Raw genomic sequence first — 64,430 nt, 5'->3', positions numbered from 1 at the left:
GTCTCCCAACCCCCTCCAGCTTGCTGCCACATTCCAACACTCTCCCCCTGTCTCACCAAAGATGCTAAGTCTGTCCACTCAGCTGTGCCACTCTTTGTCAGTGAAATATGTGGTGTCTGCCCTGTAAAAAGTTGTTGTGCAGCTTCAGAAAGGATCACACTACATCCAGCCATGGTTTCACCATCAGTATATACTGCTTTTATGGTGATTCTCTGTGGCCCTAATTTCAGCACTTTATCTGTGTAGGCCTCATCAGGCCCAGGTGTGGTCTTAAATCTCATTGTGACATGCAAGTCTTCTGGCGCCTGTGTGTTGTGGCTGGTTGTCAACATTTCCTCAGCTGCAGCTAACAGTTTACAGTTTATTTGATCAGGTCTGGAGGCCGACAGGTCAAGTGTCCAGTAATAATGCAAATCCCCACTGTCCTGATGAACCATTGTCTCAGCAGTTTTTCCTTTTCCTGCAGCTATCATCCCAATGGATGCTGGAATTATTGAAATTCCGAGTTTCATCATCATATCTCTTTCCAAGAGGTTCACCGGACAAGTTGGGCACATTACAACTGAACCCTGAGCTGCCTCTCCTGTGGTAGGATCTCTAATCCACACTGGTTTAGAGATTCTATGCTGATTTAACTGACCATTTGCAGACTTCACATAAATTGTGCCACTTGAAGGGTCAACTCCTGACACATGATCTTTTAAAACAGTTTTATCTGCACCTGAATCACACAGAAATTGAATGATTTTACCCTGCATGGTTAACATGCGAACTGGTTTTACTTCTTTCCCTGACAGATTTAACTATACTTCAGTTAAATCTAGAGTCTGAAACACAGGCTGTTGTAAATTCTGGCAAACTAAGGGATCATTTGTACATGTATGTGTGTTAGCAGTGTCAACAGGTGCTAGTCATTTATTATAATAAGGGTTTCTTGCATCAGGGCGTTTATACTCCTCAGGCATGCGATCAGGACACTCCCTTGCGTGGTGGCCCATTTCCCCACATGCATAGCACTTATCATCTCTTTTGCCACAGTTCCCCCTAAATTGCCATGACCCTCTATTTCTTCTACTCCTGCCTCTGTTTTGCCCTCTTCCAGCCTGTCCCTGAAACAAAATTTCAACTGCTAGAAAGGCAGCGGCCTCAGAGCTTTGTGACTTCTTTTTTTTATTTTTAATAACTTCCTGCGCATGGCGGGCCCAATTCATGCATTCAACGGACCCGTCGGTGCACTGATTAACATTTTGTTTTCTGATGAAAGCAGCAATGTGTGGATGGAAGCCATTCATCAAAGCATGTTTTAACTGCTGCTGATATGGGCTGGCCTTCTCCGCACTCTCTACAAGGCCGCTATGCTCTTTGAAAACTTCCTCTAATCTCGCCCTGAACTCATGGACATCCTCTCCTTCTTTCTGCACACATTGGGCGATTTTGTTGTAATCTACAGAAGCTTTAAAGGTAGTTCTAAGACGCTCATAAACCCCATCAACCTGGCCTCTTAAATTTTCATGGCCATAGGGTAGGACGGTATTACCATCCCTCCCTGTGTAGGTGCCTCACACCCGAGCCCAGTTATATGTGAGACACTTCCTAAAAGTGGCTTCTATTTCCTGACCGTTTAAGCGGTATGAGGAGCAGAGTTGCTTGTGTCGGGCGATAAATTCATCAACATTAGTCAACGGGTCTCCTAAACCTTTACATGCCTCTGCACATTCAGATTCAGTCCATGGCCTGTAAACACAAATAACACGGCTTCGGTCACTTTCAACACCAAAATGGGGATTCGCGACCTCCACCATGGGAAAGGTATCTGCTGCATGGACAGGGTAGACAGGCATGCCAGCTGCACCCATCTCATCCCTTTTAGTTTTGGATCTAGTGTTATAAGGGCTTAAATATTGTGCTGCGGCATCCCCAAACTCCTGTTGCACTCTATCCTCCTCCTCTCTCTCTCTCCTTTCCTGCTCCTGCTTTTCTTGCTCCTCTCTGGCCTCTCTCTCCCTCTCTAATGCTGCTCTACGCTGTTGGTCCCTTAACGTCAGCACCATTGAAGTAGACTGCACCGTCTCATCTTCAGGTTTCACATCTAATGCCTGCAACGCTGCTCTCTTCGCGTTCACTGCCTCCCGTCTTTTCTGCGCCTGCTCTAACCACAGTTTAGCGGACGCCAGTTGTAACTCTCTCCTGTTTCAATTTCCCTTTTGCACAAGCTGCCTTTACTGTCAACTGATCTATTAACATTTGACATTGTCCTACAACCAATTTACCTTCAAAACCATATTTCTTGCGCCAATGTCCTAAATACTTTGTTCTTCCAGGAGCGAATTTCATCATAAACTTCTTGTCACCCTCTGACGCACTCTTGGTTGCTTGGGAACCCATAATAACAACAACAGCTGACATCACAGACCGCGTGTTCTGCTCCGCACCCACTCACACTCACACACTCAAACACAACAACAACAACAACACAAAATAGGCCTATTGTCCAGCACAGCTGGACCCCGCAGAACTCTCAGCGCTCCACTGAGCAATGGAGAATTTACTACAGGATCCCACAAAGCGGTCCGTATTTCGCCCCACTAAGACGGCGAACCAAAAAAGTTCGAACTGCGCTACTTAATGCTTCTGTACAAAAAACCCCACTGAGCGGCCTTGTACATCGCCCCACTAAGACGGCGCATTTTAGCCCCACTGAGCGGCAAAGACGTACAGTTATAGAGATGGACTCTAAACTTACTTGGTGTTGCTCATTGCGTGTAGCGTCAGCCCCGTCAGACCCTGTCAATCGTTATCCATCGAGGAGAAAAACAGACGGCTAATCCACCGGCCCGATGACGAATTCTCACGTCTCGGGTCTTTGTTGCGGGACCTCTATAAGTCCTGGCTGACGTCAGTCTTTCGGCGTGTCCCCGGTGAATGTCGAATCCAAGGATCCGGCTCAAGAAGGACCAATTAATGATAGGTTTGTAGCATAAACCTATTCGCTGGAACGTTCAGGACAATATGCTACACAGCAAAGAACAAGACACAAGTAGGCAGCGTTCTTAGTGTTACTCATGCATGAGGGAGGCCTGCCTGGAGCCAAGTGTCGTTCCACCCACTTGACCTCTGTCGGACTCTCAGTCAGGTTCCCCATAGCACTCCTTTTATTGTGGTTACATGAATATGCATAGGGTCATTAACATATAACATCTTACATAGGTATACATGTTGTCAAAAGATTTCATTATGTTTATGCTTAAAAGCACATTTCATTATCTAGATGTGTTTGCTCTTTTAGTATTCAGCTTAAATAGAGAAGTTACGCTCTGTGCAAAGCTCAACAGGAAGCCTGCACGCAGCACAGTTGTATTTTATCTCTTCCTGTACGTCTCTGAGAAGAACATGCTATAAATAAAGGCTGACAACTATTGCAGGGTGTGAGTCTCCGTTGAGCTCTCACCCGTGTGCACGTTAACTTACAAACCTGTCTGAGTGTCATTTATTCCGACCTGAGTTGCACTACAGGAAAACTCCTGACACATGTGAACAAAGAATACCTTGTGTGTGTGTGTGTGTGTATGTGTGTGTGTGTGTGTGTGTGTGTGTGTGTGTGTGTGTGTGTGTGTGTGTGTGTGTGTGTGTGTGTGTGTATATCTGTGTATCTGTGTGTGTGGGGGGTCAAGATGTGACCCCAGGAAGACTCCCCAAAGCTGGTGCCAGGAGTCTAGTGGTACATTTGAACAAAAGGCTCTTACACTCAAACAGATATACGTGTATTTGCTATACCATATATCAGAAAGAGAAGATACCCCTCTCCTAGGAGGCGTGTGATCTATGCCAGAACACTCTGAAGAGGAGTGGACGCACTCCCCTCTTCATGCTACACAGAGTTGTTACAGACCTCCTAAAATGAGACATTCTTTCAATATGCCATCAACTATATACTTCTAAACACAAATGATTACATGTTTCTTAATACAAATGACAATAATAAAACATAACCCCAACAACAGTTCTTCAACATCAAGTAGACTGAGTCTATAACAAGTCAATACAGCTGTAAATGTGGCCAATTATCAATCTATTACCAATCAATAACAAAACATAGCTTTTATTCTATGCATGCTTTTAGTCAACCACTCATCCAGAGGATCTTCAATCCCAGAAAATTCCTTCTCCTCATTTAATAAGTCTGTCCTCCTTCCATGCTCTGGTAACTGGTCCATCCAGAGCTATATCATCTTGAAATATACATACAACAAGCCAAACCACACCTTGGTCACACCAACCCTTTTCCACCCTCAAGATGTCCAACACCATCGTAGTCTGGACTGTCAAAGGAGACTTTAACGCTGACTATTCCGACAATCCATTTTATAACATTTCCTGGTCAGATTAGCCAATCTCTGCACACTGGAATAAACATAATCAACATGGTCAACATTTTTACTGCGTGTTATTTTACCATCTTATCGATTCCAACGCTCCATCCTTATGTGGTTTGCTACATTATGTTTATCTAGAACTCCACTCTGTCTCTAAATGTTTGAAGAATTTTTCATGTTTGGGGTCAAATTTTAAGAACTTGACCATAAGTGAAATTTATGGTGTTATCACCCCCATCGGGGCTTACCTTTCCCACTTTTGATGATATTCCTCCCTATTCTTTGCAAGTACCCCCTTTTGGTGGTGAGAAACTGTTGGTGTGGTCAAGTGGGTGCTGTAAAAACAAAAGCTCAGGACAGAACAGTTATCAGTCATGTGCTTCATGCAAAATTCGCATATATTTGATTTCATATTGATCCTCTGAGTGTAATGGTACATTTTAATCTGAATTTATCAAAACTAAAAACAATAGGTTTTTCTTTCTTTACTTTGCTCTTGTTCTTGTGCAGTACCACATCCTATCACATGTCCCTGTCGGCTATATCTCTACTTTTTAAACTGCTGACCATTTCAAGAAAGAACCTAAATCACGTGGAGTTTTTGGCTTTTTTTCCTCTATAAAACTTAATTGACTTTTTACAGTGGCCTGCTATGGTTAATAATAACATGTTCAGTCATGAGTGAAATCAAGCCTTTTCTTCACTTTAGCATTTGACATTCTCAACAATATAATGTGATACATTAATCGAAACACAGCCAATAAAACGCAGTTTCCTTAGTGCAAACATCAGTAACTCAAAATTAGCAACCAAAGGGTTAAGTCTGCAGTTCCACACTCTCATGTGAAGCTACAGTCTCCCCCTCTGCTCTCCCTTATCCTCCTGCTCCTGCAAAAACAAAACAAAACAAAGTATCCACCCATCTGTTGCAGGCTGGGTGAATTATTTGTGGACATTTACTAATCCTAACGTCAGTGCAGTTTCTGTCTCAGCATCAAGTCAGTTAAAACGTTTAGTCGTCAGTCCATCACAGTCCAGTCACAGGCATTCATTCACACACATTCATACCAGATATTGCTGATAATGGAGTCTCATGCCCAACCTATTCGAACATCCATCACCAGCAAGATGATGTCATCATTTTAAAGGAAAACAGTTCTTTGTTTTTTGGACTGGATTGACTCGCTGCAATCCTTTTAGACCCAGGACTTCTCATGTGATCAGTGTCCCATATAAGTGAATTTCTCCAAAGCCCATTATAATCATGGAGAAAAACACTTTGCGACTGTTTTCAGTAAGAATGTTTCATAGCGCTTTAAAGTTCAATCTCTCAGGCCTGGTTTAAAGAGCTGATTGTTAAATCAGGAACTCACCAAATACCAAAATATCACCACCGGTGGATCACACCTGATAGGTTTATAGCTTAACCCTATTCGCTGGAACGTTGAAGGCAATGTAATTACACAGCAAGCAAGACACGAGTAGGCAACATTCTTTATGTTTCACGTGCACGGGAGAGAACTGGACAGGCGCCGTTCCTTCACTTGACCCCAGTTGCTCTCGTCCGCTCTCCCGTAACACTGCTCTTTTATTGTGGTTACATGAATATGCATAGGTTCATTAACATATGACAGCTTACATAAGTATACATGTGAACAAAGAATACCGTGAGTGTGTGTGTGTGTGTGTGTGTGTGTGTGTGTGTGTGTGTGTGTGTCTCCCCAAAGCTGGTGCCAGGAGTCCATCTAAACAAAAGGCTCTTAGACTCAAACAGATATACGTGTGTTTGCTATACCATATATCAGCAGGAGAAGATACGACCTCTCCTAGGAGACGTGTGATCTATACCAGAACACTCTGAGGAGGAGTGAACGCACTCCCCTCTTCCTGCTACACAGAGTTGTTACAGACCTCCTAGGATGAGACATTCTTTCAATCCACAAATGATTATATACTTCTAAGCATATATGAGTAAATATTTCTAAGCATAAATGACCATAAACAATACAAATCTACATTTCCCCCCTTTTGGCAATTATGCTAGAAAGGTCCCCAGTTATGAATACGTCATGTCTGACAGTGTCAATGCAAACATTTTTATACTCAGCATATGTCAATGTACACAGTCTGACAAATATATTAGAAGTTATCCAAGTTCTCATTCAATGGTAAACTGCATCCTACGAGCAAACAAATGAATTGTCAATGGTCAAAAGAGACATTAACATTTTCAAAAACACTCCAGCTTGATGGTGCTCCTCAGCAAGACATGTAAATCACACGTCTCTCTGCAGAGTGGTTTAAGTTCTGCAGGGCGTCATAAATGTCTCTTCCAGTTGTTTCCATCACTGTTCATAGGACCAGAGTCCAAATGTATGTAGAATAGACATTCAAACATACCAGTTGAGTTTGTTGTTTGTCAACATGGGTCTCAGCTATCGTGAAAGCTGCAGACCTCTTCAGCACTCTAGTTTTATGGCCTCTACCAACCCCCATCACCTCACTTCAGGCCTCCGTCCTGCGAGGGGGATACATATGACTCCTCCATTGTCCATCCTGTGCAGGAAAAATCCTCTGTGGAAAGGGTACTGGATCCAGTTATCTGTAATATTGTTATGATCCCAGCAGTCTTCAGAGTGTCATCGTATGCACAGTACAGTGACACAGCATTAGGTGATATTCATAGGAAACTGCTGTCATCACCACCATAGCTTCTGGGTCCTGTGCTTTTCATAGAATCAGGCACACTCCCCTCATCCTTCAGGTGCCCGTCTGTCGTCCACAATCTCCTCTGTTGGCCTCTGGAAAGCCCCCTTGGCACAGCTCTCATTCCAATGCAGCTTCGTGGTCCTTGCTGTGGCTGTGGAATCTGATCTCATGACGGGCCCCAACCAGCTCGACCTTTGACCTCAACCACTGCCTGGACTGTCAGCTATGCCTGGAATGGGTTGCTTCTCACTGGGCCTCTGAAGATTTCTCAGGAGATTCCTTTCAGCAACACTCTGACTGCTGCACCTGTATTTCCTTGCTAGGAGGAAAAACTCCTATTTGGAAAGCATGTAAACCATCATCAAACTACATTCTTTAGTTCAGTGAGCTTCATTTATGGACCATCAAAGCCTCATCTGAACATGGATGCACCACTTTGCATAGGTTTAATACCCGTAAATGAACTGTTAATCACACAAATCACTGCAACAATCTTAAAAAACATAGTTTAGAAAACATAGAAAACATAGTTTCATGTAACTCTATAATTCTGGACCCCTCCTCTTGATGCATGGACACTCCCATGAGTCAACTCATCAAAACCAGATTCCTGTCCTAAAGAAAAAGGTTAGCTAGATCACGTCCCAGGCAACATCAGGGCATCTCCTCTGGAGTAGCTCCGTAACCCTGGAATAAAAGATGTTAGTGTGTTTTGCATATTAAGTTTGCTTAAAACCTGGCTCTGTCTGGAGCCTGCATACACACCATCATGGCCTGGAAAACAAGATCTGGAAGTGAAATCAAACTCCACACTTATAAACAATTGTATTATAAGAGTAATAAAGCATTCAGCATCAACAGGACAAGTATCATGTGCAGGTTTTCTCAAATCAGTAAACTACAATTATTGCCATAATTTGCCTCAAACATGGATCATCCCATGTACTCAGTTAACAGTAATGTAATCGGTGACTTCCCTTAAGCAAAGTCACTCCATGTATTTAACACTAGGAGCTCAGTAGTGGCCAGCTAATGAGCCCCATATCAAACACTGCATCTCTTAGTTGCTTTCTCATGTTACTTGTCCGTCTCTGCTGAATCCTCTACATGCACTCTTAGAAAAACAAACATTAGCAACACACATGGACAATCCTGGAGGTCAGGCAGGAGTTGACAGGGTCCAGAGGTGCTATAAAAAGACCATAAAGTTAGCCATCCATAGCTGTGGAAAGAAGTAACACTAGTTTCAACACAGGAAATGTCTCGCATGTTATTCACATCGTCAAAGTAACTTTTAACATTTCCCCAACAACACAGTGTAACAGCATCACCAACTCATAACCTGTAAACACAGTTTTCTTCACACATAAACCCAGAAATCCTGTAGTAGGAAAACATCAACCAGCTATCCTGGTATAAATCACATGATCAAATCACATGAAAAACTGTAATGCTGTAGAAAAGTTAGCGCTGCGCAGGTGTATACACACTTTCTCACAGTTACCTCTGTGAGCAACACAAGGTAGTGAATAACACCCCTGACAGATGCACAGACACAGAAAGTGGCATTTAAAAGGTTAAATCATCACACAACCTCGAATGTTGTTGTCATCTTTCTGCTCCTGTAAAAAGAAACACATAGATTCATCTGCACCTTTGTCGGGTGGGGGTTAACTTCGCACAGTGATGTCAGTCAGTCTGTCAGCTTCTGTCTGCTTTTACCAATCAGTCAGTTTTTCCTCTTTTTTTTCTCTTCCACTCATTCATGCATTCATTCATTCCATGATTCTTTGCTGATAGTGGAACCTATCGTCGCCTTTAGCATCCACTCACAGCAAAATGACGTCATTTCAAAAAGAAAAGAATTTAGACTGGATTTTCTCGTTGAATCCTTTTGGACAGAAACTTATTTTCTAATTGTCCCAGATAAGTGACTTTCTCCTGAGCCCATTTTAATGTGGAGACAGGCCTGGACTGGGACAAAAAATCGGCCCGGGCATTTTGACTGGAGACCGGCCCACCAGGATAGAGATTGAAAATGTGACATCATTCAGGGGTAAAACCGCAAAGGATTCTGGGAACTTGAGGCAAGAGGTACTAGCGCACGCAGGCTTTCAATTGAACTCAGTTACACAGCGATAAAAAGAAACCCAAAAAATGGCAAGAAGCTGTTGTATTATTAACTGCAATAGCCGGTCGCATGACAGCCACGGTAAGCCGACGTGTAAAGAGATCTTTTTTTTTTTATCGGATTACGTCGTTGAAGAGAAATTGTTTAAGCCATGTTTCCGAAGTAAAAGCCGGATGGTCTGGATATACCAAATATAACGTCTCAGAACACTCCAGCTCACGTTAGTCTGCTCCAAGCATTCCCACAAAGGTCAGTGTTTTGTAGCAGTTAATATGTCATTTTTCATAACATAATTGGTGATATAGGTTACAAGCAAGTCTGGTGCTGAACAGAAATGGTCGCGCTATGCTCCTTTATTTATTGTGCATAAATAGTGAATTGTCCTGACACAATATTGCGTTTCACTTCTGTTATTACCACGGTACATTGACAAAAACATATACTTTTATTCACAGGATAAAACAGTTGTTTTGTATCACTAATTGCCCAGTGCGATTACAACATACAATATTATTGTCACTGCTACATTTCTGTAATGCGTACCAGAAATTATTTCCACTACTAATTAATTACCGTTGAGCTCAAAGGTCCTATTAATAAATGGTTAACGAATGTGTATTTATGAAGACGATTTGTGAGACTGGTAAACTTACCTTTGTTTGTACGATGGTCTTTCGTTCTACACGGTGCATTTCAAGGTCCTGTACCCATCCGTCGGTAAACTGTACCTGGGCTTGTTGCAGTGACCTGAAGTTACTAAAAACTTCATGAGTGTATGCACTCACTCCAAGAACCTTATAATTATAAATCTGAGCGTGGTGAAAGTTGGGCAGCACGCTAACGTCTTTTGTCCACTCTGTGTGCTCGTAAGGGTCTGACCCTCTCACTGCTTTGATTTTTTCCTCGTATCTTTTCTTTGCCTTTTCATTGAGTCTGTCTTTGTACGGTCCGGCATTGTTCTCCTTAGTTTTGTACATTCCTTTTTTGTGCGGCAAAGAAAAACCAAGAAGGTATTGGAACCAGAGAATGAACGTTTTGCGGTGCTGCAAATGCTTGCATTTGATGCGGTACTTGGATTGTTTTGCCTCGAGTTCCCGGCATGCAATGCGCGAAAGTCACGTGATCTGTCAATCGCTATAGGAAAATCCTTAAATTAAGACCAAGAACACTAGAGGTGAGACATGATCATTAATTAATATTAAAATTAATAAATGGCAGATTTAGTGATATTTTCATAAACACTTCCTTTCCTTTTTCTGTTCTCCATTTTCTTTAGTTCGTCTATAAGATTGCTAAACAAGGGGGAGGGTGTATCCGGCCTCCTTGGCTGTAATTGGTCCAGCCCAGAGTCGATCATGACCAATTGGCCAATCCAACACCTTTCATTATATATACACCCTTCCTAAAAAAAAATAAAAAATAAAAAAAAATCCATCGGCCCATAAAAACAAAAATTCGCCAGTGGCCCACCAGTCAAATGCCCGGTATGCCCGATGGCCAGTCCAGCTATGTGTGGAGAAACTCACTTGCAACAATTTTCTCGACAACACACTGTATAGCGCTTCTGTTCTAATCGTGCAGATCTGCTTCAAACGAGATCATCAAACAAAACTTTCAGTGCACTGTGAAAGTATCAAAATAAAAAGGCCTCGTTAAGTCATGACACACACTCCTCATCTCAGGAGGGTAAATCATACCATTAGCATGATTTATCATTCCATCATACTAACTGGCTGGCTCAACTTCACAACAAAAGAAAAATCATCAGCTAGATAAACTCCAAACCAACCATCAGCCGCACAACACACAACATAAGCCTCATGTCTCATTAGCTATGAATTTTAATCCCCAGGACTGTACTTTTTACTCATTTGGGCCACAAATTTTATTTAGTTTTCCTTTTCCCCCGTCATCATAAAACATGTGACATGTCATCAGGTATTTCACAAAAACGTTTGTTCTTATGTATTCAGAGTTGTGTATTTTGGGTACAGGATTCACTCGCACATCAAAACAGGAAACTCAGTGTTTTAGAGTCTCCACTCTAACAAACTCCGACACATCCCATTCACTCGTGCTAGAATTCAATCACCTTTCATTAATCTAAGAACGATCAACTAATTTGCATATCACCTATTAACCCACTAAGTTGACAGGACAACAGAAATGCATGTTCAAAATATTATCACAAAAATAGAATTTCCCTCATACAGTAAATTACTTGTGCTGCATCAATCAGGCAGAAAGCATCTCCCAATTCACTATATTAACAACTAAATTTATTGTCTGATCACTGGTTGGTCAAACCAGAATCCTGTTTTTTTTTTTTTTTTTTTTCACAAAAATTAAACTGTTGTCCTGCAACCTAGAGAGTTAACTGTCAGCATTGGATAAATTCAGCATTTGATAACAAGTGTCTGTTAAATTGACACTATTTTAACACTGATGAGAGATAACAAGCTGATCTTCATTGCATGTGTGTTTGTTATTAGGCAGGTTTAATCAATGTCTGTGGAGCTGCATCTCCAGCAGGGCATGTTCTTAAAGCTGCCTTTCCTACACACTTCTCTGCTATTAATTGATCATTTTTAACTAATGTGCTATGAGTCCACTGGTCTTTGCATCACACGAGGTGACTTGGACAAGATGATAAACAGACTCACATGCTTAAGATGTTGTCTAATCTTCATGAGCTCTCTTGTTTGTGTTTGTAGGGTTAATGCATGTTCTGCTTGTGTGTGTGATTTTGTATATGTTTCTTTTTGCAGTGTTTCAGATTCCTTCTCAATTTTCCACTTAAGCAGTCAGTTTTCTTTTCCCCAGGTTTGCTAACCCAAATTTTGATTTCCCACATTAAACAACAGCATTCCTCTGTGTTCTCACCTACTGCTCTCACTCTGTTGTCCTCTCCCACTTCAACAGTCCAACAGCCGGCAGTTCTTCTTCAGCTTTGTCCTGTGTTCCACTGTCTCTTCTTGCCATTTTACTCCGAAAGTGGCAAATGTCAACCTCCAACAGTCTCCTCTGTTCTCCTCAAAAGTCCTTTTCACAAGCACAGTGACTTTGCAGCTTGTTGGAAACACAGTGACATTCATCCAGTCAGGATGATGGGTTTGCTCTTCTTCTCCACTGCTGTTTGTCCACACTGCTGCTGCATGCTGGGTCTCTTTGCTCAGGACTTTGCTGCTGTCTCTTTATCTGCCATGTTATTGCTCTTTGGAACTGCATTCCTTGTCTTCAGGGAGGAGTGAGAGCTCGCTTGTGAGGATGAAGGACACATGGTGCTGTAAATAAATTAGCCAGAAATTGGCCTGAATGTTTCCAATAATGTTAAACTATAACTTTCTTCCAACTGCTGCATGTGGAAAATCGATCCAGGTCTGCTTTTCATTTGAAAGTGACAAAACTAAGACATTTTTCATTATTATTATCACTGCTTAACCAACACACAGAACTCTCTGTTTTGTTTTTTTTGAACTCTCCTTTCTTAAAAGCAGAAAATGAGATTGTAGTTGTTCTTGGCTAATAGACACAAAACCTTTTTCCTATGATTTTCCATCTACAATGTAGATTTTGTTTCTTTTTTACTCTTTTTTTTCTTTACACTAGCTGGTGACCTGCAGAATCACCGCTCTCACAATTTGTGACAATTACGTTTACACAACGCACGCACACACTGCGACGTCAGGCACATTCACACTCACTTTTTTCATCTGCATAATTAAAACATATGGCTGATGATATGTGCCATGGTGATCCATAAGTATGATCACAAGTTTATTTAATTATTTTTCAACCCAACAAAACAAATAAACAAAAACATGATGCTGATGCTATGAACACTCTACACACATGAGTCAAGATGCAGGAAAACTGCTGCGCATCTGAAAGACGAAGCTGAACTCACGGATACGCTACATACTCGAGTTATCATAGTTCTGTTTCTCTCTCTTTGATGAGTTCTCAGCCAGCTCCCGATCTGATAATGTGTAGCTTGCTCATCAGCTCAGAAGAGACAGCAACACAACCTCACACCGTGGTTGCGTGCTTTGCCCACAGTGGCAAAGACTTACACTTTCATATTCAACTCAGCTTCTCCATCATGTAGTTTTCAGCTGTTTCACACAGGGTTCAGCATAATAGTTGTTTTCATAGGTGTGCTCTATATCTCAACAATGGCTCATAATGGGATGGCAGTCTTTCAAACAGGTCAAGTGCCTCTATGCGCATCATTAGTTTAAATTAGAGATGGCACGATACCACTTTTTTAAGTCCGATACCGATACTGATATCATAAATTTGGATATCTGCCGATACCGATATGAATCCGATATTGTGTGTTTTTTCATCAATAAAACTGTTTTTTTAATATCTTGCTGCATTTTGTATAAGTTCATACTCAAGTTTAAATAAACAACAACACTAAAGCTATTCTGTTATACCTGTATGTAAAAAATACACTGCACCCAAAATATTTCATAGTTCAGCAACACTGATCAATCTAATAAACCTTACCTAACTTAAAACCTAACTTAAACCTACTCCATCCTCCCTATTCTGGTATTTTAAAGAGTACTTAGCAGAAATATTAAGCAAACTAACTAATAGGGTTGCAAACTCCCAGAAAAAAAAAAAAAAAGGGAACCACCCACCCTCCACCTCATGATGCTTAATCGATGTAATCAACTTGCAGGGTGAAAAAAAATGCACAGAAATAAATTATTTTTCAAGAATAATTGAATGGATTCAAAATCTTTCTTCTACAGAATTGCAGACTGCACAGATGGTATCTTCCCAAAGGAAAAAGTACTACAGCTTACTAGGGTAAATAGACTTAAGAGTTACTATATATAGTAATGGACTTCTATACATTTTACATCAGATTAAAACTTTGGGTGTAAGATTCAGATAATTATTTATTAAAAGCTAGACATTTTAAATGAGAATAAGAAAGAAAAGTATGTCTTTGTGCCCCCTTTTCCCTGTTAATGCCCTATCGGCCCCCCTGGCTAAACTTTGCTAGATCCGCCCCTGCACAGTTACCAGCCGTCAGCTACGTAGAAAAGGATCCTGGTCTAGAAAGTAATATTAAATAAATTCTAACAACAGCTTATCAAGCTTAAACGTGCTGCTGTTGTTCAGTCGCTGGTTTCCTCTTTCTGGCGCGAAGTGGGCCAAAAACAAAGAAGAGAGACGGACTCGCGACAGAAAAGACTGCGGTCAAGTGAGCCCTCACTTACGAAGTCACAGTCAAGCTAGCCGCCCCGCCAGCCGCACCTAAAATGTGGTTGCACTACTCTTACGTATATTACGGTATGGATGAAGATCGGCTAAGAAACGCAGTCTTTTGTGTCCTGACACTATATTACTTTACAATCCACTCCCAAATTTGGTTCATCTCCACTTTTCACGCCATGATCCACAGCCAAAATTACTGTACAATTCAGAGAAAGTTAACAATAAAATTTAACCAATATACAATACTGTACTTTTATAATATCTTCATTTTTGACCTCAGATTACAGGAAAACTGTAAGAGGTGACACAGATATTTCACCGGATTCTGACTCTGGGTGACCCCCACTCTTCACCCTGTCACCCACAGACAAGTTTACTGTACGGTTTTTGAGAAAATTGATAGTAAACTTTACCCAAATTACTGTACTGTACTCTATATATTCAAATCTTTGACCTCAGATTACAGGAAAACTGTAAGAGGTGACACAGATATTTCACCGGATTCTGACTCTAGGTGACCCCCACTCTTCACCCTGTCATCCACAGACAAATTTACTGTACGGTTTTTGAGAAAATTGATAGTAAACTTTACCCAAATTACTCTACTGTACTCTATATATTCAAATCTTTGACCTCAGATTACAGGAAAAGTATAAGAGGTGACACTGATATCTCACTGGATTCTGACTCTAGGCCATCTCCACTCTTCACCCTGTGATCCACAGCCGAATTTACTGTACGGTTTTCCTGAAAATTGATAGTAAACGTTGCACAATTTACTCTACTGTACTCTATATATTCCCATCTTTCACCTCAGATTACAGGAAAACTGTAAGAGGTGACGCAGATATTTCACTGGATTCTGACTCTGGGTGAGCCCCACTCTTCACCCTGTCACCCACAGACAAATTTACTGTACGGTTTTTGAGAAAATTGATAGTAAACTTTGCACATTTCACTCTACTGTACTCTATATATTCAAATCTTTGACCTCAGATTACAGGAAAACTGTAAGAGGTGACACAGATATTTCACTGGATTCTGACTGTGGGTGACCCCCACTCTTCACCCTGTGATCCACAGCCGAATTTACTGTACGGTTTTCCTGAAAATTGATAGTAAACTTTGCACAATTTACTCTACTGTACTCTATATATTCCCATCTTTCACCTCAGATTACAGGAAAACTGTAAGAGGTGACGCAGATATTTCACTGGATTCTGACTCTGGGTGAGCCCCACTCTTCACCCTGTCACCCACAGACAAATTTACTGTACGGTTTTTGAGAAAATTGATAGTAAACTTTGCACATTTTACTCTACTGTACTCTATATATTCAAATCTTTGACCTCAGATTACAGGAAACCTGTAAGAGGTGACACTGATATCTCACTGGATTCTGACTCTAGGCCATCTCCACTCTTCATCCTGTGATCCACAGACAAATTTACTGTACGGTTTTTGAGAAAAGTGATAGTAAACTTTGCACAATTTACTCTACTGTACTCTATATATTCCCATCTTTCACCTCAGATTACAGGAAAACTGTAAGAGGTGACGCAGACATTTCACCGGATTCTGACTGTGGGTGACAGGGTGAAGAGTGGGGGTCACCCACAGACAAATTTACTGTACGGTTTTCCTGAAAATTGATAGTAAACTTTGCACAATGTACTCTACTGTACTCTATATATTCCCATCTTTCACCTCAGATTACAGGAAAACTGTAAGAGGTGACGCAGATATTTCACTGGATTCTGACTCTAGGCCATCTCCACTCTTCACCCTGTCATCCACAGACAAATTTACTCTACGGTTTTTGAGAAAATTGATAGTAAACTTTGCACATTTTACTCTACTATACTCTATATATTCCCATCTTTCACCTCAGATTACAGGAAACCTGTAAGAGGTGACGCAGATATTTCACTGGATTCTGACTCTGGGTGACCCCCACTCTTCACCCTGTCGTCCACAGACAAATTTACTGTACGGTTTTTGAGAAAATTGATAGTAAACTTTGCACAATTTACTCTACTGTACTCTATATATTCAAATCTTTGACCTCAGATTACAGGAAAAGTATAAGAGGTGACGCAGATATCTCACTGGATTCTGACTCTAGGCCATCTCCACTCTTCACCCTGTCACCCACAGACAAATTTACTGTACGGTTTTCCTGAAAATTGATAGTAAACTTTGCACAATGTACTCTACTGTACTCTATATACTCCCATCTTTGACCTCAGATTACAGGAAAACTGTAAGAGGTGACGCAGATATTTCACCGGATTCTGACTGTGGGTGACCCCCACTCTTCACCCTGTCACCCACAGACAAATTTACTGTACGGTTTTCCTGAAAATTGATAGTAAACTTTGCACATTTTACTCTACTGTACTCTATATATTCCCATCTTTCACCTCAGATTACAGGAAAACTGTAAGAGGTGACGCAGATATTTCACTGGATTCTGACTGTGGGTGACCCCCACTCTTCACCCTGTCATCCACAGACAAGTTTACTGTACGGTTTTTGAGAAAATTGATAGTAAACTTTGCACATTTTACTCTACTGTACTCTATATATTCCCATCTTTCACCTCAGATTACAGGAAAACTGTAAGAGGTGACACAGATATTTCACTGGACTCTGACTCTGGGTGACCCCCACTCTTCACCCTGTCATCCACAGACAAGTTTACTGTACGGTTTTTGAGAAAATTGATAGTAAACTTTGCACATTTTACTCTACTGTACTCTATATATTCCCATCTTTGACCTCAGATTACAGGAAAACTGTAAGAGGTGACACTGATATCTCACTGGATTCTGACTCTAGGCCATCTCCACTCTTCACCCTGTCACCCACAGACAAATTTACTGTACGGTTTTCCTGAAAATTGATAGTAAACTTTGCACAATGTACTCTACTGTACTCTATATATTCCCATCTTTGACCTCAGATTACAGGAAAACTGTAAGAGGTGACGCAGATATTTCACTGGATTCTGACTCTAGGCCATCTCCACTCTTCACCCTGTCATCCACACCCAAATTTACTGTACGGTTTTCTAGTAAATCAATAGTGAACTTTACCCAAATTACTGTACTATTTTCTGATTAAATTAAATCCTAATCTATTACTGAACAAAATGAGTTCATTCAAGTATTTACTTAACTACAAGAAATTTCTTTCCACACAAAATTTAAATTTTCAAAACATCATTGACACAGCACCTCAAGTAGCAACTTTAGTTTTAGACATTATTTATTCAGTGCTTAATCACAACAATAGTCACCTCAAGGCACTTTACATAATAACTTAAACCTTACAATAACACATACATACAAACACCCAACAATCATATGACCCCCTATGAGCAAGCACTTTGGGGGAAGGAAAAACTCCCTTCTAACAGGAAGAAACCTCCAGCAGAACCAGGCTCAGGGAGGGGCGGCCATCTGCTGTGACCGGTTGGGATGAGAAATTACATTTCTCATATTACAGATTTCTCAGATTACTATTATACATTTTTGATATATTGTTATTCATTATCTGTCATCACACAAATCAACCCAAAAAATCAAAAAGGAAATACTTAAAATACGTGCTCAAAGCAAGAATGTTATTGTGTTTTACACATGTGTTCCTCAAAACACCAATAATAACTATAAGCAGATTATTCTAGTAGCTTTCACTGCATGTGGAATTAGGTTACACAAAGCACACACTTCCACTCTGTCTTCTGAGCGCTGCTGAGCTGTTCATTTGTCATGTCCAGGCATTCAGAATGGAACCAGCAGTTGCAGTTATCACACTGGATCTGTAAACAAATAACATATGTGTTTTCATAAACACATGAAGTAAATAATTCTATGATTTCATAAATTACAATCCTTAACAACACAGAGTCAAATACTTTGTTGTAGATAACATAAAACTATTTTTTAAAAACACTATACCCAGTCAGTGATGGAGGGTCCTGGATTGGGTGGTTTCGCTGTTGCACACATGGCACAGTTGGTGTCACTGTCAAATACTAAAACATAAAAATATATATATATATGTTAGTGTCAATCAGTTTGACACAAACAAATATGTCCATTTGAAAAGAGATTACACACCTGAGGCCTCAAGTATTGTCTGTGCAAATGTCCTTCGTGCCTGGGCCATCTCTTTTTTTGTCATCAAAAATGTCATTTCTGGTTTATTTGGGAATGCTTCCATTACTGCTTTGGCCATCTGAAATGAAAACAAAAAATAAAATTTAATTGAAAACATCTGCAAATGTTACACTTCCTATTTAAATAGTTTAACCTTTTGAGATTATTTTAACTTATCTTCTTATCTAATTTTACAGAACAATATTATTGCTTTAATGTGGTACCATACCATGATGACCATTACTCCGCAGCTAGAACCATCACGTTGAAATGGATGTGTCAGTACTCCTCCTCGAAGTCTCACATTCACCCAGTCTGTTTTGTTGTAGCATGTCCTTCTCATTTTGAAGTATTCACTGTGTGAACATAATGTACATGACATTTATATAGAAATGAAAGATAAAAGTCACACAGAAAAAGAACATTCTGTACTTTTTCATAAATCACATAGACACATATCAATGTGTTTTTAATGGCGTGTCAGAAAGCCCTGTGCTCTAGATTATGTTACATGAAGTATCAAAAATAATAACATGTTCTTTGAAATCTACAAATGTTAACTGTGTCAAATGTCTCACTGCTTAAACACTGTCAGGGTATTTTTATTATTTAAAATTACATATGTGTGTAATTTTGAAGTAATTTTTTTTATTTCTTTCAAGAACTGATAACCATGGATTTTATTACACTTTCATCTACAACCATATGTTCACCTATAGAAAAAGACATCCTCTGTCCTCCTGTCACTTTTCTAATGGCATTACAGAGTACCAAATATTTTATGTTATTATTTTATACATGTAATAACGCATAATTACCGGAATCTTTTGGCTGCACGGTCAGACTCTTCCTGCTCCAAAGAGTTTCTTGAAGGATCGACCAAATACAGACAGCTGTCATCTGCATTTATGTACTGCGATAGATATATAAATTTAAAAAGTACATAAATTATGAAGAATGTTTTATTGAAACAAACTTTTTTTTCACAGAAATGCTGCTTGTACTAACCAGAAACTTCCAGTGTACATTTCCAATGTTCACAAAGGATAAAATGGCTCGGTAGTTGTCAAAGTTCACCTGTGACATATTAGGAATTAATTACAAATTTGCAACAATACTTTTTTCATTTATATCAAGAGATTAATAAAATTTAAAAAAACTGAATTCTAGAATATATGAAATAAAAATTTACCTTGGACAAGCTTTGTCTCCTGATTAGTTCTCTCTCTCCATAGAGGATCACACCGCTCGTGTAGTGGTTCATAATGTAGATATTATTCCCCAGATTCAGCCTAATGGCCCAGTGGTGCAGGAGACTTTCAATGACCTGAGGAGTATAATAAATAAACTTTTATTACTTTGTAAACATGATAAATTTTTTGAATACAAAGGTTAATAAAGAGTTTTTTACTTACGTATACTCAGTATTCAGTCATGAGGATATGCCTGGAATGTAGATCTAAAGCAGTACTTACTGAATGTGTAGGGAACAACTAATGTTCTGCCCCAGCTTTAACGTTATCCTTATGCAGTACTTTTGGGGGGAAGGGGGGTTAATACCTGGATTACATACCTCTCCAACAAGCCAGCTGTGTGGTCTAAGGGTCAGGAACTCACTGTGACGTATGACAAAGTTGTTACCTCTAATCTGAGATGGGACCACAGAAACAACAACTTCCGTTTCCTGTTGTTTCCACAAATATGCGACCTGTGTTTCAACAAGACAATAGTAACTAAATAAAGTTCTAAAAATTCTTCTTAGGAGAGGTTTTAAATGTAATTTTTAAAAGTATTTTATGTACCTGACGCAACAACACGAAAACATCTCCAAATTTGACATAGATTTTAATGTAATTTATTTGAGATGTTAAACTACAATAAGAAATTAAAAATTGAGTCAGTTACTGTTGTTCTTGTAAAATTAAGGCCAGTAACTTGTAAATGTTACATTTATTGTTGGACTGACATTTGTCATTTTTCTGTGATCTGTAATTTTCATTCATCAACACATACATACATACAGCACATAATAAAATCTAATATATAATTACAAAAATATGTACTAACAAACTTGGTTTTTCAAACACATGACATAGTTTTTGAATTAGAGTTTGTTTGTGAAACATCACCTGTGATGCAGTGTCCTTTGTTAGACCGGTTGTGTTTCTCTCAAGGTGCTCTGTCCTTTCCAGTGTAGATGGAGAATCCTCTGGCCCCTCGATTTGTGGGTTGAATTTAAAAGAAAATATTTGTTACTGCTGTGATCATTTTAAGTAATGTTTTATTAAGGAAAACATGGCATTACCTTTGCATGAATTACACGTTATTAATGCTGATATATTTCACATAATACTAACTAAGTGTGGTGTTTGTTGGCTTACAAAATCATAACAAATGAAGAAGAACAACATAGCCTGAATGTATTTAATGACTGCTACTTTTTGTGGCCTAATTTTTATTGCACAATTTGAAAAGGGTTATTCTATGCATCAAAGATGCGATAATTCTTCAATTTCACTTGTTATTTCATAATAATTATTTATTCATGCTGATTGTTATCATTTTTTTCTAACACTAAAGATAACAATTATACTTTAAAAATGGGTGTACTCACTGTCCTCCTGACATCAGAGAGTGGCTCCAAAAGGATCTCTTTGAAGGCCCTTTCCATTTCCTTCACGGTTGGATCATCGTTGTTTACCAGGTGTATTTCAAATGGAGGACTTGTGGGGTTCTTATGTTTAATGTACTTTTTGATTGTGGTGACTACAACATCAGCACAAATTGAGACTGGAAAGTTGAATAATCCAGAGCTCACTGCTGGAATGGCAACAGATGAAAATTTGTGCTCTTCTGCACATGTCATGACATTCAAAATACCTTTAGTTAAAAGTTTCTTTGCATGGGATATCATGTGCACTGTGGGGTCATTCTGCAGACACGGGCCTACCAAATGAATCAGCTTCATGCAAGGTAGTTTGCCTGCTGTGGTAACTGCAACTTGTCCAGCCTTTATTTTGCCATTTTTGGCAATGAAGACATCACTCTCTGCTTGGATAGTACGTCCTCCAGTAGCAGACAGGGCCTTTGCAAGTCCACCCATGTGAGAGAGACTTTCATTAGCTGCATTCACAATTGCATCCACTTTGAAGGCACATAAATCTCCTTTCCATACTGTGACCGACACTTTATTAGCCATGTATGTTGCTATTTTTTGGCAAACGGCTATTTGTTCCTGGCTCTTATCCTACAAAGATAGACACATGTCAATTTTCAGAGTCATTTATGACAATAACACACAAAACATAAATGCAGACTTTAAAAACATATCTAAAAATACCTGGTTTTGACGAGCATCATGTTGTTTGTGCTGTTCCTGTTTAAAGGTTTGAACAGTGGTCTTCCCTTTTATCTGTTAACAGATAACATTTTTGAATGACTTTATATAATAGAATATAATAGACAATAGAATATGGTCATCAATGACACAAACTTGTTCTGATTTGAGATGTATGTAACGAGTGAGCATCTGTCCTGCTGTTGGTGTACCATACAGGCACTGATATGACTGTGTATGAGTGCCTAGTCCCCTTAAAGGACTCTGTCCAACATTACATCCCAAGTAAACAGAGGAACTATGAGAGAAAAACATGGGCAGTATGTGATGCCCGGTCCAGCTGTACAGAGAACATGCTAGTGTACGATTGCAAACTTGCTTGCCTGCAGTCAGGGCACGCGAGCTGTGCTTAATACAGTAGGTCTCCAAAGACAATGATCACCCTTGAAAGCTTGTTTAATTCATATGCCCTTGGCCTACAACTGCTGAAAACAAAGCTGTACATGGTGTGACCAGCAAAAAGCAAAAAACCTGAGCTTCCTCCGGCACTTGTGTCACCTACGGACATGCATTTTTTGTCATTAAAGTGGGGGTTCACTAAGGCCCATGCCTAGGTGTAATACATTGTCAAAAAACATAAAAATTTCAGGTAATCAGTTGGAATACAGTTTGATAAAACTGTATTCCACGGATGATAATTTATAATTTATAATTGATGCTTTATAAATAGTCAAAGCAGACGCTTTACCCCAGAGGACAAAAGGAGTATGGCAATCGGGAGGACATCACAAGGTTTAATTATTGAAAATAATGGGAACATGATGACTTACCTCAGTTTTCTTTTTCTTCAGTGGCAGTTCAGTCACTAACGGTGACACGTACACACCTTTCCGTTTAATGCGTTTGTCTTTCCATTTCTCCATTTCCACGCGAAAAGACTGTTGATTACACATACATACTTTTAGTGCTTACTTATTTTATCAACTCTTAATTCTACAGTCATAGCCAAATGTTTTCACTTTTTCTTAGTTTCTTGTTCTATTTGTATAAAACATCATTTTCATTATTAGGAAGTTATTCATACCTTTTGTCTTGATTTTTCATGTCTGCATATTCAAGCAGGAGGGCATCATGCATTTTTGATAAATTTCCACAAAGTCATCAAGCCTTGTCAGTCTCCTTCTCTGGATACGGATTTTTTTCAAATCCCACTGGCTTTTCTCCATGATTCCTTGGGTTCTGTTGTCTTGTGTAAAATTCTTAAATGCAATAGTACATTGTTTAAGTCAGTATCTATGGATTGTAAATTTATATACAATTTATGTTTCTTTTTCACTTATTCTTCTCGCTATGATACCTGGTTCTTGGATTGCTGAATGTCACTATAGAGTTTACTGAGCTGCTGGTAAGCAGGACCAGTACCATGATGTCCAAGATCCCCTAAAAAGAATACAAGTAATTCAAAACATAATTAAAATAGATAATTCAACATTTATCACATTTACATTTATTAATAAATGACAATTTATGATAGTAATACAACAAAAAAAATGTACCGAGCATCATTGATGACCACAAAGTTGCATGTGGTAGAAGGTGATTTACCAGACCGGCAATAAATTTGGGTGCATGAAAGATGTTTCTTTCACCCTCACAGTCCAGTGTTGCATTGTCAACAATTGCCTGGAAATGGGTCTTCAAGGGGCATTCTGAACATCAGTCTGTAAAACAGATATATATCTATATTCAGTAAGTTATCAAAGCAAAGAGAAATTAATTATATGTAATGTTATTGTGGTTTAAAATATATATATATTTTAATAATTTAAATTCATTAATTCATTTGGGACATACACAAGTAAAAAGTTATTAATAAGATTACTTAAATAATAAATCTTAGCTAACCTTGTAGTCCTCAGCAATCACAGTCTTTTCATCCAAATCCAGGGTCCCCCTTTTTTGCATAAGGATTTTCAAGTTGTTGTAGTGTTTTGTTACGTTCCTTCCACTACAAGGACTGCAAAACACTATTGCTGCACTATGGACAACATCATCCATGTCTTTTAAGTTATCACAGCATGCAAGGAGCCCAAACACATGCATTCCAAGCCTGTAGTTCTCTGGAATGCTGGGAAAATGAACGAATGAAATCACTGTTAGTAGGGCCTTTACATTACAAATCTTGTATTCTTTTTTAATTATTGATATAAATGTACTCACTGTTTTTGCAAAGGTCCTTGGCATTTTCATGACATGGCTCAAACATCGATGAAGAATGGGAATGTTGAATTGCTGTGCTGAATGCTGGCCAGTGAGTAAGACATAGTACTTCTGCAGCAGATCCTCTAGACTTGTTCTGCAGAATGTCATGGAAATGGATCGAAGGAGTACTAGGGATCCATCACACATGAACATGACAGGCCTGTTGTAGGCCCAATTACCAAATGCTCTTACCAGATCAGTCTGAAAGGCCTGCAAGAAGTATGTCACAGAGGCAGTAGTGTGGTCACATGTGACATATGTAGCAACTGGAAGAGGAGAAGCACCTTTGGACGGGTTTCTGACAACCAACTCATACACATAATATGGTGGCCTTCCAGCACTTTCTTTTCTTATTATACTTCCAGTGGCATCAAAGTACACAATGTCTTCTTTGCATCTTTGATGAAAAACTGACAAGGTTTTCTTAGACCATAGCATTATGCCCTTTGGATGCATCAGAATCTTCTGCAGTACATCCTTTTCAGTGTCCTGATACTGTTGAATTATCTTTTGTAAGCTCATCAACTCGTTGGGATCTGCTCTACTGGCTTTTCTTTCAGACCATGCAATGTTTTTCAAGACTTCTTTTGTTGGAGCATCATCCCTGTTGCCAGGTTGGATCAGCTTTTGTGGCACTTTCTGTAAAGACTCCAAGTACAAGCTCCTTGGTAATTTGTTTTTGAGGAGTTCTCCAGTACTTTGACGTGATTGTGCACACACAGGCTGCCTTTTCAGCTCTTTGTTATTATGGCAGACCTCACCTCCTTTAAAAACGACTTCTGCTTTCAGTGTCTCTTCATCATAAACCACCACATCCACAGTGACAGGGCAGTCCTGAAATCTGCAGTACCCCATACACCTGAAAACCGGTGCCTTTGATCTTGAAGAGAGTTTTTTCACACTGTGTCTCCGAAATCCAAAACTGCAGTACGGATTAAGGGTTCTGATTCCACTGGCAATTATATTTGTCCACTGCAGTCCTTTAAATAGTCTTCCTGACTGATGTTGCCGTAACTCCTTCCATTCATTCTCATTTATGAAAAAGAAAGTTTTCTGCTGTGGCAAACCAGATGTGAAAAATCTTTCTCCTGAACTGCTACTGTCTGTGTTGACCTTAGCTGATTCATCTGATTCATTCCTCTGCAACATACAGATATATATTTCAAAAAAATATATAAATACTTTCAATGTTTGTCACTACAGTGTCTCTATGAAACAGCATCATTATGTTACAATTTCACTAATGAACCCATAGTACAAGTAAGTGAATATGACTAAGAAATATTTATTTTACCTCTAAAGATCATCACAAAAAGATTTTAACTTTAAATTTAAACTTTGGATTACATTTAAAAAGACAAAATTTTTAATATAATAATTACATCCTGATAGTGTTTAACAAAAATATAAACTCCGTGTTTTCTTTCTCTGTTGTGCATTAAAAACAGCAAAAGTTATGAAATTACCTTAGCATTTGCATTTGAAGATGAAGATTTAGAGTCACTCTCGAGGGATTGTGTGTCTGGGGTATGGATGCCGCTCTCTGCAGTTTTTTGAAGTGCATCCTGGGAAGAGAAAGCGTTTTCGTTAATTTACAAATTAATGTTTTTCCAAGGTATCACAATGTAATACTAAATAATATACAAATAATTACCTCTTTTCTTGAAGGTAAAGGTACATTTCCTACAGATTGTGGAGACTTTGGCGCAACAACGTCTTCCTCATTCTAACGAATCACAAATTAATTAAAACATAACAATTAGACTGAAATATCTGTATGTCTTTGTTAACATACATTATTACAAAATATTTTGAAAGGAATCACTATGTAATGACGGTTTTATAAGGGAAAAAATATTCAGCAAAGGAATATAGTACTATAATTATTGTAAATGATAAAGTAATATTCTGATTCAGATTTTGGAACTTGATTGGGCAATAACAAGATCAAATGGAGAAATTAGAAGGGTGGAAGACAAGGAGTGAAAAGTTAGTCAGCAGCAGGAGGATGAGTTGGTTACTCCTTTAAAATGGAGGTCAGATATGACACTCAGGTCTTTGTGAGGCTGTCCTGTGGGGGTGCTTAAGGCTCTACACCGCATGGTTTGGTGATTTGCTTTGATATGTGTTTACTTGCTGTTAAGCCTATTGTAATCTACTTTCTTGCTCTCCATATGACTCATTATTACTCTGTTTCAAGATTTAAATTATTTTAAAGATGACATTTTGGAGTGAATTTGTTTTATTTGTATCTAAAAAGCTGGATCTCTACTATAGCTGGATAAGGTTGTCATAATGGCTTCAAAATTTTAAATCTGACAGTAAGTGTATGACACATTTCTTACAATGGAAGGAACATCATCTCCAAGTGTTGTCTCTGCAGTAGGAAAATCAGTCTGTAGTAAGGGACCCTCTACCCCTGATGTGGTCTGTAAAAATATTTGATTTTTGCATAATAATTTTTATTACCGGAAGTTCTACCAAAGAAATATCTGTTCTTTTTTTTAAAAAATTTTTTTAAATGGAATAAATATAAATACTTTGTGAAAAAACATTGCTTACCTTTTCATACTGCAGGACTGCTTTGAGAATTTTTTTCCTATTAAGACATGTATTAGGCACTCCCAAATCTCTTGAGACATTTTCCCAAAAGCCATGCACTTTGTGAATACTGTAGGTCTTTAGACTGGTCCCGGGTTCAGCATACTTGTGAATGACCTCTAATATATTTGGCAGGGATTTTGAAATTGTCCGTGCCTTTTATGTAAAAGAGAACAGTGACATTAACACATCTTTGTTCAATCTGTATCACACCACAATAATGTATCACATTATTTTTTGTTAAATTACTTGCCTTTCCAAAAACTGAAAAAGTGCAGGTCCTGAAATTTTGAGACAAATGAAAATTAATACAAAGAAAAACAAACCATATGAACATATCTGTTATCCTGAGATCAACCTTGCAATGCTGATCAACAATAACATATGAAACAGCATAAATGTGAACTCTTCATTTAAGTTTAATAGACTTCAGAAAACATTTTGGGGCACTCCAAGTACCCACACTCTAGTGATGTCCAAAACGCATGATGCGGAAAAATCTTTTTGGTGCATTTTTCTATGCCAACAACATAACTGGTAGCAGTTAGATTTTTGGACATACAAGTGCTAACTAACACAGTCCTTTTTAATGTTTATTTGCTAATACACTATCACTAAGTTCTAAGTTTTAAAATTCACAGTGCAAATTACTGTAATCAACACTATAGTTAAAAAACACAAGCACTAATTCACTGTGTATAATACACATTCCCTACCTGATTTATTACTATTAATAATGTTATACTCTGTTAGATATACATTTTGAGTGGCTCCTAAACCACAAAGACAAGCTGTTAAAGACCGTTGCTCTGAGCGTATTTTACAATCATTATCACAATCACAACGACATGAAAGAGTCATTGTGTCAAGCCAATGAAAAATTAAAATCTGGTAATACCCAGTGCAAATGCTTAAAAGAGAATTTATGACCTTATGTGACAAAAAGACTTTTGTGAGATGAGTTATTTATCATGGTGAACAGTGTTACTTATTATGGTTGTTTTACAACTAATTCAACCAAACATGGATTTTGTTTTAACGTATTTTTTCGTACTACAAAATGTTACGTATCTTTCAATTATCTCAATGTGTTATCACTTCTTTTTCTTAATGAATATTTATATTTAAAAAAAGATACAACATCAAAAGTTTTAACTATGCTTAAATGGAGTGTGTTACTTTTAAATGTACGCCTAAGAGTACAAAATCTAATCTTAGGTATATGTTATATTTCTATATATATATGCTCTCCATCGGTTAGTATATCAATATTATTAAAGTTTTCAAATTCTAAAAATTATGATTTTAGACACATTTCTGGACGAAGACTATATACAAAGCGCAAACAATCTAAAACAATTTTCTATAATTAGACTGAGGAAAATAACTGGCATTAAATGGCTAGAATGTTCTCGTTTCTTGTTAATAGTCCAATTTTTAGTGTTAATTACTCACCTTTCCATTTTATTGTTGGTGGGTAAACCGAAAATTTTTGTCCACGTAGGCCTCGAAGAAAAGTTCAGTGTACTAATAATAAGTATATGTAATGACAGCGTAACCACATATAACCGTTTCCTGTCGCAATGAAAGCTACGTTATCTGTCCATACGATGCAACGACTCAATAAATACCGAAAGATCACAGGTGGGTTGGCTATATGTCATGTGACTCTTGTCCCACACATCAGTTTGCATTGAATTAACAAAAAATACTAATTTAATTCTAATAATGAAGCAAAAACTAAAAAATGTTAAGGCAATGTACAACCTTTTAATGTCATGTATAAAATATAATCAAAATAGTATTGGCAGAAATATTTCTATGAGTTACAGTATGAAAAAAACAAAAAAATGTATGAAACCTGCAATCAAAAGGCAAGATATTGTATAGGTAATTCATAATATTAATGTTAAAGACAATGAGTGTCAGAGAAAAAGACAAAAGCATATTGCTTAAAATATATTGTAAAAGATGTGATTAAAGACTTTCATATAAATTATGAGAATTGAAAATTGTTTTATACCTCTAAGACTACTATTACTTATAGTAACATGAAAATTAACAAACAAAGAGGAAAATATTATTTTCTATTGGACAAGTGAGTGAGTTAGATTTTCAACGTTTGTGCACTTAACATATTTACTGAGACAATCAAAAATAAGCATGGAACAACATCTGTTGCATGCCATGGCATCCAGCTCTGTGTTTTCTGTTACTCTTGTCTTTCAGGTGTCAAGCCTCATTCTATTGTCCAATGCAAAGGTAATTGGCACGTCTCTATTGGCTGATCTGGGGAACAGTAGACCAATCGCTTGCCTGGGATAATTTAAAAAAACAGCTCCCAGGCCAGGTTGGCTTCTGACTGTCTTTGAACTTTTGTTAGTAGGTGTCTGTGTGTGTGAATAGAGTGTTTGGGTGTGAGGCTGGACAGATAAGATCGGAGTACCCCAAACACATTCAAATGAGCTTTAAGTGTTAAAAACACTAGGTTAGGCAGGTGATGACACTTTTGTATCCTGTGACTGACCTTATGTGTCAAGCAGCTACACAGGCCTTTTGTTTTGCATATTATTTGATTTCCACTTTAGGGAAGCTGTTGGCATCTTTTTGTTTTAGTAATGTCTTTGATCTGGCTCAGCCGCCCGGTTCTCGTCCCCAGCCTTTTTCTTTTGTTAAGCTTACTTTTATCAAGGCATGGTAAATGAACAGTAAACCTTGCCTGATGACTAATCTTCCGTTCCCTCTCATTGATTTATTTGGGTTGTCATGGCAGAAGTATTAAACAATGCCTTTTATTAGAACATAAGCATTTAAATTCAGTAATTTTATTTGAATTAGTTAAATATGAGTGGGCAACTCTGACCATGACAAGACTGCATTTGCTCTAAAAATTAATACAAAATTTAGACATATTGTTGTCATTATTTTTACTCTTCAATTTTATGTGTTTTTTCTTTAAGATGGTATCAGAAGTTGCTCCTCCACCATGAAAAAAACCATCTGCATGTATTCTTTCACTACATCCACGATTCTCCTCTGTGGTCTTCCTCATTCATCCTGTTTGGAGCTTAATGTTCAACATCCTTTATCTATTAAAATTACAGAAGGAGAAGAAAATAATCATCAGAGCAGGAGTCATGATAAATGATAAATAGATTACTAGTACATACAAACATAACACTTGCATAATTTCTCTGATAACGCTGCATTGGATGGGTTTATTAACGGTGGGCTGAAATTGTACTACAGTATGCTGGTGAGGAACTTATTTGAGTGTTGAATAAAATGTCATCCGCAATCTGTATATGAATTGTCATTAAAACCATAGAGATTCTTACTTATAAAGGAAAGAAAGGTGGGACAATGCACATCAACATATAGTGTATATTTTTTGAAACATTACAAAGATACAGGTAATTCTGGGTTCACCTGAATTACAGATTAGACTGGTGGACAAGCAGAGATGTGTACAACTGGTGACAGCATCAGTGACAGGGATGCCAAAAGGAAGAACAAATTAATCAGCAAGGCTGAAGCAGAATTAGGAGGCGTCAGAGTCAGCGAGGGTCAGAGATCAATGAACAAATTGCCCACCTTCATGGATAATGCATCACCCTCAAAAGGATTCAAAATTTGGGCCATGAAGAACAGTTCAGGAAACTTATTTTATTGTTTCGTCTGTGAAACTGTATAAATGAAATGTAAATTATGTTAAAGGCAAACACATCTGTAAGCCATAAGAAACAAACATGCTTTGCATTATACCTTCAAACATCTGTATAGATTTCATACAATATTTTATAATATTTAATATTTCTTTTACTGTTGATATGTCAATGATATGTATTTTTTATGACTAAATAATGCTCTATCGAACACCTGGCAATAACAGCAGGTGTGGCAATTTTGTAATTACTTGTTTAAATTTGATATTATTTTAGGCAGTATATTTTCTTAGCCTTTGTCATACTCTGTTAACACAGCAATCTCAGAAACCGTACAGTAAATTTGGCTGTGGATGACAGGGTGAAGAGTAGGGGTCACCTAGAGTCAGAATCCAGTGAAATATCTGCGGCACCTCTTACACTTTTCCTGTAATCTGAGGTCAAAGATGGGAATATATAGAGTACAGTAGAGTACATTGTGCAAAGTTTACTATCAATTTTCTCAAAAACCGTACAGTAAATTTGTCTGTGGATGACAGGGTGAAGAGTGGAGATGGCCTAGAGTCAGAATCCAGTGAAATATCTGCGTCACCTCTTACAGTTTTCCTGTAATCTGAGGTCAAAGATGGGAATATATAGAGTACAGTAGAGTAAAATGTACAAAGTTTACTATCAATTTTCAGGAAAATCGTACAGTAAACTTGGCTGTGGATGACAGGGTGAAGAGTGGGGGTCACCCAGAGTCAGAATCCAGTGAGATATCTGTGTCACCTCTTACAGTTTTCCTGTAATCTGAGGTGAAAGATTTGAATATATAGAGTACAGTAGAGTACATTGTGCAAAGTTTACTATCAATTTTCTCAAAAACCGTACAGTAAATTTGTCTGTGGATGACAGGGTGAAGAGTGGGGGTCACCCAGAGTCAGAATCCAGTGAAATATCTGCGTCACCTCTTACAGTTTTCCTGTAATCTGAGGTCAAAGTTGAAGATATTAAAAGTACAGTACTGTATATTGGGTAAATGTTATTGTTAATTTTCGCTGAATCGTACAGTAATTTTGGTTGTGGATTATGGGGTGAAAAGTGGAGATGAACCAAAACTGGGAGTGGATATTGAAGTAAAATAGTGTCAGGACACAAAAGACTGCATTTCTAAGCCGGTCTTCATCCGTACCGTAATATACGTAAGAGTAGTGCAACCACATTTTAGGTGCGGCTGGCGGGGCGGCTAGCTTGACTGTGACTTCGTAAGTGAGGGCTCACTTGACCGCGGTCAGAAAAGCCGATCAGCTGATCATTGATCACTTTCACGATTGAAGTAGCAGCAGCAGAGGGAGAGAGAGAGGCAGTTGCTCCATATATCAGTTGTTAAGCTTAACATGGGAACGCTTTACAAACATTCAGAGATGAACTTACACACTTGCTTTACTTCTCTCTGGGATAACTTCCTCGGAGATGAAATGCCGGTTTGGTAGCGAGGCTACAAATACACACAGCCGCTCTATCACGTGATGCATAATGCTCCGACGTGCTACGGTTATGAGCCGAGTTACGCCGTGTTGCAAATTTTGTGAGATGCTTTTTTGATATTTAATGGATCGGATTACATTTTTTATTTTTCGCCGATATCCGATCCAGTAATTTAGGTCAGTATCGGACCGATACCGATACGTAATATCGGATAGGTCCATCTCTATTTACCTATTTTACTTCATCTCATATGTCATTGTACTGAATTTGAGCATCCTTAAGCTTAATGCAGATTACTGTTAACAACTGGTTAAAGTAATGGTCTGGAGCACAGGCTGTTGTTGATCAGGGAAATCTAAAGAATCATCTAAACATTTTGTGTCAGCACGGGGTGGGGGAAAGCCATTCACCAGAGCATAGCTTAACTGCTGCTGATGTGGGCTGGCCTTTGTGGAATTACAGGGATTATTTTACATAACCATCATCTTATCATTGCATTAATTATCATTTCATCAAAGCGTTTATTGAAGCTGCTGGCATTATGCTATAATTTATATTATAGGGGTTATCATAATCAAATATTAACATGTTTATTGCAGGTGCAGTTATAACTACTTTAAAATGATTGAGTTAAATATATATATCAAAACTCATATGCTGAGTATATTGTTACAGTAAAATAGTAGCTGAGCAAAGGCCTGAATGTATTCAGCTTCTTGTGGTATTTGAGTTTGCCTAGTTACAGGTGACAGAAGGATGTCCAGTCCATGGTGACCTCAAAGGCCTGAGATCATCACCATATTCGGAAGAGGATGCCAGAACGAGGAACCTCTGTGTTTGCATTTAATTCTTAAAATACATGAATGTTCTGTACATGCAAATTATGTGCTTGTAAACGCAAGAAGGGCGTCATAATACCCTGATGTTATAAAAGCAATCTGAAGTGTATTTTTGGTCGGGATTTACAACTGATGGTTTCAGTGTACGTCTCCCCACGCTGCGTGTATTCATTAAAATCAATTGTTTGATTGACCTCTTCTGGACCATCATTGTTTTACTCTCGTCCTCAATTTCGAACCCGTAACATTTGGTGCATTGGCCGAGGGTTGAGTAGAGAGAGTTGGAGGTTGAGACCGAGAGGGTCCGAGGCGCTCGAGCGAGCAGACACGAGTCAGTGGTCGAAGTGAGTGGACATAAGCCGGCTTATTCAAAGGTAAGGCACTACCTGTTGAATTATTTCCAAATAGTGCCGGATTGGTTATGACGAAATTAAAAGTCTACTCACTGAAATTACTGGTAAAGGTCTGTTTTGATTTTGGTGAAAATCTCATGAGAAGTGAAGTTGAAGTAATGATAATGAAACGTTGAAAACAAGTAAAGAGTAAAGAGAATAAGTGTATTTAAAGCAGTTGGACTGCAGAGTGAATTTAGAATAATAGGTAATTGGTCATTTTAATTGGTGAGACGGTTGGACCGGCTTCAGTCATATACTTAATGTGAAGTTATGATGGTTGTTTTAAATTAAGATAAATTTCTGTAGAACGGCAGTTGGACTGCTAAGAAGTGCATTGTTCGGAGGTGACGCTCTAAATTTACTGGCGACGGTCGTGAATTCCTTGGGAAGGGATAGTCCGATTGGCAATCGTGGACAACTGAGGACGGTCCAAAATAGCTACTGATTGGATCAGTTTACCGTTTGGAACGGTATTTGCACTTTTTTGGGTAGTAAAGCTTGGAGCTTGGGCGTTGGACGCTTTTAAATTGAGTTAGGGATTTTAGAGATTAGACCAGAGACAGGTTGGACCTGATACTGGGTAATTGACAATAAAAAACTTGGAGTTTGTCCCTTGGAGGGTTAATTTAAATTTGTCAAAATTCTGTAGGTTGTGCAATTTCAGGCCTGATAATTGTTGTTATTGTAATTATAAGACGTCTGTGTATCTGTGTAATATAAAGTAAGAGGTTTGGTATCAAAAGGAGTCTGACCCAGCACTGAGCTGAAGTGCTGAGGCCATTTTTAGACGGAGTGTGTGTGAAAATGCAAATGAGGCAGCTGCGAGGTCCCTAGAGTTTTAGGAAGTTCATAGAGAGTGTTACACATTGCTGAATGCCTGTATTTAAGATGCTGGTTTTGTTTATTACAATACTGTAAGTAAAGTTTTTATTTCTTGCCATGACTGTATGACTTTTGCTGGGTTTTGAGATAGGATACATAAACTGTTGATACTTAGGACCGTTATTTGGGTTCTGAGAAATGAAATTGACTTTGAAATAATTTCATTAATACATATGTCTGTAAGTGATGTCTCTTTTGGTGTCGAAGTAAGATGTTTTAGGATTTTTAGATGGGTTTTGTTTCTGTTTGAGATAATATATACAGTTAAATTTTCTGTGTGCGTGTTGTTGAGTGACAACATGCGCAGTTTAAATTGGGCGCTGTTCCTTCCTCTTTTTAGTTTCAAAACACAAAGGCTGTTAGATTAAAAATTACTGTGTGAGGAACGGTTTGACTTTTGACTAGGGAAATAATATGCTTACTTTTGGGTCTATGAAGATATCATAACATTTTGGTGGAGATGCCAGGGTAAAAATAGTGAGCTCAGACGAGGGAGTCTGAGAAAAAAAACACCGTGAGATGAGCAAGGTGTTTAACTGACTCAGGATTTCAGAGAATCGAGTCAGCGGCGATCTTGAGTTTTAATAGTAAGTTGATTGTAAGAGAAAAATCAATGTTTACCATGTTGAAGTAATTCTGATGATATTACTAGAGGTGTTGCGACACAAGTGAAGAACAAGTTGTAAATGGGGACTCACAATTATGTTGATATGGATAAAGGACAGAAACAGTTTCTGAATTTTGAGGAGAATTTTGAAGCACTGAAGTTGAATTTTCTCTGTGCTTGGTGCCCTGTGTGGACCTATATTAGAGTTATAAGTCCAAAGGTTATGACCTGGAGGTCATTCATGGTGTTTAAAGAAGAACAGGAATTAGAAAAGATATTTAATGTCATATTTTGTGTAAATTGAGGGGGACTCACCACATATGTGTTCACCTTTTTAATTTAAAGTGACACAGACATTGACACACACATAAAGTTGTTAGGGGTGAGTTACTTCCTCTTTTAATTTTAAACTGCAACACATGTGTGCATTGGACTAGAATTTCATTTGGGCTAGTTAAAGATAAAGATGACCTGTGTCAGCCCCACAGGTGGGAAATTTCTTTTGTTAAAGCAAAAGCGCAAAGTTATGCAGTAGAAATCAGAAAACACTGGAATGCCATAAAATAAAATAGAACAGAATGATGTATACAATAGAATAAAATAAGAATACCAAGACTATATAAAACTCTTTCTCTTTTAAGAGGACAGACGCAGTTACTGAGGGTTGTCTACTTCCCTTCCTGATTGTAAACAAGCATGTTTGATGGAGATCTCTGGCGCTTGATAAAACTCCTCTAAAACTCCCTCTAAGACTCTTAGGAAAGCGTGTATGGAGTGATTATAAGTGTATGAATGTTGTACTGGATTTTAATGATTCTGTGTGAGTTGTACAAAGTAATAAAAGTAATAATAAGACTGCGAGGTACATAGGAGAATGAGTGAAAAGTGGAAGTCTGAGAGAAAAGGCAGTGTGTGTGAGGCGATTATGAAAGGATTGTGTGAATGAAGTAAAAAAAAAAAAAAAAAAAAAACCAACAACAAAAAACTGACAAATGCAAAATTAGTATACTTAAAAGTCTGTGTGAGAAGAGAGGTGTATTGTTTTAGATCAAGACTTAGTAAAACTAAATAGACAGACGAGTTAAATTCTGAGAAGATGAAGCGAATGCATGTTTAAGTAAAAGTAATAAAATGACATTAATTACAGGTTTCAGAAAAGGGACATATCGAGAGAAATAAATACATGAACGGATAATTACATTAATGAATTGAAAACATACGCACACAAACTGTTACATGTGAAATTATTGTTGGAAAGTTAATACACACATGAAATAAAGAAAGCAGTTTACACTCCTTTAATTTACAGAACCAGTGTGTCCCCTAGATCTGGTGACACCCTTGCCCAGTTGGCCCCGTATCAGGTGAGCATGGAAGGCTGGACAGCCCATGACGGGTAAGATCCCACCTCGAAACCCTGGGACAACCTAAGGCAGGCACAGTCACGATTGCTCGCTAAGTCCCTAAGTGAGCCTGGAGTCACTGGAGGAGATGGGACTAAAGGTAAAAGCCGCTGCGCAAAGGCAGAGGGAAAGGTCGTTAACAATGACCAGTGATGAGCCAAAGACAGAAAACACACCCTGTCAAGAGGAGTCTGAAACACTGCAAAAGAAACATTTACAAGATCACAAGGATCACAAAGAAACATTGATAAAAATTACACATACAAACAGAAAATGCACTAACCTTATAAAGATAAGCTCATGAAGATTAATGCGATTAAAACCTGGCTAAGAATACAAACATATGTAATTAAATAAGGTTGCTAATTTCAGGAGTGTTAAAATGGTGTGGATGTTGAATAAAATACACTTGGATAAAGTAACGTTGAGGAAAAACTCAAAAGAAGTTAGATGACAAGGAAATCAGTTATGCAAAAAAAAAAAAAAAAAGATAAGTGATTAAAGTAGTTTAAAAAGAGTGACTTAGCAGTGCTTTTGCACTGAGTGATCAAAACAAGTGATTAGTATAGAAAGAAAATGAAAATAATTGAATAATGGCATGAGGTTTAAAAAAAAAAAAAAGTATTTCTCTTGCCAAGTTAAATTGTTGAGATATGGCTGAGTATGCAAAAAGTTTGAGAGCTCGTGTGAATGTGGACAGAGGAGCTTGCTGTGTGTGTGTGATTGAGGCCTTAAAGGAGGGGTAGATTGTTCAGAGGTGCAAATTTGATTAAGAGGTTTATAAATTAGTGTTGACACATTGTTATAAGGTGGTAGGCTGAATCTGAGTATGGTAAAGTGCTTAATGGGGGTTATTGTTGTGTACGAAACGGTGTAGCTTTTGGCGAGGTTTTTAGTGTGTTGAATGGGTGAAATTTAAGATTGTTGAAGATTTTTGAGGTTGTTGTTTTATTTTTAAAGAGGGAGTTTTAATAAACATGGACATGTTTAAGGGGGTTTGTAACAGTGCACTTATAAAGAAAAAACCTGTCAGGTGATTTTGTTTTGTACTTTGATGAGCTAATACTCAGCTCTCTTTTTTCTCATTTTGTTCTAAGCAGGCCTGCAAAAGAAAACAATGAATAACGGCGCCGACAATAGTCTCAGGAAAACAAAAAATAAGGTGACCTTTTCCAAATTATAATGGGCGAAGGAAAGAGGCCACGTGTGGGGATCTGATCAGATTGTGAGTCCCTGTCTAAAAGGATTGCAGCGAGCCAATCCAGTCCAAAAGTATAAAGAACTATTTTCCTAGAAACAACTAAAAAGAAAATAAATGAGTATATAAATTAACTGAGTTTACTGAAAGTGGAAAATGTGATTATTTGTGCGGACGTTTACCACTACCCGATGTTAATGCGTGTGAGTGAATGTGTGGGAATGGACAGGTGAATGGACGGACCAGGCAGACCATAGGTTGGACCGACTGGACACTGACAAAAGACTGGACTAAGGTTGGACACATGACTGATAATTGTTCTGTTTTAACTTTTCTTTTGTAACACAGGTTGGATCATAAGTGGGGAAACTGAGTATAAAAGGTGATGTACTGGTTAACACACAGGCTTTTGGTTCTAGGACGTTTCAAGGATGCAGGCTGTGGATGGAGCCCAGAAAGGATTTGACATGATGATTAATTTGATTTCATTCCTTAAACACAGGTTTGAAGCTCCGGAGCATTTATACATAATATGATAAGACTAAACTTTTCTATAATTCCATAACCTGAGTGAAGGATTTTGAGTTTGTAACACATGAGATGTGTCACAAAAAGGGGGGTGTTAATATATGCGATTAGCTACATGAAATGTGCTCTTTAGGGTTACTAAGCAGATGTTAGGTGACCTTTACCTAACAACCTTTGTGATGATAAACTTGTTTACCGACTTGCTCTCTTGTAGAACATACAGACTTAGGAAAGGGGAACCTCAGCTCTGAGTTCTGAGAATAACTCTGTTAAGTTGACAGGAAACACGTCAAGACAGCCATATAGGGCAAATGTGTTAGAGCTTGTAATTAAATGTGGGACTTGAAAAGAGGAAGCAAATTTGGTACAGGACGTACTTGAGATGATCAGATGAGAGAAGGAGAAGGTCAGGAATAGTTTAGATTAAGATTGAGAAATTAGATTGGGTGAAAGGGGGGTGTAGGAAGTAGATTCAGGGCAGCTCACAGCCCGGTGTAAACGCAAGGTGCTGTCACACAGCTTAAGTTATTTGGTTGATTTATTTTATGACAAAATAATAAGGAAATATTAAAAATATACAACACGTTGAGGAGATCTCTTTTGTTATATTTTAGTGTTTAACATGGAAGATGCCTCTCTGGAGCTTCTCTCCTGAGGCTACCCCACCAAAAGAAGCTTATTTATAGAGACTATGTCAGCTCCCAAACAGACAACAACAAACCAAGATTAGCAATAAACAATCTAAATATAAATAATAACAAATAAAGAACAATACAGAATCCAAATCTGAACCGAAGAACAAAATAGTGAAATGTGGATTATTAAATATTAGGTCTCTCTGTTGAAAGAAGTCTCTGTTAGCTGACGCCAAGCGGTCGCAGCAGATGGCTGCCCGTACCTGAGCATGGTTCTGTCGGAGGTTTATTCCTGTTAAAAGGGAGTTTTTTCTTCCCACTGTTGCCGAGGTGCTTGCTCAGTAGGGGGTCACAAGATTGTTGGGTTTTTCTCTGTATATATGAAATATTTTTAATGTGTATCTGCTCATTATCTTGTTTTATGTACTTTAATAATGAAGGCTTGTAGAGGCCAGTTTTTATTCACAAACAAGTGCTCAGCCAGACTGAAAAACAGGAAGTTTTAGTGCACAAGGCATATTAATAGATATAGACACAAAAAGAGGAACTCCCCATATAAACAACGTTCAAAACTGTGTGACGTGTAAAGTACCGAAATAACACCATATAAGTCACAGCTGATGATTCTAATGTTAGAGAGCTCTTGCAACTGGCTTCTGAGCTGTGCAGAGGTCTCTCACCCCCGGAAGATGATTAAATAAAAAAAAAAGCTCCAAATCTGACATTTACACATGAAGGAATCAATATGGCAGATTTAAAGGGATTAGGAGAACCTCATGATTGTACTAAGAAAGCAGAACTTGAAGGGAAAGTCAGGGAAGATTTAAAAGCAGGACCTGTTGGGATTTGGGATTTAGAGATTCTTTTATTGCTATCATATAATCTGCCTTAGGATGACTGTATTAATAACATGTTGTACAGTATTATTTTATGTTTGTCATAACAGTGATGTCTCTATTTACAGGTTGAGTTCATTTTATACACAATGCATAACTGTACTGGTTTAGAGTTGATGTTCCGTCCAAAAGGGTTTTAAGCTTCACTGGTGAGAGTGTCCAGGTGATACATGTTGAGGGAAGATGAGAACATAGCAGGTTAATTGCATGCACGCTTACAAACACACATGATTTAAATATAGGCCAGGCCAAAGGCCTGGACTTTATGTAGCTTTTAACTTTACAGCTCCTAACTTGCAGGAATGGCGTGGAGTGTAATGAATGAATGCAAAATATGCTTACAGACACAAACATGATATAGATTTATTTTACAGGGTAAAGGTGGGACACATGTTGCTTTGTTTCTGCTTAGCAACTACTGAGCCGGGTGAAACAAAATGTTGTAGAAACTTGTCTAACTGGCATTAACAGTAACTTTTGCATGTTATGTATATGCTTGAAGCCAAAAGAGGCGTAAATCCTGATAGAAAATTTTGAAGTGTGCTTTCTAGCGGAGATTTAGGCTGACATGGGGATGGTGTGTATTTTACTCGGGGTGTGTTTAAGAAAACTGAAAGCGTTGCTCACACACATAAAGAGTATTGAGATTAAATAAAGTTAATATAATGGATAGAGCCCAGAACATGATATTGTGAACCAACTTTGAATAATGACAGGAACCTTAGATGAACACAGTAGGTTAGTAAGGTGTAGCAGAGAGAGGCTGTTTGTTTTCTATCCCTTACAGGAGAAGGTTTCCACTAGAGAGGGACCCAGAAGAGGAGCGGAGATGGACTTGGGAATGGTGGTTTCGGCGCCCATGGTGCCATTAATGGATCTAGAGGTGACAGAGTGGGTCGAGCAGTGACACAAGACACAGTATAGTGACCTCTTGTGGACAAGAGGTCAAGAGAGGGAAATGTGGAATTACAGGGATTATTTTACATAACCATCATCTTATCATTGCATTAATTATCATTTCATCAAAGCGTTTATTGAAGCTTGCTGGCATTATGCTATAATTTATATTATAGGGGTTATCATAATCAAATATTAACATGTTTATTGCAGGTGCAGTTATAACTACTTTAAAATGATTGAGTTAAATATATATATCAAAACTCATATGCTGAGTATATTGTTACAGTAAAATAGTAGCTGAGCAAAGGCCTGAATGTATTCAGCTTCTTGTGGTATTTGAGTTTGCCTAGTTACAGGTGACAGAAGGATGTCCAGTCCATGGTGACCTCAAAGGCCTGAGATCATCACCATATTCGGAAGAGGATGCCAGAACGAGGAACCTCTGTGTTTGCATTTAATTCTTAAAATACATGAATGTTCTGTACATGCAAATTATGTGCTTGTAAACGCAAGAAGGGGCGTCATAATACCCTGATGTTATAAAAGCAATCTGAAGTGTATTTTTGGTCGGGGATTTACAACTGATGGTTTCCAGTGTACGTCTCCCCACGCTGCGTGTATTCATTAAAATCAATTGTTTGATTGACCTCTTCTGGACCATCATTGTTTTACTCTCGTCCTCAATTTCGAACCCGTAACACCTTCTCCACATGCTCTTCAAGGCTGCTGTGTTTTCTGAAAACTTAAGCTGTGTCCCAAAACGTCGGCTGCATCCTCCGGAGGCCGCATTTGAAGGCCGATTACATCGCAGCTCGGCGACAAAAGCTGTCCCAATTCGTCGACTCCTTCAAATGTAGCCGACAAATGCGTCCTTCATTTCCCCGAATTTGAAGGATGGGTTGGGTGTGTCCTTCGTGGCCCACCATATCCCAGAATTCATAGTGCGGCCCAGCCAAATGTCAGCTGCCAACAATGGCGGCCGCTACTAAGTTTTAAAATTAGTCTTATTAATCTTTCTGGGTCACAAAATAAACTTTTAACATATTTTCAGGCGAGAAAGTGGCGGTGTAAATTTCAAATATCTGCTTGGTTTATCAAGACATCGCATATTTGCAAAAGTGCGCCGACGTTTTCGGAGATGTCTGTTACCCACCCGCTCGATAGCAAACCGGGGGATTCAATGGTCGCTCGAGCCGGCGAGAGCAGCGGACTCCCGGTTTCATCGTTTTCAGACCCCCGCTCTTTCGCTACTCAGGTTAAACATGATATATAAGTCACTCGGATAACTTAAAAATGTAATTGTTTGCCTTATTTCGGTGTTTTATTTGTTCGTGAGTAAATCGGTTTGGCTGAGATCAAAGTTATTAGATTATTAGATTAAATAAAACTTTATTAATCCATCGGGTGGGTTCCTCCGGGATTTTCACACAGCTGAATAAACGTCAAAAAGAAAACTGATTAAACAGAAGTGTGAGACGGTCGAGAATTTACGCCAGTGTCCTGTTATATTTTAGATAGTAAGGAGCAGACGACCGAGTTTATTAAACTCCACCGACACAGCGGTGACGCAAATCTGAAGGCTAGACCGTCCCATTTCACAGCCTCGCACTTCCGGCCTTCTTGGTCTTCGAAGGACCCGGCCCACGTAGACCGCGAAGGCCGGGTCCTCCGAAGGATGCAGGCGACGTTTTGGGACACAGCTTTAATCTCTTCCATTTATAAGCATGTGATTAACCGCACGGCTCAGGTCCGCGTGAACCCGCGCAGCTAAGGAGCCGTCACTCTTTTTTTTTTTTTTTAATACTGTGCGCTCCCAGGAGCGTAGGCCAGCATAAACGTCTGTCACGCTCAGACGCACTCTTGGTTGCTTAGGAACCCATGATAACAACAACAACCGTGTCCCAGACCACGCCTGCTCCGCAGTCATTAACACAAACACACTCAACACAACAACAACAACACAAAATAGACCTATTGTCCAGCACAGTCTGGACTCCGCGGAACTTCTCAACGCCCACTGAGCAGCGGAGAATTTACTACAGGACCCCACAAGGCGGTCCGTATTTCGCCCCACTAAGACTAAGACGGCGAACCAAAAAAGTTCGAACTGCGCAACTCTGCGACTTAATGCTTCTGTACAACAACTTCACTGAGCGGTTTTGTACATCGCCCCACTAAGATGGTGAATTTTAGCCCCACTAAGCGGCCACGAACATCGCCCCACACAGCCGGCGAAGACATACAGTTATAGAGATGTACTCTAAACTTACTCGGTGTTGCTTAGCGTGTAATATCAGCCTCGGATCCCGCCGATCGTCATTCATCGAGGAGAGAAAACAGACAGCTAATCCACCGGCCCGATGACAAATTCTCACGTCTCGCTGACGTCAGGGTTCTCTCCTCGGTGAATGCCGACTCCAGGGATCCGGCGTCGAAGGACCAATTAATGATAGGTTTATAGCTTAACCCTATTCGCTGGAACGTTGAAGGCAATGTAATTACACAGCAAGCAAGACACGAGTAGGCAACATTCTTTATGTTTCACGTGCACGGGAGAGAACTGGACAGGCGCCGTTCCTTCACTTGACCCCAGTTGCTCTCGTCCGCTCTCCCGTAACACTGCTCTTTTATTGTGGTTACATGAATATGCATAGGTTCATTAACATATGACAGTTTACATAAGTATACATGTGTGTGTGTGTGTGTGTGTGTGTGTGTGTGTGTGTGTGTCTCCCCAAAGCTGGTGCCAGGAGTCTAGCGGTCCATCTAAACAAAAGGCTCTTAGACTCAAACAGATATACGTGTGTTTGCTATACCATATATCAGCAGGAGAAGATACGACCTCTCCTAGGAGACGTGTGATCTATACCAGAACACTATGAGGAGTGAACGCACTCCCCTCTTCCTGCTACACAGAGTTGTTACAGACCTCCTAGGATGAGACATTCTTTCAATCTACAAATGATTATATACTTCTAAGCATATATGAGTAAATATTTCTAAGCATAAATGGCAATAAACAATACAAATCTAACAACACCTCTCAGATGTTCTTATTTCAGTGCACTGTAACAAAAGCAATAACAAACGTAACCAACAAAATACTAATATAATAACAAATACTAGGGCCCATTGCAGACATGTCCAAGCATAAAACCATCTTTCTGCCTTAGATCGCTCGAATCCTCGGACTCTGACCCAATCCTCTATGTCCAAGTCTATTTCAGAGTTTATGTTTCAGAATGGTTTTGTAGATCCCTGGAGGTTTTCTAACCCTACTACCAGAGCATACTCTTTCTTTTCTCAGGTACATCAATCCTTTTCGCGGATTGATTATTTTTTTTTGAGACGGTTCCCTTATTCCAAAAGTACTGTCATCTACATATCATCCAATTGTCATTTCCGATCACGCACCACTTAGCATTGACATCAAGCTCATAGCCCAGTCCTCTTTTTCCTCACCCTGGAGATTTAACTCTTTGTTGCTTTCGGATGAGGGATTTGTTACCTTTATCAAATCCGCAATTGATGACTTTATGGTGTTTAACGACAGCGATACAGTTACGAGGTCATTGCTTTGGGAATCTCTTAAAGCATATGTGTGTGGGCAAATAATTTCTTTCTCTGCCCATTCCACTAAAAACCACAAAGCCAAACTTCAAACTTTGACTACACAAATTTGTGACATAGATAGACAGGTTGTAGCCAGTCCCACTCCTGCTTTGCATAAAAGACGACTTGACTTGCAGACCGAATTTGATTTACTTTCTACGGCAGATGCTGAACGCCTTTTACTTCGTGCTCGTGCGACTTATTATGAACATGGTGATAAGCCCAGAAGGCTTTTGGCCCATCAGTTAAAGCGTCAGGCCTCTTCTCGCTTAATTTCTCAAATTAAAGATGCAGCAGGCAACTTGGTCTCTGATTCAAAGGAAGTAAATGAGGTGTTTAAGAAGTATTATTCCTCCCTATATGAATCTGAATCTGCTGCTGACGCTTCTGAGGTGGATTCTTTTTTTAACGGTCTTACAATGCCCACTGTCGATCCTGTTATGTCTGAACAATTAGATGCCCCTTTTAGGTTGGATGAAATTGTGCATGCAATCAAGACCATGCACAATAGTAAGGCACCAGGACCTGACGGGTTTTCAGTTGAATTTTTTAAAACATTTATAGACAAGTTAGCCCCACTACTTCTTTCAGTGTATAACGAATCTTTTGAACGTGGACTATTGCCCCCTACATTGTCTCAAGCACTAATTACTGTTCTCTTAAAGAAGGGTAAGGATCCTACGTCTTGCACCTCATATAGGCCTATTTCACTGCTGAATGTGGATGTTAAAGTCTTGGCTAAAATTTTAGCAATTTGCCTTGAAAAGGTTCTTCCTACTATTATTTCAGATGAACAGAATGGCTTTATCAAAGGCCGCCAGCTGTTCTTTAATGTTCATGACGCTTTTGAATGTCATTCTTTCCCAACACTCGACCACTAATCCGAAATAGTTATCTCACTTGACGCTGAAAAAGCTTTCGATCGTGTAGAGTGGAGCTTTCTCTTTGCGGTTTTACAAAGATTTGGTTTCAAGGACAGATTTATTTCATGGATTCGACTGTTGTACAAGGCACCCCAAGCCAGTGTCTATACAAATGGTGTTTCCTCTGGCTACTTCTCATTGTCACTGTGACACGAGACAGGGTTGCCCCTGTCCCCCCCTACTTTTTTGCTATTGTAATTGAACCCCTATCTATAGCTTTGAAGGCCCTTCCTCATTTTCATGGCATTTCCGGTCTGGCCTTGACTTAAAATTGTCTTTGTATGCAGATGACCTGCTTCTATATGTTTCGGATCCCTTATCTAGCATACCATCGATTGTGTCTCTATTAAACGAGTTCGGCACTCTGTCAGGTTACAAAATAAATCTTCTTAAAAGTGAATGTTTCCCCATAAATTCTTTAAGTCTTACACTTAAACAATCTGACGTTCCTTTTAGACTTAGCCCTGCCGGTTTTAAATATTTGGGAGTTAACGTGACTCGTACTTTGTCTTCTTTATACTCTTCCAATTTCTCCCCTTTAATCACTCAAATTCAATCAGATTTTCAAAGATGGAATTCGCTACCCTTGTCCCTAATTGGTCGGATCAATGCTGTAAAGATGAACATTTTGCCTCGATTGTTATTTCTATTTCAGAGTATTCCTATATTTTTACCTAAAGCTTTTTTCAAAAAGTTGGACCAGCTAGTCATATCGTTTTTGTGGGGAGGGAAACATCCCAGGGTGAGGAAATCATTATTACAGAGACTGACGTTTGATGGTGGTCTTGCCTTGCCTAACTTTTTATTTTACTATTGGTCCTCTCATATTCACAAATTGACCCATTGGCTTGAATCTCAAGAACTGCTGTGGTGTAAACTGGAGCGCCTGTCGTGCACTTCCTCATCCTTAGAAGCTTTATTGTTCTCTCCACTACCACTTAAGCCTTCTCATTTCACAAAAAACCCCGTGGTACAGTCTAGTCTAAGGATTTGGTCACAATTCAGGAGTCATTTTAAGTACATTTCTGCATCAGTACACATGCCCATCACACAGAACCATCTGTTTACTCCTGGCCTCATTGATGGTACCTATGTACAGTGGAAGCGTCATGGTATTAATACTTTTAAGGATCTCTATAAAGATGGCACTTTCTTAACTTTTTAGACCTGTGTTCGGAAACAAATCTTCCGGCTACCAATCTATTCCGTTATTTTCAGGCACGGCACTGCACTTCTGCTCTCTTCCCTCCTACCCTCTTCTTCCAAAGCGTCCAACCATGGGAGGAATTCTTATCCCTTAAACCCAATAAGAAGTCAATTATATCCTTAATATATAAACAACTTATGGATTTAAATGTCCATTCAGTTGTTAAAATTAGGAGGGCTTGGGAGCGGGAGTTAGGAGTAAATTTTTTCGGATCAGCAATGGGAGAAAGCAGTATCCAATGTCCGTTATAGTACGTCCTGTGCCAGGTTACAACTTATCCAGTTCAAGGTATTGTACAGGGTTTACTATTCAAAATCTCGTCTTTCTGAGATTTACCCACAAGTGATGGATCAGTGTGAGAGATGTCATGCCACCCCATGTGACCTAGGTCATATGTTCTTTCTGTGCCCGAGACTCCATGGCTTCTGGAGTCAGTATTCAGTTATTCTTTCCAAGGCTCTTGGGACCCAAATCTGCATGGACCCTTTTCTAGCTGTTTTTGGGCTTCCAGACAACACTGGTCTGACAGACCCTACACACTTCAAAATATTAGCCTTTACATCACTTTTGGCTAGACGTTGCATCTTACTCCTTTGGAAATCTTCAAAGCCACCTTCAGTTTCTTTATGGTTTAGAGATGTGATGTTATTTCTTAAATTGCAAAAGATAGGCCTTGTGGCGAAGGGCAAATACAGAGGATTTTATCGTATCTGGGGCCCCTTAAGTAAACTATTGCAAGTCATTAAACGTTCTACCAGCTGATTAATATAATCCCCCTTTTTTTTTTTTTTTCTTTTTGTGTGTGTGTGTGTTTGTTTTGGTTTTCTTCTTAGTTTTTGTTTTTGTTTGTTTTTTCTCAATTTTATATAAGCGTATGTGTGGTTGTTCCTGTATGTGTGTGTGTGTATTACTGTATCTGTTCATGTAAGAAAAATTAACAAATGTGTGAGGGGAACAGATTGTATTGTCATTGTAAATTAATGTACATTTGTGTCTCAATAAAAATATTTATAAAAAAAAAAAAAAAAACATCTTTCTCTCTCTTAGAGAAAGAAAACAATCCAAACCTCACTGATAAAATCAACCTAGTGTTAAGCAAAACCCAAAAATCAACCAAAACTTCATCAGAAAGTTTCCCTCCCTCCCGGGACAATATTGTATGGAAATGAGAGGTGCTATAACACCTTTTGTTCCTCCTTTAATTAAATCTCAATCACAGAAAATGTTGCGCTCCGAAATAAAACTCACACCGTTAGTTCATCATTTTCACTCTATACCACTGCTCCTTATCAGGCTGTGTGAAGCACAGCAAACAATTCAGTCAAGGCCTTGAGCAGCCGTACACAGACATCACGCACAGACATTGTTTTCATAACCAAACTGTTTTAGACCTTGTCCCTTAAATCTACATAAATGCCCTCTGGGTGACATAAAACACATTCTAAGTAATCAATGGCTTCTTATGAAAATTATGTATTTGGATGTTTGTGCGCAGCATTTTGCGTATCAGCATAAGCATTTGTTAGCAAAGCATTCTTCATTGCACAAGCGTGTGCATGTGTATGTGTGTGGATCACTTCTCAGTCAATTGAATCAGCATTTCAATTTGTGTGCGTGTGTGTGTGTCATTTCTCATTATCAACGAGTGCACATGTGTTCATATGTGTATTTCTCTTCATTCTGAGTCATTGTATGTAGATGTGTGTGTTTGTGTATGTTTGTGTTCATCACTTTCCTGTTCTGGTGTTCTGGGTAAACCACAGCCTGAAGCGTGCCCTGGGGTCCTGCCCTCCTCCATCTCAGCCTGTTTTCCACCCTTGCTGCTGTTCAAAGTTCAGTCTGTCCTGGTTCTGGCCCCAAATCAGGCAGTCCTTTTCTCCAGTGTCCATGTTCACCGGAAGTGCAACCTGCATCTTCTCCTTGTCCAGCTCCTCCTGAGCCATGCTCAGTTTCTGCTCTGATGCCTTGAGCTCTTACTGAGGGCAGAAACCTCAGAGTCTTTTCCGTACACGTCAGATTGAAGTTTATTCATGTTTTCCTTGCTTTGCTCCAAGGCCTTCTGCAGCTCTGCTGTCCGGCTCTTCTCAGAGGTCAGCTCCTGGCCGAGCCCTGACACCTGTGCCTTCAGCTTATTTTCTTCTTGTGCTTTTGTCCATTCTGTGGTGCCTCCTGACCTTAGTTGCTCCTCCTGTCTCTGGCACGCCCTTTTTGCTGCCCGATCATCCGTGTTGGTCCGTCACTGTCCTGCACAGTTTTAATGCAGAGTTGTTAAGGTCAGCATTCTTTTGCTCGCGTCTCATCACAGCTCTGTCAGCTGAAGCTGTCTGGAAATTTCCCCCATGTAGTGAAATGGGCCTTGGATTTAGCGCTCTCCGTCTCTGCTGCATGAGATCGCTTTCCTGCAGCACTGTTGACATTCTAAGGTTGTTGTTGTGGGTCCAGCGGCTGCAGCATTTGGTCAGGGTCACGTCAAAGATGGTAGAGGGGAGAGCAGGAGTCCAGGTCAGCCTGGGCTTTCCGGGCCGGCAAAGCAGCCTGTAATTAAACATAAAGGGAAAAAACAAAAACAAAACAAAAACATATATGAACAGGAAAATGATGTTGTTTTGGCTGTGTTATTCAGAGAGGGGAGAAACACCGGGCCAAGCCCTGTGTCAGCCTTCTCTCCCCCTTTTTTTTGTTTTTTTCTCACCATATAATCAACTCATAACCCACCAAGTTGACAGGACAACACAGGTACCTGTTGAAATTCATAAGATCATGTTTAAAAGCCCAAAAAAGGAATTTTCCTTCCTCCAGTTATCACTTGTATTAATCAATCAGCAGAAAACATCTCACAATTTGACTCTTAACCACTAAATTTGTTGTTTCATCGCTGGTTGGTCATACCAGTCTCTTTCTTTTGGAAGTTAAGTTGTTGTCCTGCAACCCAGAGAGTTTATTTGTTAGCAATGGATAAACTTCATCATTTAACAACAGGTGTATGTTAATTTTCGCTGCTTTAACCTTGCTGGAAAATCTTCACGTGTTCATGAGTGTAAGCTGTTTTTTCATTGCGTGCGTGTGTTTGTAGGCGGCAGTGGCGGTCCTAGCCTGTTTGGCGCCCTGGGCGAACACGCCCTCTAGCGCCCCCCCCCCCACACACACACACATACATATGAAGAGAGACAGGGAGTATGCATAGTATGCAAACGGCTACCAAACAGCTATCATAATTTGTCATAAAATGAGAACAGGACAAATCAACAATTGACAATGACTAATTAATATTAAAATCTGTAACATAATGTATTGTTTGGAGTTTAGTCTGTTACTGTTGCTATTTTTACCATTTCTTTTTGGAGCAACTGTAACCCACATTATTTCCTTAGGGATTAATAAAGTATTCTGATTATGATTGTTTCAGGATGACCTGCCATTATCCAATCACACATCTGCTTACCTGTATCTTTTGCTCATTTCTCCCTCTCTTCTTTTCTATTTTTTCTAAACTGAGCACCTGATAGCTTTGAACTTTTCTTGTCCATCTTCCATTGGTTTTAATTTTCCACTCCAGTACAAATCCCCCAACTCGAGGATCACCACGACATAACCTAACAGACCTACACCTTAGTTCACAGATTCACTTTGTCTAAAGTGTATTTCTGGGATTTCACACAACCCAGGATTCAAATCATGAATACATAATGGGCTTGGATTTACATCATCATGAATGAAATGTGCTCTATTTGGAAGCAGCAGGCCCCCCTCCCCTTTCGACAGATTGTGTGTGAGACTTTAAATCATCAAACTGTAAATTATAAATTTTAAATTGTTATTGATCCCTTTACCCCTGGTCCTAAAGTGTATATTTATTTTCTTACTCTTCTTATATTTATTGTTTGTTTACTTGCACTGCTGTAACTGGAGCCTCGTCGTCTCGTCTCTTTATATACTGGACTGTATGTAGCGGAGATGACAATAAAGTTTACTTTGACTTCAGCAGCGAGCAGGCGCACCGAGGGCTCTCGCGCTCACTTTTCGCGTATAGAATTTCGAAAAAACATCGGTGTGAATTATAAGTCTGTATCATAATGTCCGGTGTTTTCGTGTTTGTTGGTTTGTTTTCATTTTGCGAGTTGGTTATTAGATGCTGCTCCAGCCAGCCAGAGAATCCCCGCCGCCCGCCCTCTCCTCCCTGTGCCATAAGCAGCAGGCGCACCACCATAAACGGAGGGCACCCTTACTCCCAGCAAATAGGCGATAGAAAACCGATCGGTGCCTACGACTTTCCCAATATGCGCTGGCTGATGTCGGGGCAGCATGAGTACGAGTAATTTTTTTTTTTTTTTTTTTGCCGATGCCCGTGATGCCGCCCCCCACCACGATGCCGCCCCGGGCAACCGCCCGTGTCGCCCGTATCTAAAACCGCTACTGGTAGGCGGGTTATTTTAACTTTTTTCTCAAACAAGACATTTCTCTAACAGGTGCCTTTCTCATACATTTCTCTGGTTGTGTGTGTGTTTTTATTTTGTTTCCCAAATTTTGATTTCCCACCTTAAATAACAGCATTCCTGGTCTTCAGCCAGGAGTTAGAGCTTGCTTGTGAGATTCAGGGACACATGGTGCTATCAACAATTCAGCCAAAAACTTGCCTGAACATCTCCAGTGATGTTAACCTATAACTTTCTTCCGACTGCTGCATGTGGAAAATTGGTCCAGGTCTGCTTGCACCTACAGATACCAAAACTGAGACATTTTCATTATTATCATCAGTGTTTCACCGACCCGTTTCTCTCTCTCCAGTCAGAAATACCAATTTATATCATGCATATAAGTGTTCATGTTAATGCTGAGTGTAGGCTGCTACTTTATTGCATATGTATTTTATAATCAGGTTTAATTCATGCATCTTTTCACTGAGCTGTGGATTCAAACTGTCTCACGTCTGATACTTTCCAAAAATAATTAAACATGTAACAAGTTGTGTATGTGTGTTTTCTATTCATTAATGTATTTGTTAGTTAGTTTCTCTCTTTATTTTACCTTCTGTTGTTTACCTCTTTGTTGTCATGTGGTGGACATCTCTAAACCATCATAAGTTCAGCCTTCAATTTCAATTCAATTATATCCTGTACGCCCGCCTGCGAACTCGTCCGGGCTTGACCTCTGACTGGTCCCTGCCCCTTTTCTTCTCACAGTGTCCTGTGTGGCCTTAAAATCTCCAGCAAATACAGTCGCCAATTCAGCGGTTTCTTCTTCTCTGTGTCTTCCTTGTAGGTTAACTCCCGGCCTGGCAAAATAACAGCCAGTGGCTTCAAACAGTCATGTCACTTGTCAGGTTTCCAGCTTGTAATTCAAGCTCATATTCCATACATGCTGCTGCTTGACCCTTCAGTGTTATAGGTCAGTTGCACTGCTGTTCACTCTTCACATCCACGATGTTCTGTCGGTCTTCATCAAGACATTAATTGTCCTTTAAGCTTCTTCTCAGGGTGGGGACAAAGTGAGAGGTCAAGCTGTAAAATTTTGAGCCAAAGCCTGGTCTGTCGTCCCAAGTCTGTTAATCTATCCTTTTGCCGCTGTACTCAGGTTTCCAGGTTGAGAGAAATCCACCTGTATTAAAATTAAAAATGGAAAAGACAATAAATGTCCCTAAGACCCTCCAAGGGATTAGTATTTCTTTACTGAAAACATCCATTCACTTCATCTGCCTAGATTTTACTCTCTCTCTCTGGGTGCACACTTCACACAGTCCGGCAGTTGCCTTTTATGGGCATGCAGAGTTCCTGTCACACACACACAGTTACTCACACCCAGCGGCTGCAAAGCCGTCTTCACGTTATCTATGCACACACTCAGCCACAATCATCCGCTCCTTAATATAAATGTATAAAACCAGTAGTAATTATCCCTAGAAACACACACCCTCAAGAAAATTCACTGTATTTAATCATTTATTCATACTTACTGTGACAAATGCAATTCATGTAAAGAAGATTCCCTATAGGTGAAATTTCAATTTGGCACGACCCCAAAATAAGCATGCCTTTTATTTAAATAAAATGAAGTTGCTACACCACATCTAGTGCTGAAATTCGTGCTTGATCACACCCTATATTATGATAAAACCAAAAGTAAAACAAATGTAACTGCTTATATTATTGAACTGAAACAAGAACCACTTAAAAATCTTATAAATCCTGCTTCACACCACAAAAATGAAACAAATCACCCCCGCATTTATCACTCAAACTCCTCCACTCAATCTTACCCTGCCGACTGAAATGCTGGTCTAAATCATGCACGATTTGTCTCTTCTATATCAAAACCCAGCCAAACATCAAACATTCACCGTAATCAATCAAAACTTTATTTGTAATGTTATAATCAGCAAAATCAGCGTCTTAATTACAGGCATGTATCATTGTTTGCAACAGTGTTTATAAAGCCGCTAATACTCTAAGCGTTTCCCCGCCTCCTCATTTGCATTCACACACACACCGTCTAAAACTAGCTCGCAGCGCTGCAGCACGCTGTCGTCACACACAGCCTCCTTCCACACCAAACTCTCTTATTTTATATTACAAAGACGTCTTATATTTACAACTGCAGAGATTATCAGGCCTATTAACACCTAAACAATTTCGACAAATTTAAGTTAACGGTCTTGATGCATTCTCAATCATCCAGGAAAGTAAATCTCCAAAAGTTGAATCTGTTCATCTGGACGTAGCGTTTTGTGGGAGAAACGTTTCGTCACTCATCCAAGTGACTTCTTCATTGCATAATTATGATTAAGGAACTGACCTCACAGCCCATTGTTCCCTCAGTGGGCTGGTTTCAGTCATTATGCAAATGTACTGTTTATAAGGTTTGGGGAAACCTGCAGTCAGCTGAGACTGAAGAAGTCACTTGGATGAGTGATGAAACGTTTCTCCCACAAAACGCTACGTCCAGATGAACAGATTCAACTTTTGGAGATTAAGTTAACGGTCCAACCGATAAACTCCAAGTTTTTTGTGATCAATTAACCAGTATCTGTCCAACAGTTTCTGGCCTCATCTCTAAAATCCCTAACTCAATTTAAAAGTGTCCAACACCCAAGGTCCAACCTTTGGTACCCAAACAAGTGCAATCCACCGTTCCAAACGGTGAAGTGGTCCAACCACTAGTTATTTTGGAGTGCCCCAAGCTCCACAGTGACCAACTGACTATCCCTCAAAGAGGTCAAGGTCTAAGCGTCCTTGACCTTGGCAAGCGTTACCTCTGAGCACTGCGCTTCTTAGGACTCCCAAAGTCCCGTTCTACAAAAATTTATAATGTTTTGAAACAACAGTCAACACCCCAAAAAGGTTATGACTGACGCAGGTCCAACCTTATGACCAATGGGGACTCTAACCCACAAAATGACCAATTACCTATCACACTAAATTCACTTAGCAGTCCAACTGCTTTAAATCCTCAGTACTGTCACTTTCAACGTTTCATTATCATTACTTCAACTTCAATTCTCATGAGATTTTCACCAAAATCAAACAGACATTTACCAGTAATTTCAGTGAGTAGACTTTAATTTTCCATGTCCAATTCAGCACACTTCGGATAAAATCAACAGGCCTGTGCCTACCTCTTTTATAAAGGCGCCTGTCCACTCAGTTCGATTGCCGGATAAAGTCCGCCCATCTGACCACCTCGGACTGTCCAAGCCTCCAACTTCCACCCCAATACCACAGGACAAGCCCCCAAACTGTTACGGGTTCAAAGTATTGGAGATGGATACAAGAGGAAAACCACAATAACAACACTGGTCCAGCCGGGTCAAGTCAAACGATGATTTTAATGAACACACGTGTGGGAGATGAACACTGCACGCAGACAGCATAAGATCTCAAAATGGTGGAGCATTGCTCAAACTCTTATAGCCTCTAGTGGCCCCCACCTAGTCATAAAAGCCTAAACATTCACATTCTTTCTCAACACGGCGCCTAAGCTGCGACCTTGGCCCCCTGTTTATCTGCTCCTGCTGAGATGGGGCAGAAAACCTCTCTGGTATGTTCTGTTCTCTTCTAATCAGACAAATAAGATCATGACTCTCTGAAAACAGTATTTCTTATAACTCAGCCGTATAATGCATCATAAAACAATATTATTCATTCACAATAAATCAGCAGTCTAATCTAATACAAATCAGTTTAACAAATGTAATAGTTATCACCTTCTTCTAATTCAGGAGAATAATGCAAACTAAAACTACATAATATTTCACAATCTTTAATTAGGGATATAACATGGCATGAGGTAATATTATAATCCCACAAGAGATAACAGAATGTATGTGTCACGGCTGGGGCAGCAGTCGTGTTGTGGATGAATGAGGACCCAAAATGCAAGCAGCCGACTGATGATATGAGTGAGGGTTTATTTACAGGTGGCAGTGGCAGAACAGGCAGTGAGGAATGACAAATGACTAAAGAAACCTAAACTGGGAAAACTAAAGAGCAAACCTGAAGTCATATGAAACGGAGAATGCAGAGATACACGGATGACGCAGATAAACACAGAGAAACGCAGACTACACAGGGATACGCAGACAAACGCAGACGAGCCGACGCCGAGCACAGCCTGACACCCACTAAATATACACACAAACAAGGAGACCAGGTAATGACATACAGGTGGGAGCACAGCTGATTCTAATACACAAGACGACCTGAGGATACAAGCTGAACATGATGACAACAGACACAGACCGTCAGAATAAAACAGGAAATCCAGAACACGAACAGGGCACGAGGGGAGGACACAGAATACCAAAACCAGAATAACTAGAACAGAGGAAAATAATCATAAAACACACAACGCTGGGTCAACGACCCCGGACCATGACAGCACCCCCCCTCCAAGGGCTGGCTCCAGACAGCCCAAAACAAAAACAGACGACCACCCCAGGGCGGGCGGCGGGGGGCCCAGGACGGAGGGACCAACACCAAACAAAAGAAGCCCCAGCGAGTTACAGGAACTGTCCAAAATACAAACACACATGCTGGAGTCCTCGAACAGGGTCCCAAAACACAGTTCAGGAGGCCGGCCCGGAGGCTGACAACTCAGGAGTCTGAAACAGTTCACCTCCGGAGGCCGGCCACGTTGGCGACACAAATCCAAAAGCCAACCACGCGGAAGGCAGCGGTGGCGAAGTGGAAACAGTTCAGGGGGCCGTCCGTGCACACGGCAACGGGCAAACAGTTCAGGGGGCCGACCGTGCACACGGCAACGGCGGCAACGGCCAAACAGTTCAGGTGGCCGACCGTGCACACGGCAACGGCGGTGGCAGAGCAGGTCCGGAGGTTGGCCATGAAGCCAGCGGTGGCGGCGAGTTCTTTCAGGAGGCCGCCCTCGACGGCCATGATGCCAGCTTAGAGGCCTGGAAAGCGGCCAACAAGGATGAGGTGGCACAGGGCGAGCTGGCTCTGACAGCAGTGTTGACGAGGCTGAGGCTGACTCGGAGGCTGCAGCCGGAGCCGGACCAGGCGGCGAGGCAGGAACAGATGCTGAAGCCGGACCAGGCGGCGAGGCAGGAACAGATGCTGAAGCCGGACCAGGCGGCGAGGATGAAGGCGCGGAGGCTGCAGCTGGCGAGGATGAAGGCGCGGAGGCTGCAGCTGGCGCGGATGAAGGCGCGGAGGCTGCAGCTGGCGCGGATGAAGGCGTTGCGGGGGCTGGGCCAGGCGACGCTGAAGACGAAGCGGACTCGGAGGCTGGACCAGACGAGGATGAAGCCGGAGCTGGACCAGGCGACGGCGTGGGAGAAGCCGCTGCTGCAGGCGGCGTGGGGCCGAAGACGAGGCGCTGCAGGCGGCGGCATGGTGGATGAAGCTGTTGCTGCTGCTGGCAGCGTGGATGAAGCTGCTGCTGGAACAGCTGGCGGCTGGACGGGCTCCTCGGGCCCCCCAGCTGACGACGAAGGAGGCTGGAGCGGTCCCTCGGGCCCTCCAGCTGACGACGAAGGAGGCCGGAGCGGTCCCTCGGACCCCCCAGCTGACGAGGCAGGTTGCTGCACGGGCTCCTCGGGCCCTCCAGCGGAGACAGGAGGCCGGAGCGGTCCCTCGGACCCCCAGCTGACGAGGCAGGTTGCTGGACGGGCTCCTCGGGCCCTCCAGCGGAGACAGGAGGCCGGAGCGGTCCCTCGGACCCTCCAGCTGACGAGGCAGGTTGCTGGACAGGCTCCTCGGGCCCTCCAGCGGAGACAGGAGGCCGGAGCGGTCCCTCGGACCCTCCAGCGGAGACGAGAATGGGCTGGCCGGGCTCTCCAGAACCCCCAGCGGACATGAGGACGGGCTGGCCGGGCTCTCCAGAACCCCCAGCGGAGACTAGAATGGGCTGGCCGGGCTCTCCAGAACCCCCAGCGGACATGGTCACAGAACCAGCGGGCACAGGGGCCCCTGGCACACACAGGGCTGAACCAGCAGGCTCATGGGCCTCTGGAACACACATGGCTGACTGCAGCTGCGCGGAGCACTGACCCTGCTCAGGCAGCGACAGCTGGGTGCAGTCCTCAGCTGGAGTCTTAGCCTTCAGGGGTCCAGAGTGGGCTGAGGGCTGAAACTCAGCCTCTGGGGAGGCCCTGAAGTGCGTCACAGTCTCTGGGATGACCAGCTTTAGAGGACTGATTACAATATTGTGTGGTTTGTCTCTCTGCTTAGACCGAACAGATGAAAAACAGTTCTTTTCAGGTTGGATTGGCTTCGCTTGTTGTACAGGAGGAGTAGGTGAAGATGACGACTGAATAGGTGGCTGATCTGAGGGTGACTGACGTAAAGGTTGGAACAATAATGGTGGCGAAGTTGGAGACTGAGCTGATGATAAGGCTGATGATTCTTTTATCAACTGAGCTATAGACTGGGAAATGGACTGTAACATAGTTTGTAACAGGTCTGGCTGTGACTGTAACTGAGCTATGGGTTGTGAGGCTGAATGTGATGGAGGTGACGACTGAGCGGCTAACTGAGCTTGTGGCTGCCGTGCGGCTAACTGAGCTCCTAGAGGCTGGGCAGCTAAGTGAGCTCCTGGAGGCTGGGCAGCTAAGTGAGCTCCTGGAGGCTGGGCAGCTAAGTGAGCTCCTGGAGGCTGGGCAGCTAAGTGAGCTCCTGGAGGCTGGGCAGCTAAGTGAGCTCCTGGAAACACATTCTTATAATCGACAGTTGCAGGTGAGCCAGGGAAAACACCATAGTCCTTACTGGCGGCACAGAAAACGGCCCCAGAGTAAACAGTCCTTATCTCCGAAAAAGCAGAAACAGTGTCCCTCTCACTCACCACTGCCGGTAGCTTACATTTCCCGACATCCGGCTGTGGGGTGCCGCACCAACGGCGCGATCGTTGCTTTCTATTCGGAGACGGCTCCGACGGTCCGGGTGATTCCTCGTCCGGCGGTTCGGACGGCACGAGCTCCGTGGAAGCGAGTGGGCGAGCGGTAACGGTGGGGGGGTGAAGGTGGAGTTCGTGGAGAATGAAGTTTTGTGCGAGTGGGTGAAGGGAGTCCAGTAGCCAGGGGTGAGCAGAAATTAATCGCTGTAGCCTGGCTTCTACAGCGCGGTGCAGTTCCTCTCCCTCATGTTCAAGCCACAGATTAACCAACCTTGAGACGGAGTCAATTAATTCCTCCCGAAACTCCTGGGAGGGTGCGGATGCTGCTGGGTCCATGTTTGGTCAGCTCGTACTGTCACGGCTGGGGCAGCAGTCGTGTTGTGGATGAATGAGGACCCAAAATGCAAGCAGCCGACTGATGATATGAGTGAGGGTTTATTTACAGGTGGCAGTGGCAGAACAGGCAGTGAGGAATGACAAATGACTAAAGAAACCTAAACTGGGAAAACTAAAGAGCAAACCTGAAGTCATATGAAACGGAGAATGCAGAGATACACGGATGATGCAGATGAACACAGAGAAACGCAGACAAACGCAGACGAGCCGACGCCGAGCACAGCCTGACACCCACTAAATATACACACAAACAAGGAGACCAGGTAATGACATACAGGTGGGAGCACAGCTGATTCTAATACACAAGACCTGAGGATACAAGCTGAACATGATGACAACAGACACAGACCGTCAGAATAAAACAGGAAATCCAGAACACGAACAGGGCACGAGGGGAGGACACAGAATACCAAAACCAGAATAACTAGAACAGAGGAAAATAATCAGAAAACACACAACGCTGGGTCAACGACCCAGGACCATGACAGTATGGATAATAAGAATTACGCACTTAGATTTTTTAAAAAGCATTTGATACTGTCAATCATGAAATTCTAATACAAAAACTGGTACGGGGTTAGAGGAGTGGTTTTGCACTGGTTAAAAAGCTATGTAGTGAATAGGCAACAATATGTACAAATAAATGAGTATAAATCTAAATTGATGGATATTGCTTGTGGAGTACCTCAAGAATCAGTATTTAGTCCAAAAATGTTTCTTATGTATATAAATGATATTTGCCAAGTATCGAAGATTCTAAAGTTTGTAATATTTGCAGATGACACAAATATATTTTGTTCAGGTGTGGAATTGCCACAACAGAATTAAAGCTATTAAAGAAGTGGTTTGATATAAATAAATTATTATTAAAGCTAGATAAAACCAAATTTATGTTATTTGGAAACCATAAGAAAAATATCAAAGTAGAAATATGTGTTGACAGTGTATATTTAGAAAGAGTAAATTAAATAAAATTTCTTGGTGTGATCATTGACCACAAGCTCTGTTGGAAACCACACATTACTTATGTTCGGCGGAAACTGGCACGGGGCATTGCTGTCCTGGGGAAAGCACTGCAAATCTTGGATCAGAAAGCACTGCACATATTATACTGTGCTTTACTACTGCCATATATGAGCTACTGTGTAGAGGTCTGGGGAAACACATACAGAAGTAATACACAAACAATAACTATAATGCAGAAAAGGGCCATTAGATTAATAAATAATAAAATAATAAATAATAATAATAATTAATATGGGGTACAGGGACCACACAAATGCACTTTTTATCAAAATGCAAGCTATAAAAGTCCAAGACTTGGTGAAGTTTAAAACAGCGCAAATATAAAGCAAGAAACAAAATGCTTCCAAAAGAAAATTTGTTTATAGAAAGAGAAGGGGGGCATAACTTAAGAGGGAAATAATAATTAAAAATACAAAGTGCTAGAACCAATTTAAGACTAAAAGAAAATTAAATGAATGAAATGTAAAATTTGAGGGGGTAGGGCCAAATAAGTGTATACTTCTGCCTACTCCTTTTCAAACAAAATATATTATGTAAGATATTATGTAATGATGGTGAATGTTTGAAATAAAAATGAACTGAACTAAATCGAGTGCATGGAGCCACCAGCAGTCTCTGACCTTATGATCTTAGAGCTCGGGAAGATGAATGTGGTTTCAGCAGGTCAGATATATACTGGAGAGCTTGACCATGTAGGGCCTAAAGGTTAAAACTAAAATTTTAAACTGAAACCTAAAACCTACAGGTAACCAGTGATGGGAGGTGTCACAGCCTAGCTGAGTAGCTGACTGTGTGAAGTATGAATAGTAGACCCAAGTGCAGACAAAATGGAACAGGGAACGTAACTTAAGTTAACAAAAAGCAAGCCGTTTAATAAAGTAATGCACAAGGCAAACAAAGACAAGAATAAACAATAACCTAAACTGAGGAAACTAAAAATAAATATGAAAAACCCTAAACGTGAAACCTGGGGTGGATACAAAGATACGTGGAACATGGAGACATGGCGCAAAGGACAGCAGATGACCTGAGACTGAAAAAAGGAGGACAGAGGACTTAAGTACACTGAAAGATAATGAGAGGATGGGGAACAGCTGGGACAAATCAGACCTAACGAGACAAGGGGAAGCAAAACTAGACACACTGCACATAGGACAGGGATTTTCACAGTAAAACAGGAAACAGCATGGAACGCAGACATGACAACTCAAGTTTGACAACATAAGACGCGCAGACATGAAACACGTAAAGGGTGAGGGAAAGTTAAACACAGGGGTGGAAGACAAAGGGAATCTAAAAAACAGTGAACAACAAGCAACCTAGGCAAAATGAAAATGAACCTAGAGAACCTAATAAACTTAAACATAAACCATAAACATCTAAATATATATATATGTATAAACTCAAAACCCTGGGTCAAAGCCATTGCTTCCAAACCAACTTTCTGGTGTGTGGTATAAATGATGATGGCATGCAGCGTCAGTTGTTAGGAGAGCCCACACTGGACTTTAAGAAAGCATTGGAAATTGCTCAGGCAATAGAAACAGCAGCCAATAAGACGAAAAACATTCAGAAAGCTAAGGACAATATGCACTCAGCCGATATACAGCAGAGTACCTGAGGAGGGTGAGTGTGTTTTCAACATGTTTAATCCGGATGGCCTTAATAAGTGCCGTGCAGAGCCCATATATGCCACTGTCCAGGTAAATGGGAATTAGCTGCAAATGGAGCTTGATACGGGGGCCTCAGCTTCTGTGATCAGCCAACCACAGACTGTGGCACTCGGGCGGGGCGCCTGCTCTCCAAGCAACTGACATAAGCCGGAGATAGTATATGGGTGAATGCATTCCTCTGCTTAGCGGTATAGAGTGCATGCGGCATATCAGGGTCAAGAAACTGCAGCAATGCTACTGGTGGTGAAAGGGGAGGGGCCTAGTCTGCTGGGATGCAGAAAATCTGCCTGAACTGGAGAGAAAGCAGGTGGTAGCAGAATTACTGGGAAAGTATGTAGATGTTTTCAAGAATGAATTGGGCCATCTTTCAGTGCACCATGGCCAATCTTCTGCAAAACATTCACAGTGTTGCTGTTTACTTAGATGACATTTTAATAACAGACAAAATGGAAGAGGAACATCTGCACAATCTTGGGCAGGTGTTAAAGAGGCTATCAGAACCTGGGTTGCGTTTGAAGCACAGTCAGTGTGTCTTCCAAGGTCCTAGTGTGCAGAGATGGGCGCGTTACTGTAATCTGATTACTTTTTTCAAGTAACGAGTAATGTAAGGGATTACTATTGCAAAAACGGTAATTAGATTACTGTTACTTGCACGTAGGAACGCTGCGTTACTACGTTACTAAAACCGTGATTTTTTGCGAGAATGTCTCATGACAGTGACGTAAGCGAGTGCGACGTTCGTGACAATAGCTGTGTGCAGATCAACAATGGATAATATATCGAGTGCGGGAGAGAGTATGAGCGTGCAGCGTTTAAAGCGTGGAAGTACTGACCTTACTGTGAGTTTGATTCAATAAAAAGTGATGTTATGGAAATTTTAACAATAACCTGCAACACACCCAGTGAGCTTGATTTGAAGTGGGTTTAATAAACACATTGCAATGTGGAGAGAGCATCCCAGTGAAACACCAGGACCATCTCTGCCTTGTGGCCACCGCCCTTACATCTTATATACAGAGACACAGACAAAGAACATTCCACAAACTCTAACATGTTGGCCCCTCTCACAGGGGGCTATACCTCCTCCCGCACAGAGAGAATTATGACCTTGTTTTCTGCTTAGCCTTCACCTAAGGATTTACATCCCTGATAAGCAGAAGAAGTCTCACTATCTGTTTAATGTCTCCCATTACAATGGCCTCACTGTGTTAACTTTCCACATGCATGTAAAGTAGTGGCAGGAGTGCTCTTACTATGGTAAAGTGAGAAAGTGATATTACTATAACTAATGTGATATAATTAAATATGTGATTAATATATGAAAAAAGAAATCTGCCACCACAGTGACAAAAACATTAGTGTCCGTTGTGCGTGGGAAGAAAACTTCTTTTTACAGCGAAAAAAACCCCTAAACTTCCAAGCAAGCACCGAGTGCGCTACGAGAAACTCGCGGATTCTTCCACTGACCGCTGCGGCACACCTGCACCAGGGTAAACCTCCGCCTGCCCCACTCCTGCTTTACAGGTGAAAACAGAGCAACAGGACCGCTAGTCTTTGACTTTATTTATTTTCTGCTGTGTTTTACTTGCATCTATTTGAAAGAGTGAGTGTAAACACAAAAACATATTTTATTTTATGTGCTGGAATGTGCAGAAAATAGGTTTAAATGTTAAACAAATTTCTTCCAGTCAGAGAATGTTGCATATAATTTAATTTTTGCTTGATGCATAAAGTTAAAAGATTAAAACTAATAAAACAAGTTTTAAAAAGACACATTTCCATTTGATTACATTTTGTATGATGGATTATGCAGAAAAAGTAGAATTGGGCTGAAAGATCTATCGCTTTATCACCTATTCAGGTTGTAAATCATGTTTTTAAAAAGTAACTAAGTAACTAAGTAATTAATTACTTTTGAAAATAGGTAATCAGTAAAGTAACGGGATTACTTTTGGGGGGAAGTAATCAGTAATTAGTAACTGATTACTTTTTTCAAGTAACTTGACCAACACTACTAGTGTGACATACCTGAGTAGTCTCAGTCCGTGGCCTGTCCTTGCTGGAAGACAAGGTGAGGGCAAGAAAGGAAGTAAATGGCCTGTATTTATACATTCAGTCATCCACCTATTCACACACTGGTGATGGCAAGCTACATTGTAGCCACAGCTGCCCTGGGGCGCACTGACAGAGGCGAGGCTGCCGGACACTGGCGCCACCGGGCCCTCTGACCACCACCAGTAGGCAATGGGTGAAGTGTCTTGCCCAAGGACACAACGACCGAGACTGTCCAAGCCGGGGCTCAAACCGGCAACCTTCCGATTACAAGACAAACTGCCAACTCTTGAGCCACGATCGCCCCAAGTCCAAAGAATCTAGCCAAACTCAGATCATTCTTGGGTTTAGTGAACTATTATACCTCACTATCAAGGTGGTACCAACCACAGGAGAAGGCTTTCAGACAGGTAAAAGAACTACTACACTTAGTAGTAATGCACCACTCCTGGTGCATTTTGATCCAGAGAAGGTGGCGGTCCTGTCCTGCGATGCCTCTCCATATGGCATCAGAGCTGTTCTTTCACACCGCATGGAGGGTGGGGAAGAAAAGCTGATCGTATATGTATCACGCATGCTCACAGCAGCAGAAAAGTTCTATTCACAGCTAGAGAAGGAAGGCTTAGTGGTAGTCTTTGCTGTAAAACCGTTTCATCAGTACCTGTATGGCTGCCCTTTTACTGTTGTTACAGACCATAGGCACATACTGAGTCTGTTTAGTGAAATAAAAGGCATCCCACCCATGGCATCAGCCCGGTTGCAGTGCTCGGCATTAACATTGTCAGCATACCAGTATCACATTGTTGTATCACAAAAGCAAAACAAAAACAACTTGTGAGTGTCATACTAGTAACATTTCATTATTTTCAGACATATTATCTGCAATGCTTTATTGTGAGAGATCAGCTCAAAGTGTTGCCATACAGGAGACTCCACGAAAACAAGCTTAAACACTATAACACAAATTTTCCAGTGATCCATTCCAAACAGAAATCACGTCATCACTGACCTCCATAAAGAAGCAAGCCTCGTTACACGCTCCTGCTTTCTCGACACGTGCTCCGAAGCCTCGGCACAGTATGGCCCATCATTATCCAAAGCTCAAGTAAACTTTCAAACTCACAACCTCCAAAGAGCATATTGTGGGCTACCTGCCCACACTAACTCTGCCTCTCCACTGACTTTGGTATTGAATTTAGTGCCAGGTCACATTCAGTCTTTTATTATTCATTTATTTTGTTATCACTAACATTCTTAAACTTGTTACATGCTGCCTGATTCAAAATTTTTGATTCATTACAGTATAAAAAGAAAAATATTTATTCTGTTGAAAAATGTTCCTCATTAGTGTTACATGTCAATGTCAATCTACTGTAACACATCATAATCTATGAAATCATGTGTGTAGTGGCTGTCCTGTGAGGACCATACATAAATCTAAAAGATCATGTCTTTATATTAAACCTGATGTGGCATGGAGTTGGCATCCACTCTCTAATATCAGCACTTTCCTTGATAATGTATTAAGAAAGTTATTACACAGAGGAAACTCGTCTATTATGGTAATCAAGCATGAGAGGCTCATTTACTTGCTAATGCTAGCTCTGGATCCAGGCAAAGTGTGGATGTAAAATGATCTCAAAAAACAGAACCAGTTGCAGTTTGTCTGGCTGGTTGGTCTCCTACCAGTTTCCTGTCAAAGAGCTGAGGTTTATCCACAACAAAACAAACAGAAATCAGAAAAGGGTGGTTGGCTCTGAGCTTGACAAGCTCCAGCTATTGTTAAGAGTACTCAGACATGCCAGAGCACTGCAAAAACTCAAAATCTTACCAAGAGTATTTGTCTTATTTCTAGTCAAAATCATCTCATTACACTTAAAATAAGGCAGAATCAGCTAAAGGGCAACATTAAGCTAAAGGAACTTATTTCAAGACAGTAAATCTTAAAACTAGAAAAAACTAG

At 40.4% G+C, this 64,430-nt stretch overlaps 2 protein-coding genes and 1 long non-coding RNA gene across 7 annotated transcripts; all 3 read right to left on the bottom strand.

Moving 5' to 3' along the window:
- Positions 1-17,815: 17,815 nt before the first annotated feature.
- On the bottom strand, positions 17,816-22,898 carry LOC120433813. Of its 5 annotated transcripts, XR_005608779.1 has the most exons (12): positions 22,785-22,892; positions 21,958-22,029; positions 21,232-21,864; positions 20,747-20,833; positions 20,033-20,325; positions 19,810-19,944; positions 19,626-19,694; positions 19,436-19,530; positions 18,847-18,973; positions 18,579-18,696; positions 18,417-18,493; positions 17,816-18,277 (listed from the first exon to the last, which is right to left on the bottom strand). XR_005608779.1 is itself a non-coding variant. In XM_039600721.1 (11 exons), the coding sequence occupies exons 5-11, from the start codon at positions 19,879-19,881 to the stop codon at positions 18,164-18,166; spliced, it is 672 nt and encodes a 223-aa protein (XP_039456655.1). In that variant the 5' UTR covers positions 19,882-20,325; positions 20,747-20,833; positions 21,232-21,864; positions 21,958-22,029; positions 22,785-22,898; the 3' UTR covers positions 17,820-18,163. The 5 variants fall into 5 exon arrangements, 2 of the variants coding, with proteins under 2 accessions (XP_039456655.1, XP_039456656.1); XR_005608778.1 differs by having other exon boundaries at positions 19,810-20,325; XM_039600721.1 differs by having other exon boundaries at positions 17,820-18,277; positions 19,810-20,325; positions 22,785-22,898.
- Positions 22,899-23,097: 199 nt separating this feature from the next.
- On the bottom strand, positions 23,098-23,653 carry LOC120434088. The gene is made up of 3 exons (XR_005608942.1): positions 23,511-23,653; positions 23,312-23,394; positions 23,098-23,213 (listed from the first exon to the last, which is right to left on the bottom strand). It is a non-coding gene; the product is annotated as an uncharacterized LOC120434088 (long non-coding RNA).
- Positions 23,654-24,148: 495 nt separating this feature from the next.
- LOC120433856 lies at positions 24,149-28,819 on the bottom strand. The gene is made up of 8 exons (XM_039600811.1): positions 28,273-28,819; positions 27,071-27,098; positions 26,779-26,973; positions 26,562-26,645; positions 25,871-25,942; positions 25,683-25,781; positions 24,208-25,356; positions 24,149-24,169 (listed from the first exon to the last, which is right to left on the bottom strand). Exons 1-8 carry the CDS (start codon positions 28,278-28,280, stop codon positions 24,149-24,151), a joined length of 1,656 nt encoding a protein of 551 aa, XP_039456745.1. The 5' UTR covers positions 28,281-28,819.
- Between the last annotated feature and the right edge of the window lie 35,611 nt (positions 28,820-64,430).

This window comes from Oreochromis aureus, linkage group 17 (genome assembly GCF_013358895.1).
Source record: "Oreochromis aureus strain Israel breed Guangdong linkage group 17, ZZ_aureus, whole genome shotgun sequence".
Lineage (NCBI taxonomy): Eukaryota > Metazoa > Chordata > Actinopteri > Cichliformes > Cichlidae > Oreochromis > Oreochromis aureus.
The sequence above is the reverse complement of the archived record's forward strand: the minus strand, read 5'-3'. Positions and strand labels throughout refer to the sequence as shown.

Excerpts from the sequence above, each read along its gene's own strand:
- LOC120433813 (XM_039600721.1), bottom strand. The coding sequence starts at position 19,881 with ATGAACCACTACACGAGCGGTGTGATCCTCTATGGAGAGAGAGAACTA. Across the intron at positions 18,697-18,846 it reads GCGGAGTAATGGTCATCATG|ATGGCCAAAGCAGTAATGGA; the intron begins GTATGGTACCAC and ends TTTTCATTTCAG. Across the intron at positions 18,278-18,416 it reads GACCCTCCATCACTGACTGG|ATCCAGTGTGATAACTGCAA; the intron begins GTATAGTGTTTT and ends ATTTGTTTACAG.
- LOC120433856 (XM_039600811.1), bottom strand. Across the intron at positions 25,943-26,561 it reads GAGATGATGTTCCTTCCATT|AATGAGGAAGACGTTGTTGC; the intron begins GTAAGAAATGTG and ends GTGATTCGTTAG. Across the intron at positions 25,357-25,682 it reads CTTCAAATGCAAATGCTAAG|AGGAATGAATCAGATGAATC; the intron begins GTAATTTCATAA and ends TGTATGTTGCAG.